This window comes from Dioscorea cayenensis, chromosome 17 (assembly GCF_009730915.1).
Source record: "Dioscorea cayenensis subsp. rotundata cultivar TDr96_F1 chromosome 17, TDr96_F1_v2_PseudoChromosome.rev07_lg8_w22 25.fasta, whole genome shotgun sequence".
Lineage (NCBI taxonomy): Eukaryota > Viridiplantae > Streptophyta > Magnoliopsida > Dioscoreales > Dioscoreaceae > Dioscorea > Dioscorea cayenensis.
Genome location: NC_052487.1, coordinates 4,741,774 through 4,813,862, shown reverse-complemented (window position 1 = coordinate 4,813,862; position 72,089 = coordinate 4,741,774). Strand labels below are relative to the sequence as shown.

Here is a 72,089-nt window from a genome sequence, read left to right as displayed (position 1 = left end):
TTGTTGTATATTTTCTTGTATACCTATTTCTTTCCTTGTATTTGTTTGATTGAACCTTTCTTGAATCATCGGTGTGATATCTTATTCTCTTGGAAAAAGCGAACAAGTATCAACATGTCCTCTCCTTGGCGCCTTGCGGTAGCTCTAGGTTAGGGTGTTGCATGTACCTTTCCTCGGGATCTCAAGGTAGTTGTCACGTACTTAGCCCATGAGTCAGGTCGTGAGAAGAAATATCAACTCCAAAGTACCCTATCTATAGGTGAACTCATAATCTTGTTCAATTGTGGCTTGCCTATACTAGGTGGGTCTCTCAACTCATCATACAAGCACATCAAGCATGAATTCATGGCTCTCTCTATAATATAATCCAGGACAATAGAGTTATGCAACTGAATTCAACAATAAAAGATTGCAATTAACCAAGCACTATAAGAATATTCAAGATCCACAGCCAAAGTCAATCAAATTATAAACCCTAGAGTTCATCTATGCCCAAAGACCTATAAATTAGTTCTCCATCAAAGGAGAAAAATCATATAATCCACATGACATAATGGATATGATTGAAAGCATATAAACCCCCTTCTCTTCTTTCCCCTTGAGATGTTGTTGAGCTCCACTCCTATCTTCCACGAACGCCACTAAGAGTGCTCCTCAATGGCTCTAATGGTGTGCTAGATCATGGGTAAGTCTCCTCTCTTCGATGGATTACCCTAGAAAACATGGAGAAATTTTCCTTATTTCTTCCTTTACTTGGCTATCAAAAGATTGTCCAAGAACCCTCAATAGAATCTTTTATACCTAACCACTTATGGGCTCCTTATGGCCATAAGAACAAGGTCGTAAGGAGCTAGAGATGTAGGTCGCGTGCCTTACGGGCATCTTACGGCCATAAGCTTTGCCTGTAAGGTCTTCTATCTTGGTGTTACAGTCCAACTTACGATCGTAAGTGCTGGACCGTAAACTTCTCGGAATGGCGCTTGCGATCCCCCTTACAGGTGTGTGTTGCTCCCTGTAAGCTCCTCTGAATAATACTTATGCTCCAGCTTACAGGTGTAAATCCTACCTATAAGTCCCTTTATCTAGTTATTATGCTCTTTTTTACTAGCACAAGCATGCTTGCAAGGTTCTCTAGATGCGGCTTACGGTCGTAAGTCCGACCGTAAGGTGGCCATAAGGTGTGTTGTCTAATATGTTCTTCAGGTGTTGATGTTGAGAGAACTCTATGTTCTTCATTTTTTTCTCCAAATTGCGTCTTTTAGCTCTCTCTCTCTTTCTCCTCATTAAACATTGCTTGTCAGCTGAAAACACAATTTACACCATGTTTAATATCATCTTCTGAATAAACATCCTATTACATGCAAAATAAGTGTATGAAACAATATAAAATGATGTACAATTGTATATTTATCAATTGGAAAGATCAAGATACTTGGGATCTTGCTCATGTTATTGTTAACAACATAAGGAAATGATTATGTTTTTAATTCCACAATGACTTTGGCATGCAAGGCTTTGCATAAAATTAACCATGTGTTTCTGATATGGGTGTTGATAATAGAAAATTTTAAGTTGGAGGGCTTGGCCAATATAGTAAAGCCCATCTTAGAGTGTTTAGGATCTCGTCAGGTAGAGACAAGTGCTCCTGGTGAGCCAGCATCTTTCCAAGGATCGGGCTGACCTTTTGACAATGTTTTAGTGCTCTCCTCGAAGAAGACCATGTTTTATCTCTTCCTAGAAGCACATATGTTCTTGAGTTCTTATGTAATTGTGTCTATTTCCCTTCTCTTTGTACCTTCCACATTAAGTAAAGTTGTGTTCCTATCTCTATATGTCTTTTCCGTATTTTTCGTTACTAGCTCCCCAAAAAACTCATTAACAAACTATTTATCATTTATATATTTATTAAGGCTATGCAATCTTTATAGTTTATGATTATATTAACAAGTTTTACCAAAATTTTTATGACCATTAATTCACTACTACATAACTACATTTATGAAGCAGTTATAAAATTGCTACAATAGGTTGTCTATTGCTGCAGTGTAGCGATTTCATTTTGTTCAAGGTAATTTTCCAAGTAAGTGTTACATTTGACTTAATCTATTATAAAAACTGCTACATATTAATATAGATATGCAGCGGTTTATACAACCACTACAAATGTTAACAAATGCAGTGGTTCATAACCGCTGCATATGCATTGTAAATCCCGGCTCCGGAAGATGAGGGCCTAAAACTGCTACATATTAATATTGAGTCTTAGGTTTGCAAAAATGTTTTTTATTCATAAGCCCAATCCTAGTTTTATTAATGTCTAGACCAAACCATAGGAATTCAATGAATATGATCAAGCTTTACTATTCACTTTGGGAGTTTGAAAATGAACATCCAATATGTCAGTATCAAGGTAAACACGGAGTTGATGAGAGTTAATGGGCCTCCTAGCTAGAGATAGTAATTTGGATTTCAAGAATGATGATATATATAGATATAGATTTGATGCTAGCAAAGAATTTTCCCCAATGTTGTCATCTGGGGCTTTTCCCAAACATGGGGACACCCAAGTAGCTAGGTATCGGAAAGGAACCCCAGTGGGACAATTTATCGATCTAGCACGTATGGGATCCACTGTTAATTTAATCATGTATGGTGGAATATAAACAGGTTTTATAGAAGTTTATCGACAGTCTCAATATCCCTTTGAACAAGAATAAGATGAGTCTTATGATTCAGAGATCTTCTTCACATCCGGCAGTCAAAATGATAAGGTCATCCGTTGTTTTACTTTTTTACTTTTTATTCTTATTATTAGTAATATATTATGTCAATGTAAACGTACACAGAAATCCATAATAATACAATACAAGTATGAGAAAGAAGAAACAAATGCAAAATACATATCCACTCTTTCCATAATAATCACAAACACTTACAAAGAAAGATCAACAAACAAACACAACATAGACAACAACTACTGGTGAAACAAAAACTAAACACAAAATGAAACATTATTGTACATGCTGCCATAGTACCAGGCAACCTGTCAACCAAAACATAAAGATAGACACCTTCACAGCACTGAATAGATTCAAACTTCAATTGATCACCATGAAATATATTGGTCCCTTCTTCCTGCTTCCCTTCATCCCATCTCTCTCTCTTCTCTCTCTCTCTCTCCAAACATTAATAACAAAAGCATTGAACTTCTTGAATCTTGATCCAGGCTATAACCAGCCACGTGCCCTCCTTTCACTCACCATTGACCAAACCCTAACCCTAACCCTAACATGGCCATTAACTTCCAAAGTCAAACAGCTTAACCTAACATCAAGCCATGAAGGTCTACTTCAAGTTGCCAGAATATTCCATTTTCAACTGCACTCCAGCCCCAAGCGGGCAGCAACTGCAGAGCTAACAAACCTCTCACTTACAGTCTTCCTCACCACCGGATCAAACTCCGGTGACTCCAACCCTTTCTCAGACACCTCCGGTATGGTCCACAACCCTCCACGGCCAAGCTCAACACTGTAAAAACCTAACTCAGCACGTGTATAACCCTGGAATGATCCACTGTTTGCAGGTTTCAACCTTAGCATGGCACGGAGAAGCTTGCTAAGTGAACGTGAGAACTTGGATGATTTTCTAGAGGCTGAGACTTGGACAGGGGCCGGCACTGGTGCAGGCTCCACGAATCGTGGCATCGATAGGCTTCGAGAAGCAATCGCCGAATCAAGTTGTTTGTTGAATGCCTTGAGCTCAAATGAATCATAAAGAGAGCTTCCACAATCCCACAACATGTTGTTGTTTACCTGTACCTGTTGTGCACGCTCTAGTGCTCCTTCCATTTGAACCACTCCTTTTAGTTTCTCTTTGATTTGTTTATGTTGCAAAGAAGGATGAGAAGGAGTAATTGGAGATGAGATTGAGGTTGAGAGAAAGGGAGAGTGCTATCCGGAGAAGAGAAGCTTTACAAGTGGGTGGACAATGGTGGTACGCGTCTGCAAAGGAAAAGGAGGGTTCACGGTCTGGTGAGGATGGCCATTAAATGAGGGTTTGGTTTCATGGACAGTGGGCAGCTTCTCATGCACAGACTTGGGTGGTATCTTAATGAGGGATGCTTTCTTTGGGTTGAGATTGTCTTAATGGTGATTGCTACTGTTTTATAGCAAAAATATATGCAAAGGTTTGAATGGCTTCTTGTGTTTTTCTTTCTTTTTTTTTACTTATATATATATGGCCAATTTTGTGTTTTGTTTTTTTGGTATTTTGTTTCCATGATTTAAGAGGAATAATATTGAGATATGGAATTCAATATGTTTGGTTATGAATTCGGGTTCCTGGATTTAAGGTTCTTGCCTAGTTTGAATATATACATCTGATTGGGAAATGGAATATCTATTTTTAAAAATATGGATTTTTTTGGGCTTAATTGGATAATGGATTGGTAATTAATGTTAATAACTTGAATGATTTTGTTGAAAAAAATAAAAGTTCACTTGATTCGTATATAACTCTTCAATGAAAAACAGTGACATCATTGTTGACTTCAATGACTTGCAACTAAAAATACTTAAAAAATGGTAGATTATTAATCCACTTTTATCATCTTCACATGGAAAAAAAAAAAATGGCATTGACAGTTGTACTTATTGCAAATGGTTTATTCACATTTAAAAATATTAAAAAAAAAACCCCTTTTTTGTTAGGTATAAGTTGAACTTCACCACATATGTAATTATAATTACTAGTCAAAAGACTAATTCTTTCTTTGTAAAATGATCAAACTTTGAGTTAAAGGAATAACCATTAATTTCACAACGAACTTATAGATTAGAATATTGAAGAAGGGCATTTTGTTAAGTGAAAATTCTAATCAAGGAACATCCAAGAGATCATTCTTATCAGGTCATTTTATAATAAAATAACATTTATTGATTGCATTAAAAACAAAAAGAGAAAAGTATGCGGAACGTGACATGGTATGCTTAGATGTTTTATTAATTCTTAACTAGAAACTTAATTTCATGAAGCCATGTGGAGATTACAAATCTTTTCTTGCGAATGATGAAATAATAAACAAAGTAAGTGGTCAAGCCAACAACAGGCATGTGGAGTGGTAAAATTATATCTCAAAGACATGTGTAACAAGGATTGAGGAACATGGTTATAGAGTAGATTAACAACTTTAGAGATGAGCTGGTTCTTAATAGTTTTTTAAACGGATATATTCTTCAAGGATGTTCACATCTTAGTATATAGTTCCAGATAGATCATGGAATTAAGGAAATATTCTGCTGAAATGATGTAATCAAATTTATAGGGAATATTATGAACTTAAGTATTATAGGATTATAATAAGGGAGGAAAAATAAATTTGTGTACCATTAATTAATTTGGAGCTACTTAGTTTAACAATTCTCAAAATTAACAATTCTCAAAATAAAGACCATTAATTCATATTTGAGAAACTTAATTATGAAATAAGCCTTAAAAAATTTTTACGTTTATTGGTTAATATTTGATTAGAATCAAAGTTTCATAAACTTTTTTTCCCGGGTATATAGAGTATATTATTGAAATAATATATTTAATGAGATTAATTTTAAAAATATTTTTTAAAAAAATGAATTAACCAACAAAAATATATTAGTGAAGATAAATATGACTTCAAAGAACATAGAGAACGAAAGGGATATACACCCTAGCCGCAATAGAAAATTACACATTTTTGTAGAAGATACGAGGGTGTGGAGAACAAAAAGAATCAAAGTGGGATACATGTTAAAAGATATGGTCATCCATCAGTTGTTGTTTTGTTAGGGCAACTTTAATAGGAGTTCAATGAGGGTTTTTTGAGCTATTGAGCATTAAATCCTCCTCATGCCCATTGAGCGTTTGGTGCTCAATGGATGAGTCCCATTTATTTTTTTACATTTTCTGGGTATATGACTTTTGTTTCTTGACCCATTTCCCATCAAATAGATCCGATAAAATCGTAAAATCCCGTCACCCACCAAATTATCGAAATACATTTGTATCGAACTTTTCCATGTATGCACATACTAATTCATCTATACACCCGTTATTAACTATTATGGGGGATAGTTTAATAAATTGATGAAGTGGCATAAATATCAAACTCTAAGATAGTCTAATAATTAAGTATACTTTTAAACTAGACGTGAGGTTATCGGTCAAATCCGCAATCAAAAGAAAGCACACTAACACATTGGAAGAGTGTAGCATAAATCAGCCTACACTTCATTATTGTCACCGAATCCCCTCAACAAAAATATTTCCAAATTTTAGATACATGAAGTATTTTTTATTAGCCTCTTCTCATAGATCGAGAAAAGTGATTGAGGAACCGATCTTTTAAAATATATATAAGTATATATATTCTTGATAAACATTTATTATTAAATAAAAAAATTATTTTTTAAGTATAAAATATTGATTTTGATTATTATATCAAATTTCTTGAATAAATTAAAGTTTTTAATTTTTTAAATTTTTTCAAAAAAAAAATTTAGCATTTTAATAATATAGATATTTTTACATTATATATATATATATATATATATATATATATATATATATATATATATATATATATATATATATATATATATATATATATATATATATATATATATATATATATATATATATTTAAAACTAGGCCAATTCTCTTCCTATACATCAGTGTTTTTATAATTTTTGAGGTTGTGAGATAATACTTAATTTATATAGACATACAATAAAAACTTCAACTCTAGGATTAAATAACTCCTTATAATGCAAAATATTGGCATATTTGATCTTAAAAGGTCTCATGCATATTTTTTATGCAATTAAAAATTTTTAATTACTAATATCATATTTAATATAAATAAAAACATAAATATAACAGAAAAAAAATGTTTAATTTGCTCCATAAAACACAATCGGAGCAGATTATACAATTAAATAACTCCATACAATAAAATTATTGGCATACCTTGGTCTAACTATGCCTCATGGATATTTATTATATAAATAAATAAGCGTAATTATGTTTTTCAATTATTAAAACCATGTTTAATATAAACAAAATTTTAAATACAATAAAAAAAGAATTATGTCTTTTTTACGCGTCCGTTTTAGTTGGTAATGTAAAATTTATAAAAAATCAACTTTCCAAGATTACTTTTATTTAAAATATGATTTTACAAAATTATAATTAAATATAATTTATTAGAAGTGGTCAAAAGACATTAAAATTTGAAAGCATAATACTCCCTCCATTCCTTGTTACTTGTCACATTTACTTAATTCATACTGATCAAAAAAAGTTTGTTGAAATTAGTTAGTTACCTATATTTTATAAAAAATTCATACATATATTTAAACTCCACTAAATGAAGTATATGATTTAATACTTAGTTGATTGTGATTTATTTAAAATTGTACATGTATATTAAATTAAAGAGAAAATTTGAAAAAAAATTTATTTAATACTGTACAAAATTTTTAATGTGACAAGAAGTAAAAAGAAACACAAAAAGAGCTTCAAAACGTGACAAGTAAAAAAGAACGGAGAGAGTATTTAATATTTTAAAAAATTTTAAAATTGATAAACAAAAAACACTAAAAAAATATTCTAAAATAAGACTAATAAAAAGACGAAAGAGAGTATTAAATTGGTTTAAACTCCAATTTGGTTCTTGTAAGGAGAAAGGGTTGCCTTTTGGTCCCTCTATTCCAATTTTGCATACGGAAGTACCTTTAATATTGCAATTGCGAAATTTTGGTTCGCACCTTAACATCTATTTATTATTTTAATTTTTTATGTTTTAAATATAATTAAAAAACTTTAAAAAAGAATAACTAGTTAACCATGCACTTGATTAATTCCCGCTTAATTTTTTGGATCAGGATCTAAATGGATCCGAACCCGAGAAATACAGTAAACATTTTCTTCTTCTTCAACCCTTTTCACCCACCACGATCCGGCAGCAGATGCCCCGCAATGATCCCGCACCAGATGACTCGATTCTTCCTAATAATAGCACACATCAACACCGCATCACGTGAAGCTCCACCATTGCCGGCGAGAGAACGTTATTTTCCGTGTTGAGCTTCTCTTCAACCCGTCTCCCACTTTTCAACCACCAGCCCGTATGCATTAATTGGAATCATTGTCACCAGCCAAGGAAAACCTCTTTACAGACATTCACAGCCTCAATTAAGCCTTTTCTAAATCTTGAATCACCCGACCAAACCCCTCTTGTCAAGTAGCCCAGTAAGCTTTGATTTATTTATTTATTTATTTTTGGTGTTTTTATGCTTCAATTATACATCTTGAGATTGTTAGGTTATATCACAAAATTAAATAACATCATCAAGGGCATGCGGGAGAAATAATAAATTTATAATATGATCTAATTGTTTTAATGAGCATCATAATTTAATTAAAAGACCTAGAAAATTACATCTTAATGTTTGAAAGCCTTTCCTTTGATGTGCCGAATTTGTCCCTCGGATTGTTGTAGATCTTTTAGCGCTGAACGAAAGTCCCACGCCTCTAGATCACACACCGGAATTAAGAAACATTTTCCTCTTCTTCTCCGAATAACGGCTAGGGTTAGAGAGGAAGAGAGAGTTTGGAAATTTTTCTCACTAGAGAATTAATTGATTGCCTCTAGGGTTGGAGAGAAGTCATATTTATAGAGTATTCATAAAACATGATAAACATTATTCAATTATGAAGTATTATTCAAAATATGAACCTTCATGATATGATAAACATTATTATAGAAGTTCTATTAGAAATATGAGTCCTATATAACTAAAACCATTTTTGTCTTCAAGTCTTTATAATTTTAATTAACTATTCGACTCCATCGAATTTAAATCAAAATTTAAACTTAAGACAAAAAATTCTAGACTAATTTACAATTTCACTTATCCCATGAAGTAAAATTGTAACTTGACAATTTTATCCCTGCACTTATAACGAGACTAATTTTTTATTCCTTTAAGCGTGACTCCCTAGATTGACTTCGATTGGCAATGAGAGGATACCAAAAGACGTGAGTGACACCTAAACAGCCCCGTGGCCCCACGTCATAACCCAATTGAACACAAATGAGTAGACCATTACAAACCTTTCTGATTATGATTACCATATGTGTATAAACCGTTCATTGTTGTATCCTAACCGAGTAAGAGCCATGGTAATTGTCAAACTCACTGAACTCGATGCATATGCTAATAACCATAGTAGAGTAAGATTACCAAACTACCCTTCGTGTCTTACACAATTAGTTTAACTGCCTTGGCCAAGGTCTTCTAATCTCACATACTTATAATCGTATAGGATACTAACTCATTTACTTTCGAGAGAACGAATTCTTTCTTGGTGACCACTCATAACTGCTACTTGCTCAACATAGTCATACTTCGAGGTCGGCTTTACCAAAGGGTAAAGTGAGCCTAACGACTCTAGTAACAGACTAGACATCACAAGCACATTGTGATCATGATACCTCAGGTCCAAGGTCCACTCATATGATCATAACCAATAATCCCAATCATTGCTTGTCAAAGAGTAAAACCCATGTGATTGGATTGTTGCGAGTTATGTTCGAATACACCAATCCCGGTGATGTATTTATGACATATGCTCGCACTATTCTATAGTGTTCAACTAGCACTCTTTGTCAAAATATATGTCATATAAATCCTTAAGAACCTTTAACACCCAATTAAAGATTCTCCGATTTGCAAACTATTTAAGTGTATAGGTACCAAACACTTCTAGTGCTCTCATCTTTATCATACAAAGAGTATAAGGTTTAACTTAATACACATGGACTACGATGTTCAAAACTAATTAAAATGTCATCTCAAGATTTATATGAACATCAAAATAAATGCATATTTAATAATAATAAGAATGTATAATACAAATGAAATGTCCTAATACAAGTATCCTCATTGGCATTCGAAGGCATAATCCTAACAGAGATGACCCCACTGGTCCCCTTTTTTCCTTATCATATTCTTACAACGCATTCTTCTAGAGTAATCGTGCGTTGGACTGTAAGGAAGACCTATTTTTTGCATCTATTCACACTTCATTTGGCCCTCCTACAACCTTAGTCTTCCTAATGAACCCCCATTGTGAAGTTGACAGGCAAGTATTAGTTATTTTACATTATATGTTTGTTGTTTATATCTGAAATTGAGTTGAAACACAAGGTTGATGCTTTGGTTGTAAGCAGTAGCTTTAGTCCATTTAGAAACCATAATATAGACTATAATGCAATGACTTATTCGACAAACATAGCAATAAGGACGACAACACATATATAAATAGCTTTATTTTTGTATGGGGAGGCAAGACCAAAATATATTTCTTCATTCAAAATGTTATGTAAGTAAAAAAAACCGGCGAAATAAATGATTCTTAGCTAATCAAAATCAATTATACTTTACATGAATGATATAATGCAATGAAAGGTGTAGAAGGACACACAGTTATTTTTAAGTGGAGGCAAGAATCATTGTGAATTAGTTTTTTTTCTCAATGCTTGCATATAGCTTGTGTTTCCTGTTTTTTATTATTATTATTATTAATGGCTTGCTAAAGCTTGTATTTTACAAGGTGATGGTTGTGTGATGTTATAGCTTGGGCTTTATTTTTTCAATGTCCTAATAAATTGTGACTTTTTTATACTTTTTTCACAATGCTATAATATAGCTTGTGTTTTATAATATAGTTGTTTGTGTTATCCCACAACTTGTGCATTTCTCTTCAATGCTTTTCATAGCTTGTGTTATGTTATAGCTTATGTTTTATTTTATTTTTTATTAATGCCTTGCTATAGATTGTATTTTACAAGGTGATGGTTGTGTGATGATATAGGTTGGTTTTATTTTCTTAATGTCCTGCTATAGATTGTGACTTTATTATATTTTATTCACAATGCTACAATATAGCTTGTGTTTTATAACATAGTTGTTTGTGTTATCCCACAACTTGTGCATTTCTCTTCAATGCTTTTCATAGCTTGTGTTATGGTATAGCTTATGTTTTATTTTTTTTTATTAATGGCTTGCTATAGCTTGTATTTTACAAGGTGATGGTTGTGTCATGATATAGCTTGGCTTTATTTCTCAATGTCCTGCTATAGATTGTGACTTTTTTTTAATTTTTTTTTCTCAATGTTACAATATACCCTGTGTTTTATAATGTAATTTTTTGTGTTATATATCCTACAGCTTGTGCATCTCTCTTCAATGCTCTTCATAGCTTGTGTTATGCTATAGCTTGTGTTTTACTTTTTTTTTATTAATGGCTTAATATAGCTTGTTTTTAACAAGGTGATGGTTGTGGCATGCTATAGCTTGGGCTTTATTTTCTCAATGCCCTACTATAGATTGTGACTTTTTTATTATTTTTTCACAATGCTACAATATAGCTTGTGTTTTATGATATGGTTGTTTGTGTTATCCTAAAGCTTGTGAATTTCTCTTCAATGCTTTTCATAGCTTGTGTTATACTATAGCTTGTGTTTTATTTTTTTTTATTAATGGCTTGCTATAGCTTGTTTTACATAGTGATGGTTGTGTTATGCTGTAGTTTGTATTTGCAGCTCCTTACCTTGCTTGAATACTTAATGTTTATGTTCAATGAAACATTGTTGTGAATTGAGTACTTTGTATATATTTATTTTTCATACAACATATGATGGCTACAAGTGATGAGTGCACTCTAAAATATCATCATGGAGGGTCTTTGGTGCGAAAAAGGGGAGTTAATTATGATGGTGGTAGAGTAGATGAATTTACAGTTGACCCAGATAAAATTTGTCATTGAAAAATATTAAGAGATCTCAAAGAATTAGGTTATGATATTAAGAAGGCAGTGGATTTGTTCTACATGGATGATTGGGGGATATTGAGAAGTATTAAGCAAGATGTGGGAATTATTGGTTTAGCTGATTTGTTAAGGAAGTAGGGAACAACAAATGTTTATGTGGTATCATTAGATCAGAATCATGATCAAGCCTTACCAGAAGGATTGCTATCTGAATCAAATAGGTTTGTGGATAGAATTGTGGACAGAAATGTTTATAAAATTGTGCATTTAGATGCTAGTCAGGAAATTGAAGGTAACAATGATAGTGATTCAAACAAAGATGATGAAGAAGAAAGAATAGTGGATGTCCCATTTATTGAATACAACTCAGATGTTGATGAGGAAATAGAAGAGGCTAGGTATAAGATAAAAAAATATGTTCAATTGAAGAAGACAATGCATGCAACAAATGGTGATGATGATCAAGATGGACATGGAGATGGAAGGCAAATTACCAATGTTGAGGGTGATGATGCTAGAAACACTGTGAGATAAGTTGCAAACACGATAAAAGTCACTGATTATGAAAGTGAATACATAGAGTCATCAGGCCCTAACAGTTATGATGAAACTAGTGATGATTCTATTGTAGATGATGCAAAAAGGCACAAGTCAAATAGGAAGATTTATGACCCCAACGTGCCTTTGGATGATTTCTTTCTTGACCTTAGGTTTAAGGATCTAAAAATGTTTAAAAGTGAGCTTGTTGAATTTTCCACAAGGAAAGGGTTTGAGTTCAAATATATTAAAAATGATGAATTAAGAATTAAGAGTTAAAGCTAGATGTTCTGCAAAAAAATGGATGCAATTGGCTGATCTTGTGTTGTTGGTAAAGTGGAAAGAAAATGTTTGTAATAAAACATTACACCTCAGACCACACTTGCCTCCTTGGAGCTACAAAAAATAGAAGGGTCACAGCTCCAGTGATTGCTAGGAGGTTTGGTGATGTTATTTCTGCCATGCCTTTTATTAAGCCAAGGCACTTGAGAGCCATGGTGAGGAGGGAATTGGGGGTTTTCATCACTACCAAAGTGTGCAAAAATGCCAAGAATATAGTCATCAAAGAAGTTGAGAAGCAGTTGAGAGATGATTTCATGGTGATACATAATTATGCATTGGAGTTGAAGGCAAAAAATCCAGGAAGTATTGTGGTTATTGCATCTGAAAAGAAAAACTCCTCTAAATTTCCTATTTTTCAAAAAAAATGTACATATGTTTGACAGTTATTAGAGAACTATTTAGAGAAGGTTGCAAGAAGATCATAGGGCTAGATGGATGTTTCTTGAAAGGTCTGCTAAAGGGGCAACTATTGGTGGCTGTAGGAAGAGATGGGAACAATCAGATGCTCCTAATTGCATGGCCAATTGTACAAAAAGGAACTAATGAGCCATGGATATGGTTTATTGAGTAGTTAAAGTATGATCTTGCTATTGAAGTTGGCCTTGGATGGGCATTGATAAGTGATATGCAAAAGGTTTATTTATAGCACATCAATTACATTATGTTTTTTCAATAACCAAAAATGAATTTTGATTTGGTCATGTCTTTTAATGCACTGTATCATACATGCAATTAATGCTCTCTTGTCAATGATTGAGCACAGGATCTGTGCAAGAAATATTTATGGAAGATGAGGGAAGAAACGCCAAGGGAAGGAGCTCCAAATGCAATTTTGGAATATTGCAAGGTGTGCACTAACCAACCTAAGATGCAAAAACAACTAGACCAAATGACTAAGCTGCTAGGAAGAGAGAAAGTTGTGGAAGATTTACTTGAAAAATGGCCAATTACAGGTTGGTGTTCTACTTTTTTTAATGAAGTAGTCAAATGTGAGGTAATAGATAATAACATGTGTGAAACATTTAATGGTGTAATTCTTGAAGCTAGGAGTAAGCCAATTATTAATATGTTAGAGGGCATTAGACAATATGTCATGAATAGAATAGCTATTAAGAGAGACTATACTAAGAAGTGGAGATGTGACTGTGGTCCTACCAAAGTTGAAAAAGAAAAAAAGAAAAGTGCCAAATGGTAGGTTGAATGGAATGTATCTTCTTACCATGAGGTGTATTGGGATAATTTAGTGTTACATGTAAGGGAAGGGTTTGTTGTTGTACTAGCAGACCTCATGTGCTCTTGTGGGAAATGGGATAAGACCGGCATTCCTTGCTAGCACGTGATGGTTGTAATAGCTTATAATGGCGCAGATCCCCTAGCCAATGTGTCTGAATGGTTCAAGAAGCACACTTACTTAAAAGCATATCAATTTGCCGTTAAACCAATGAAGGGAAGGTTATTTTTGGCCATTAGGTAAAGAAGGTCCCCTATTGCCTCCCATGGTTAGAAGAATGCCTGGTCGACCTGCTAAAAAGAGGAAAAGAGAACCACTAGAAGGCAATAGCAACAACAAAACAAAGCTATCTAGAGAAGGTAGAGTATTCAAGTGCAGCATTTGCCATGTTGAAGGCCACAACAAGATCATCTTCCCTAGAAGAGCCAATACATCTGTGAGCTTCCTTAATTTCTTCATATCCATTGCAATTATTTTTACTATAATCTTAAATTATGTTCTTTTGTAGGTTAACATTAATGATACCCAACATGAGTCAACACCAACAACAGAACATACTAATCTTACTTCAGGTGGAAATATGGTTCACCAAGAAGAAGCCATTGCTGCAAGAGCATCAAAGAAGAAGAGCAATGATAATAAATATATGGATGTTGTATCTAGAGGGAAGAAAAAGACACATATTAACAGGCACGGCTCATTTAAAATTTTGAGAGTAAGATATTTTGAATAAATTCACATCATTGTCCTTGTCACAAAATTTGATTTATTTATTTATTTTTTCTCATGTATTCTAGGGTGGTCACACTAGTGGAATTATTATTGAAAGGGAAGCTCCTAATTTTTCTTTATTTATATTTTCCAATAAACTCATTGTATAATTCCTTTAAAGCTTGAATCCAGCTTAACAATTGTTGTCCCTTTCTTTTTATGGCTAATATATATTTTTATGTGTTTGTAATGTTTAGGCTAGAAGGAATAGTAGGCCAGTTAAGGAAAGCAACAGAACTAGCGTGAAGAACAAAGTCAACAATCTTCCACAGCATTTGATGCTCCAGACGTAACAACACAACTAAGTATTACAGCTATTGCATTTGAAGAAGCTCCTCAAATACAATGAAGTTGAATTCTGTTGTAGCTAGTTTTTGAATAGTTATTTTTGTGTGAAACTTCTTAAATGCTTGTATCAGACTGGTGTTTTGTTTTATATGTGCTACATTATTTATGAAAAATGGAATGTTCTTTTTTGTAGGATTTATTCAATCAATGAATTAAAGATTGTTACTTATACTAATGTTTTTTTTTTACTAAATATACACCTCAATTGTAGTTATTATTATCACAATGCATGAAATGCAGGCCATATGAAAAAAATAATTATGCATGTACAAAGTGAATTTTTTCCATGTTAGTTACTAGGTGAGGAAAATGTGCTCAAAAGATGAATCTTTTGCTGTTGAGGATTTGAAAGCAAAGTTCAACATGATTGTTTCCTGCTAATTGGTTTGTTTAATAATTTTTTTTAATTAAATATAATAGCACACTGCTAGCATTGTTGGGTTTTATTGGTCACATTAAAATTTTGTTTGAGTTTTATTTAATGTGATTGAAAATTAATTGTGTTCTACTGAATATAATGGAACCCTACTAGCATTCAGGCTATTGCTGAAAATTGAGAACATTCAAATTAGAACAGTCAACCATCCATAATACAAAATATAATTTAAAAATATAGAAAATACGAACAGAACTCTTGTTTTTCTATCATATTGGGTTGAGATAGAGAGTAGGGTTGGATGGGCACATATGCTGCCATATTTGGGCGGGCAAAGGGGAACAGGTGGATGTTGGATAAGGAGGTAATATTAACGGTGCAACCATTAATGACGACAGTGCTGCCCACTCTATGCTAGTAGGCCATTGGATGAAGAATCGGGTTGTTTGGTGCGGGATTGTGGTGAAGGAGAAGGGTTAAAGAAGAAGAAAGGGTTTACTGTATTTCTCTGGTTTGGATCTGGTTGGGAGTCAATGATTCTGTGAGGTCTTCTTCCCCAACCAAAGGTTTGCTACGCTTGTTCGTTCTGTACACTCCCCTCGCTTCAGTACTCGGCTACCCTTAGTATACAAGGGGCTCTAGCCTAGAATAGAATAAAGTCCCAGTGCAGAAGTAGAGGGGTGAACAAGAATTGGGGATCGGATGCAGGCGAAATTCCCGCCAATGGCTGAGATGTTCAGTCGACTCCCTCCCCCTTTGTGGGGGTCCGGACCCGCTGAGACCTTGTTAAATCTTATTACAATGGACTTTTGACTTTAAAAAAAACCTCTATTCAAGTGTTCTGGTATTGCATCCGAGCACGCTTTAAAAAGCTCCCCTTCTCTGTAACCTGGCTGGCGCTACAATAGTAGGTCTCGGGCGTAGTCTTGATAGCTCCCCATGAATGTTATGTATAGATCAATCGGCCGAGACCACACGAACGAAGTAGTTTCTCTCACAGAGATAAATATATAAAATCAAATTGGGAACCGGGATAATTAGATAATTCAGAGGGGCTCGGCTGGCCCGGTCGCCCTACGCTACTGGCGCTTCCAAAGGCGAAGCTCTCGTCTTTGGCGACCAGCAAACGGAGGGCACTTCAGATTTGTCCATTTGACCGGGGATTTCCAGGTCCTTTATAAGAAGAAAACGAGAAGGAAAGGACGAAGGAGAGTTTAAGAAATGAACGAGGATAAAATCCGAGATAATCTGCCCCGCGGATCCTTAGATCCCCTTCAGGGATATGTTTGAATGGTCTTTCCCCACCTATTAATTAAATAAAGGGCAAAATTAGAAACAGAGTGCCGTATGAAGAAATTCAAAGCATCTATCAAAAGATACCTAGTCACTTGAGTGCTTCAACTGTCCATTGAAAAATTTTTCAGCAAAAGCTAAAGTCCGCACTACTTCTCTTCTCATTCGGCAACGCAAAGGCAAAGCGGAAAGCTGGCAGAAAAAGATCAGTGGCTCCAAGAACTTGTGAGAGAAGCAGGAAAAAATAGAGAAGGAAGCCCAATCTGATGAAGTTCGCGAGGTGATGCTCGCCGACGCGGCCGAAGAGTTCGATGATGGGAATCCATGGTTTGGTTCGCAAGGTTCGTTGGATGGCGGAATCACCTTAGCTGTAGGGGGGAGAGAGAGATCAACCCTGTTGTTTGCGCTACTTTCTTTTTTTCTTTTTCTGACAAAGCCTTATCTATCTGCAAGAGCATATGGATCTGGCTGGATGACATAGCTTGCTTCATATGGACACGAGTCATCAGACGGTCCCAAAGATACGCCAACACTGCCGCTCGACAAGCAAAGCGAGGTTAGATTTTTGGATCGATCCATCAGGGAGGAAAAAATGCAATGATAGAATGAAATTACTAGGAAGACGCCGCCTCGACATCTCTTTGTCTGCGGTAAGGGTAATGCCCTAAACCATAAGTTGTAGTATGTCCGGATCCAAAAAAACTAAGCAGAAATTAGTTATGTGGTTAACTAATTCTTTGTTTTTAAAGTTTTTTAATTATATTTAAAACTAAAAAATATCATGTCAGCAACGTGAACACAAAAACAAATAGATGTTAAAATGCCGACCAAAATTTATCGATTATGATAATAAAAGTACTCCCATCGGGCAAAATTGGAAGAGAGGGACCCAAGAGGCAACTCTACCTACTTATAGAGACCAGATTGGGTTCAAGCCTATTAAATTTGCTGCACAAATTCTATACACCGATCTGCGGATGTGGCAGCAGCATAAACAAAATCGCACATGCTCCGCACGTGACAACATGACCCATCTCGAAGAGCGATTCCGCGGTGGAGTGCAAACCAGTGCATCGACCCGAGAGCCGCTTTGATGGTGGAGCACGACAAGCCCTCGCCGCCGGCGAACCACCACCAGCAGCCCACCGCCCCTTCTCCGGCCGCAGATGAGGCGGCTTCAGCGTACTATAAGGCACCAAAGTACCCAAACCCGCCGGACGTGGAGAACCCCGACCCGGCGACGTTGAGGGAGCAGTGGCGCTACGCGACACGGCAGTATAGCCGGTGGTATGGACGTACCTGGGGCACGGCCATCCTCGCCGGCGCCGCCTTCTTCGCCCTCGGATGGTTCATCAAGGGCGATAACCCCCTTCCCTCTCGATCCCACCCGGACGACCACCGGCCCGAGCAACAAGCTGCCGATCGGTGATGAAGATCCCTGGTAAGCCTTCGATCGATCTCTTATTTATCAGATGGATTAAATTGTTAATTGAAATGAATTTGTTTGTTTTACTCGAGATTGATCTGAGATTTGTTAGGGTTTTCATGATTGTTTGATAGTAGTTGTCGTAAACGCCATTTTTTTTTCTCTGATTTTTTGAAAGAATGATTAAATGTACGCGTACGATTGGAGGATACTGTCAGTAAAGATTGCCTCTTTTTTTTAACATTAATTTCTATTGGTTTTTGGACATAGATTTGTTGGAGTCTGCATTATTGTTTCACTTGTGTCATGTGGGAGATGGTCATTACAATGGGAAAGTTTTTTCTCCAATTCTTGTCAGAACAGATGTATGAGTAGCCATTCCTATTTTCTACTGTTTCAATGAAAGAAGTTCTTTTGAAAAGTTTGCATTTTTACATTAATTTCTGTTTTTTCCCCTACCATAGCTTGTTCGCTGAAGATGATGAAATGCCTTAACTTGGAAGTATTTTTTTTGCGCTATGGATGACACTATGCTGTGTTTTTGGCATAATTATTCATTAGGGGTTGAAAGGGGAGATCTTGAGATGGAGTCATAGCCACAAGTTGAGTTGTATCTTGAAAGAGGAGGTCTTGAGATGGAGTCACAGGCACAAGTTGAGTTGTTTCTTGAATTGAAAGAGGAGGTCTTGAGATGGAGTCATAGCCACAAGTTGAGTTGTTTCTTGAAAGGGGAGATCTTGAGATTGAGTCATAGCCACAAGTTGAGTTGTTTCTTGAAAGGGGAGATCTTGAGACGGAGTCATAGGCACAAGTTGAGTTGTTTCTTGAAAGGGGAGATCTTGAGATGGAGTCATAGCCACAAGTTGAGTTGTTTCTTGAAAGGGAGGTCTTGAGATGGAGTTATAGGCACAAGTTGAGTTGTTTCTAAGTTTGAATTGTTGTGAATCATGAGATTGGTCTATTCAATATTTAGTAATGTAGTCTTGATGTTGAAGTTCAGTGATTATGTTGTCACATTCAGTCTAGGTCCGCCAAAAAATATGTTTTGGGAAAAAAAAATCACTTTTCCATTTGAAATTGTTTTTCGTTAATTCCAAAATCATCATCTGCAATTTTGTTGTTTGTATAACTATTATTCTCATCAGTAGGATACTGGAAGTTTGAGGTAGATGCATTGGATTTACATTTTCTTTTCATATATGATTAGCTACCATTCTAAAGACTTTCCACCATGCTTGCACCATTTGTTTGGGCTGTGAAATAATAAAGACCATCAATGCAATGTCATTGAAGGAATGTTGAGTTTTACATATATCAATGTTTTTTTTAGTCATGTAGTTTGTTACTCTGTGAGGCACATTGTTTGTCTCTTTCTGTTTTTTTCTTTCTTTCTTTTTTTTTTTTTTGGCTTTGTTTTTTTTTGGTTTTTAATATTCCTTGTTATTATGAACTCCGAACTAAATTGAATTGCTAGGGCCAAATTTGCCTGGATGATTATACCATTCATGATAATAAATTCTAAAGAAATCTTCCAGTCACATTGATGACTGAACCAGAACCCTGAAGTAGGATGAGATATTTAAGACTAGTTGTTCTATTTGTAAAACTGTTAATTTCTGTTACGACAACCATTCTGAGAGTTTATACACATTGATGAGCCACATGGCAATAGATATTGGCAGGCACAGGCAATAAAGGTTGCAACATTTGCACTACGGAGAAACTAACAGTGTCATCTAACGAGAAAGTCCCACAACATGGTTTAGTTATGCTTTTGATCTATTGAATCAAGGGTTTCTTGTCCCTGCAATCCATCAAACCACTGTTTCATGATGTTTCTCACATATTTGTTATTTTTATTTAAATTGTGAATACCTTCCTATTGATGTTGTATTCAGTATTTCTTTTTCCAAAGAGTAATATACAGTGAAAATGTGCATATATGTATTCTCAAATTCATCATTAAGTTTCTAATGTGCAGTTGTCTCCGGTTTCTACGTTGCCAACTTGTCTTTGTCGCATGAGGTAGGAGCTTACCACGGGTGGCAAAAATAAGCTAAGTTTCCATGTGAGTGAAGTCAGGAAACGCACAAGCTTTTGTAAATTCTCTGCATATCATCTAGCAAAAAGATGATCTAGTTTTGTTGTAGCGCTTGTATAGAAGGCTGTTCTTATGTGTATCTTTCTCTTGGATTGCTTTAATCTGGAAATTTATCAGAAATAAAAACTGGCAGGTTTATGAAATTAACCATGCTCATTCTTTCATAGTTCAGCAATTTATATTCACCATGATTGATTGATAAGAATGCTCATTTTAATATACACTATGACAAAATGTTGGGGCAAAATAATTACTTCAATTTCCATTCAACACCAGATCCATGACCAAGTCATTCCAGGAATCAATTGGCCCAGGCAAGCACCAATGCAAGCAGTCATTCGGGCCCCTCACACTGTTCTTGTCAAATGGATGAAAAGTCCGGTAAGGACCCGAATGACCATCAGGTCTGAGCAGCGAAAGTCGATATGTATCCAGGAGCTTCAACCGAGCACCATTCCTGGTTGCATTCTTGAACTCTTCCAGTTCGATCCGTAGCATTAAATGGTCGATATCTCGTCCTAGAAATTCACCTTCTTTGTATGGTACTGTTCTGTTGCATGTGCCGCCATTGAACCATTCGCCGTTCTCGAAGTGATCAGGTGTCCAAGTCCGGTAAAGAATAAATGGCTTGTGCTTTGATGTTGTGAAGAAGCGGTAAACCGACTGGAGGACTTTGCGGAAAGGGTAATCCGGTGGGATGTCTGTTAAGTTCTTTCGTTGACAATTATGGCAGCCGATGATCGTCTTGTTCTCCCAGTAAATTGCTGCCTTGAGGAACCACTGACCCCCAGAAATCAAAATGTAGTCGAAATTCTCATACTGACTGGTCCATTTTTTATCGAGGACATCAAGATGAAGCTCAATTTCAGCGGTAGATACACCATCCTCATTTTCGAACGTTTCTGCTTTTGCCAGGAAAGGAGACCATATGATGGAAAGAGTGAAGTTGTGCAAGGCGAAATGCCATCTTCTTGACTTGTACTGCTTGTCATGTTCAACTTCAACTGGCACTTCAACCTTATAAGCAGATACAAAAACTTTGATCAGTCAGAATCTTACAGAGATGCATTTGAACATCACTTTCCATAGTATGAATCAAGAACAAAATTCTTAAAAGGATAAGTTTTCAAGGATTCAGAAAAACTGACGCATTGAATTGTGTTGGGTTTGACTACAAAGACAGAAACATTTCCATGATGCTTCACATAAAAATAAAGATGAAAATAAGATGATTATGTTAAAAGCCTACGTGCAACATCCAAAGCAACATTAAGTATAAATTAGTTTAAATAGTGTGTGCGTCTTTTTATCATAAACAGCAAACTGATCACTTTATGGACTAACAAGTGCTGATGATACTTATATAAACATAACTAATCAACCAAACCCACCAATCTTGTGTTACAGACATGGTTCCTCATCAATTGTTTTCACTTGAATTGTTATCTTACTTGATAATCACTATTCCTAAAAGATAACAGCGAGGTCTCTTTCTTAAAAAGCAAAAATGACAAGGCAATTAGAAAGTAAAGCTAACTAATATGGATGAAAAGATAACCTCCGCAAGAAATAAGAAAGGTCATGTGAAGATAGCCATTGATGGTCATTATAAAAAGGTGAATACTACAGCCAAAATGATGTCAGATGAAATACATTTAATGGCAGACCGATGCCACACGTTATCTAGAAACTTCATTTCTTCACTAATTGCAGAAAAACAGCAATAAGAGCCAGAAAAACAAGTATTAACTTCACATTGGATTTGATATATTAGGTAGTGCAACCACCTTTGTAGACTAATAAATCATCATCTCCAGCAAGATTTCCTTCTGATACCACCTCAAGTAAGAATATCTTATAGATTAAGTAACCACTTTATACCAAAAAGAGATTTTGCCCAAATTTCATATTTAGTCACTTCTTCCAGTTTCAACAATAAAAAACTTGTATGACATCACACGCTAGCACTTAAAGATCATTAAACAGAGTTGGTCAGATGTGCGGACTGACTAAGCTTCTTTTCAAAGCTTGGCACCTTTAACTTATAAATTTCAACATAAAAAGATAAAATGAAAGATTGGTTCTCAATAGAGCATGCCAAATTTCATTGGAATGGCCTTTCACAACAAATGGATAAGCAGGATATGGTAAAAGTCGACCCTTCACAAGATGAATAAGCATACACAAAATGAAATTTTTGAGCTAAAGCAATATATGATATGAAACGGAAGATCATCAAGCAGCTCGTATTCTTGATCAAACTACTTAAGTGAAGAAACTTGGAAGGAAAAGATCTTACTTGAGTCACATAAACAATATTCGAAATAAAATATATCAGTTTGCAAACACATAGTAACAAAAAGCTCTTATATTTTTATTAAAGAAGGCAACTAATGCGTTAAATGCAACAAGGGATATAAGGTAAAATCAATAGGTATCAAAGTTTATATGCAATCCAATAGCATGGTAATAGACAACAATCTAAAAGATAGACATAAGTATTAGAATTATAAAGTTTTGAGTAAATTTAACTAAAATGAGCTGATAAAACTTGAAAGCTTTCCCAAACACAAATGCTTACTAAACTTCACCCGCAAGGGTCGTTATTGGAACTTGTAATACACATACAAGGTTCAAAAACCAGATATAAATTAATCAAGACATAATAAACATTCATATCTTTATGATCAGTTATATATGAATCAATTAATGTTGAAATTTTGCAGCTAAATTACAATTTCTGCATGCTTAGTTTATTCAGATTTAGCATCAGAAGCAACAGAATTCAGCAGAGAAATCAGAACTGCACCTTAACAAGAAGGCAAATCAACGACTGGACATGGTTGCGGAGAATAGAATCACCAATCAATGCCCAAGATTTATTTCGCATGACATTCAAAAATTTCTCTGCATCAAAAAGAGGAACATCGCAACCATATGGCTTCCATCTCCAATACAAATAACCTGTATCAGGTCGCCCATTCTTCATACAATTTTGAGGAGGTTCAATAAAAGAACAGCTCTCATTTGTATAAGCTGGTCCTGAGGGGTTTGAGACCCACTCTCCCGTAAATAAATCACATTTATCTGTATCAGAAATTTGTTCAGCTTGTTAGCATTCCAAACTTGAATAAAAAAGAAAGATACAAAAGATTTAAATAAAATGCATACTAATTGAATTGCTGTACCTTTTTGACGATATTCTATCCCATCCTGTAATGCTACTTCTGGAACAGATGTATTTGAGGCAAAGTCATTATCTAATGGGTCAGAATCTGAAACCAAATAAAGATAAACATCATGCTTGGAACGAATGATTATATGACATCAAACTTGACAAACGAACCAACTTATTCAAATTACAAGGTCTGTGACTTGCAATTTTCATGAGGTTATATCAGAGCATGCTTGTAGTGAATACAAGTTCAAAAAGGTAAATTTTCATTGAATAAAAAATTAGCATTAGCATTTTTATGCTTTGATTCCTTAGTTAAAGAGAATATAAGATAATTACTGAGTTAAAAAATATATATAAATATATAATGCAAACCCATTAAATTCTTTTGCTAGGATTTCACATTAACCAAATCATTCTACAAATAAATTTGAAGTATAACTTGAAGAAAAGTCTGATTAGCTCAAGCAACCAAATCCACCAATAAATGTTTTTCCATACATAAATAGCATAAAAAAGACAAGTGACTTATGCACTTGCATGTAGATCCATATAGGAATTGATCCAGCCATTCACGCTGACCACAAATAAGTCAAAAAAAACTCCACAGACAAACTAATTCATGGTCATTATTTAAAGCCCAAAGAAAATTATGAATTATGCATTCAAAGATTTTGTGGGTGTTTGATACAATCGTTGATGATGCCCGCAACTATTTTGCTTCTTTTATATACACGATTCTAACATTTCCAGCTCCATTTCTACCTTAACTCGCTCCCCAAGCTAAAAACAAATTTGTGAAAGTGCTCCATATTTTTCACCCACAAGAACAAATAATAATACTCCAACGAACATCAATCCAGGCAAGTTTAGACGTGTCTTTAGGTGAGTTCAAGATGACCATCAAAATTTTTAAGCCTTTAAATCCTTCGAAAAGAAGGACAATGAAGACAATTTCCCGATAACGCCAAAGGCAAGAACAGAACAAAAAAGAACAACATAGCATACATTCTCCTAACCCATACACAACAAATTCTTTATATTCTCTTGTAGATATCCACAAACAAGGCATAAATTATATCATATTTTGGCAACATAATTATTCATGTTTGCTTGGAAATCTACAACAGGACATTCTCCATTGAAAACCAAAATCCGTAGTACAGATTAAGAATTCCGACAGTATACTTCAATACATTCCAGCACAAAAACAGAGACCATGAAAAACCTTTATATCTTCACTATGTTTGCATTTTCTTCCTGCTTAGATTCATATACCTAAACAAATTTGTCATCTTAATAACAAACCAAACATCTTCAACAAAAAAAATTCACGAAACCAATCGCTTCGATTCACACAAACAATGCAGATTATTATCCAAAATCCCCCACAAGAACACCACAAGATCCCACCTTTCCACATCCCAAAGCAGATCCATACAATCAAAACCAAATCTTTAAAAGAAATAAAATACCTGCAATAACCTCCCTCACATCTTCAACTTCCTCCGGCTGGGACAACGGCAAAGACGAAAATGAATCAGAGGCGAAGAAGAAACGGAATGAGAAGCCCACGAGAAGCAGGGCCACAAAGAGCTTCACAAACATATGGTTTCCTCTCCTCTGAAGCAACGGCCAACGATCCCAATCCCACCAACCCATCTCCTCACCATCTATCTCTCACTCACTCACAATTCTCGTGAAAAAACCATATAAAAGTGTGCAAAGTTCGCACCTTTATTGGCTGGAATGAAAGGAAAACCAATGAGAAAGAGAGAGAGAGAGAGAGAGAGAGAGAGAGAGAGAGAGATCTAAGAAACTGTAGGTATTTGGGAGAAGCAAAGGGGTGGGCTTTGTCTCTTTTCACTTGTCATGAAGACACTGGTGGTTAGGGAAGGTGTACAAAAGAGAGTGAGGCATTGATATCCTTGTTTAGTGATATCACATTATTATGATCATTTGTTTAATCTGTGATTTTGTGGGATCTTCCTAAGAGGTTTTTTTCACTGATCATGTTTTATTATTTTTTTAAACCAAAGAGGAATGTGTTGATTAAATTAGTAGTTACGGTATTATGTGTGTTTTTATATGTAGAAATTACCATCTCAAAACCAAAATCGGTTATTGAGAGTTCTTTAAAAAATAAATCTCTCACAATAAATATTTTTTTACCTACATGAATATTTAAATTTAAAATTATTTATTTAAGTAACACAAGCTTTGACTATTTGGACTAACTCTTATTCATATTAAATATGTTTTATTGTAATAATTGACAATATTATTTGTTTATAGATTAAGAATTAAAACTTAAAAAAGTTGAAGTTTGAAGTTTATAAATCGAACCCACTCACATGGAAGTCAAATGACTTACTAATCAATCATTTTTTTGGGGAAGAGCTCTCTATTTTATTAAATAAAAAAAAGTATACAATTAGTTTAGATACAAACCAAAGAGAAAAAAACACAAACAAAATACATCAAGACAAAAAACAAAAGAACAAGAAACTAAAAAAGACTAAGGAACAACTCTAAAAGAACTAACAAAAACCAAAGGGTCTAAGAATCTTCATCAGCCATCTGGGAAGATCTTGACCTCGGTGGAAAAGAGAAACTTCATGGTGCTGGAGTCCATGTAATGCAAGAGCATACGCAGCCCTGTTCCAACTCAAGGGGATGGAATGGAGAGAAGGAGACCCCATCTCATCTAGTAGCTTTTTAATATTCTGAATCTGCAGATCAATCCTCCAGTCCTCAGTCAGTGTTTCCTGTTGGATTTTTGTGATAAGCATAGCACTTGATGACAGGATTGTCTTGACAAAGCAATTCAGGCCCCAATTATGAATGCTCTGCAAGGCAAAAGACAAGGCACAGACTGTTGCTTCTAAATCAGTGATCACTGGACTCCCACAGCAGCCAGAACAAATCATACTGGAATTAGATTCAAAAACCACAAAACCAAGACCCGCAGTAGTTAAATTAGTATTATGAGCATAGGCTATCATCATGATTGGACTATTAGCATGAGTGAAATTATGTATGATGAAATTATTTCTCAAATGCAAAGGAGAGGCATAAGAATACTCCCTGACGTGACCAGTAGCTCTAATCGATACCAGTTGACAATCAAGCTCTTCCAATTTGAAAATACGATTACACCTGGCCTTCCAAATGAACCAAACTGTAGCTGCAATCACCGATTGGATATGTGAATCATTGCCCGACATCTCCTGATCCAGCCAAAGCCCCGATGAGATTCCCTGTGACAGGTTAATAGGCTTGCCAATGATCGAACATGTTAGATTCCAAATCTGTTGAGACTTGTGGCATTTAAGAAAGAGGTGCTCAGCCGACTCAGGAAGCAGGTTGCAAAATGTGCACATGGTCTGAGGACCCAGATTTAAATGGTACAAATATTCCATTGTTTGGACTGCATTATGCAACAGTAACCAAGTGAAATGTTTGACACGAGGAGCCACATTGAGCCTCCAAATCTTGCCCCAACCATCCCATGAATCTGCAGAACCCTTACAATGATTGAAAAAAGAGTAAATCTTATTAGCAACTTTAGATCCTTTGGAATTGGGAAACCAAACCCAGTGATTACTGATCTCATAATTTACAGAACTTTGGCAGAGAAGGTTATCATTAAGATTATTGCCAAACACTATATGTAAGCTATCAAGATTCCAGTGTATGTCCACTAAAAGATCATTAATCTGAAATTCCCTATAGTCAATGTCCATGTTTAAGAAAGTCAGCTTAAGATTAATTGGGATTTCAAAATAACAAGGATCATTCAAAAAAGAAGTCGAAGCAGGATTAATGTGATTCATCCAAAGGAATGGTCTAATAAATAGAGCAGTACGATACAAACCTCTTTAGAACCAAGAGCACTAAGCTGGGATAGAACCATGCCAAATATCAAAGGGACCATATTTGTGAACCATCAAATCAACCCACCAAACTGAATGCTTATTAAGCACATGAAAAACATTTTTAGCCATCAGGGATATTTTAGAAAGGCCCAAGTTTCGAATTGACAGACCCCCCCTCAGCACGGTTAAGAGTAATCTCATTCCAACTGACCAAGCTGATGCCATTTCGATTGCTATCTTTGGCCCAAAACAGAGCTCTAGCAGCTTTGGAAATGCAATCAAGAACAAATTTAGGAACAAGATACACTGAAAGGTAATATAAAGGAGCTGTCATAACAGAGGAATTTATAAGGATGGTCTTCCCTGCTTTAGATATTCTAGATCTCTTCCAGAAAGAAATTGACTTCTCAATCTTGTCAATCATAGCATTGAAACAAGAGAGTGCCAACCTCTTTGGAGAAATCAAGATGCCCAGGTATTTGACAGGGAAAGAACCAAGCTTGTAATCTAAAATTTTAGATATTCTACTGGCCAGATGAGTATTAAATCTAGAAGGAAAAATAATTTCAGATTTGAAGTTGTTGACTCTTTGCCCAATAATGTTGCCATAGAAATTGAGACACCGATTAATATTCCTAGCAGATTTCCTAGATGCCTTTGTGATGAGAATCAGGTCATCAGTATACATCAAATGATTGAAGTTGTTGCTAAGTCTAGAGCAGAAACCAGGAATCATGTTGGCATGTAAGGCATAATTAAGCATTGTTGTGAGGTTTTGGGCAACAAGAATGAAAAGGTAGGGAGATACAGGATCTCCCTGCCGAATACCTCTACTAGCAATAAACCAATTAGAAGGAATTTTATTGATTAAGATAGCATAGGAAACATAACTGATACAAGTTTTGATCCAACCAATCCATCTACTAGGAAACCCCATTTTAACCAAAGTAGCAAGAATTACAGACAAGCTCATAGTGTCGTATGCTTTAGCAATATCTAAGTTAACCAACATCCTAGGGGGGTTAAGGTCATTGTCAATCGAATGAGCCACTTCTTGAAGGGTAATTATGTTATCAAAGGGAGACCGACCATGAACAAAACTGCACTGTTCTTTGCCAATCAACTTAGGCAAGATACCTTTCAGTCGATTAGCAAGAATTTTAGAAATTAATTTATAGCGCACATTACATAAAGAGATAGGACGATAATCAGTAGGACATCTGGGGTTAAAAGATTTGGGAATCAAAGCAATATGAGTTCTACCCCAAGAGCAAGGCATAACATTATTATTAAAGAAATACCTGACTGCAGAGACAACAGAATCCCCAATCTCATTCCAATAGAAGCGAAAGAATTCAGCATTAAAACCATCTGGCCCAGGACTCTTACCCTTAGGAAGGGATTGGAGAGCTTCAAAAACCTCAATCTTACTTACCTCTTTGGTCAAAATTTCTCCGTCAGTGACTGAAAGTTGAGGAATCTCATTAGGAAGTAAGCTAATCAATTCCTCATGAGAGACTCCAAACGGATCCATCCAGAGATCTGAAAAATAACTAACAAAACTACTAGTAATGCCCATGTGATCAGTACGAGTAACTCCATTCAGATCCAAGATATTAGTAATAGAATTATAATGATTACGAAAATGGACAGAATTAAAAAAGAAAGAGGAATTATTATCACCATTTTGGACCCACTGAAGCCTGGCTCGTTGGGCCCATTTAGTATCATTCTGTCTATGAAGAGCCGATAAATTATTATAGAGAGTGGTGAGAGATTGAGGGGACATGTCCATACCTTTATCCGAACCATCCTTAGACTCTGCTTCACTAATCTTCCTTTCCAGCTTCTCAATATTGGAATCAATAGGCTGAATCCCTTCAGCTTTCCAACTTAAGAGCTTATGTCTAGTGCGGGACAGGAAGTGAGTAATAGCTTGCATAGGATTAGAATAAGTATTAAATCTCCAAGCTTCCCTAACTGCATCATGACATCCCACATGGTCAAACCAATAATTTTCAAAACGGAAAATTTTCTTTTTACCATAATTACGAGGAATCAAATTTAAGAGCAAAGGAGAATGGTCCGAAAGATATCTAGGCATATGTTTAACTAAGCATGAATCAAAATTGTTAGCCCAAACCAAATTAACAAGACAACGGTCGAGGCGAGCCCATCTTCTTGCCAAACCTTGCTGGTTATTGCAACAGGTAAAATGGGATCCTATGAAGTTAAAAGTCAACAAATTGTTAGTGACGATGAAATCAGTAAATGCTTCAGCTTTCCTGGTGTAGTAATAATGAGAACCGCCCCTATGTTCCTCCTGTGAGATAACCGCATTAAAATCACCCAAAATTAACCAAGGCGTATTTAACAAACTCATACCTGATAGCTCATTCCAGAATATACGTTGGTCTTGTATAGAATTAGAGTTATAGATCATAGAAACAATCCAATTCCTGGAATACCCCGAGGTAATAATCAAGTGGAGGGCAAATCTAGATCTTACCAGAGGGGTGACAAATCCTATATTGTGATTCCAAATCGTGATAATCCCACCAGAGAACCCTTCAGCCAGAATGGCAGCCCACTTCCAACGAGACTTGAGTTTAGAACAAAATCTCTGAAGCCTGATGTCATTAGCTCTAGTCTCAACTAAACATATCAATAGCGGTTTAAACTTCCTCTTAAGGTGCAGGATCCTGGACGTGGTATCACGACCCGAAATTCCCCTACAATTCCAACATATTATTTTAGCTCAATCTAAAAACATAGAAACAAAAATGATAACAAAATAAGAACGGCAAAGGACTATAAACTCAAGAAAGATCCTGAACATCAAAGAGACAAAACAGACAGGAGCAAAACTCAAGAAGAAGACAAGAGAGCACTCAAGAAACTTCCCCATCAGTGACCACCCTTCCTTTCTTGTGGGAGGTCATCTGATTCTGGGCTATCTTTCTGGATAAAGCTTCCTTACGATGTTTACTCTGAAACTGGACCAAAGTCAATGAATCCTCCGGCTCCATAGGGTCTTCAGCTTCTACTGAATCACCATCAACTTTTTCTGAATCACTCATTTCGTGATCAGAATCGCTGGAGACCTGTACAGAAGGTTGTAAAGCTAGAAGGACTTTATCTACCAACATCTGGTGGCCTTCCGGGGGATCTCCGTTCTCCAGGCCTTCCGTCAAGGAGGAAGAAGTACGAAGAATGGGAGAAGGACCAGAAAGCACCATAGACTCAGAGTCCACCTCTTTGCCTTTGCTAGTGGCCTTGGGACAGACCACAGGGAGCTTGTCAGATTGCACTATACCCTTGGAACTCGGCAAGGAAACCAAAGCCAAGGAATTCTTGGTAGCCATTACCCTACCAGCTTTTGAAGACGTGCCTCTCTCTGGACCAGATTCCAAGAGGACGACAGTGTCAGGGATTGTTTCTAGGGACCTGGTGCTAACTTTATCAGAAAAAGAAGTCGTTCCATCTCCTGAGACCCTCGAGCCACGCGCTCTGACCGAAGACGAACCACCCCTTCCTCTCCACGACACAGTGCCACGTGTCGCGCATGCATCGCCCGGACTGAGATTCGAGACGTTGGGACTGGAAGAGCCGAAATCACGTGAGTTCGCATGCGCTACACGTGATCCCTGACCTCCGGAACCACCAGCGCCACCGCGTCCTCCTCCGCGACCTCGCCTTCTCGAAACCAGCATCCAAGGCCCGTAATCCGTCTCGAATGGCTCTTCCGACCTTTCCACCTCAACCGAGATGTCCTCCGGTCTGGGGTCCAACTCCACCTCCATGCCTTCACTCACCGGAATCGGTACCTCCCTAACCTCCTGCCATTGCCGACCTTTCATGTCGTTACCTTAAGGCTGAGAGGGGGGTTCCAGGTTCCTCGAGCTTCGGCGGCTGCAGTTGTTGGACCCGTGACCTACTATTCCGCACTTGTAACAGAACGTAGGGAGACGTTCGTAAAGCACCACCACAAAGACCCGGTGTTCGTCATCCCCAATCCAAAACCCTTGTTTTAAAGGCTTAGCAAGATCGATCTCAACACAAATCCTTGCATATTTGGACCTGGACAGAGACAATGTAAAATCATCAATTTTAAGTAATCGACCAAACAAACCAGAAACGGTCTCCAGAGACTCCCCATCCCAAAGTTTAATGGGTAAGTTGTGCAGTTGAATCCATATTGCTGCTGTAGAGAGCTTAGTGAATGCCGGCTCGAAAAACGGCTGATAAGGGGCCAACTGCAAGACGATGCCATTTAGTACCCAGGGACCTTCAAACATCAAGCGATGCATGGTGTCCTGGTTCTCACACCGAATCAGCAGGTATCCATTTGGCAAGTCTGAAACTTGAACCGCTCCAAGGTCACTCCACTTGGAACTAAGGATTTCTTTGATTTGCTCGAACGGAGGAGCTTTCCCAAAGAACTTTCCATAGAGTGACGTCTGAAAATGCAAACTCGCCCTTGAGACAGCTTCTCGATCCAAACGGATGAACTCAGAGGTACCCGCTTTCAGCTTTCTCAGAACAGGGCCATCCACCAATGGAGACATTGCAGATCCCTTCAGAGCTGTCGCAGCGACATCCGCCCATGTTTTCCTCAGGAAGGATGAAGATGGAGGATCTCCTCCACTTGCCATAGTAAGGGGGGTAGAGGAGCTAGCGAAATTATGCAAGATGAAGCTTTGAAATCACAGAAGTTGCTAGTTAATAAAGCAATTGCATGGTTGTGCAAGTTGATTGTGGGTTGAAGACAAAGAAGAAGGCTAAAGAGATACTTAAGTTGCATCTTACTATGCGATTGAGAGTGTAAAGCTTAGTTCTTCACCTTAAAGTGTCACATTTAGCATCACAGAGGCAAGCACATTGAGCTACATGAGGAACTCTGACCATTAATACATTGTAATGACTCATTGGGATTGGTATTCTATATATGGATTACGATAGCTAATCCCAGGGCAGAGGATTATAAAAAGGAATGTGATGCTTGGAGTAGGGGAGAAGATTGTGAAGCTTAGCCTTGTTTTGTGCTACGAGTTAGGAGCTATTGAGTCATCTCTGTGAGCTGAATCTATATCTCATTTATCTTTTCTTGTTTTCTAAATCTTGTTGCTATTTCTGGTGCATAGGACCTGTTATTTGGAGCTAAATCTATGGCTTTTATGGGTGTATGAACCTTACTCTTTCATTATTGTTCTGAAATTATAATCTCTTTTTGATTTGATGCTGTTCTGACTAGATGAATTACATCATCTGATGTATTAGTTCCAGTAAATTTCAACTGTGAGTTGCTTTATAAGATTGTCCGAAAAATTAGTTCATTGCATTGGTGCTTTCATTCTCTACTCACTCCCATCATGGATGAAATGGAACATATTCTCAATGATCTCTCAAATAAATTGGATAAAATTCTTGCATGCCTAATTCAAAAAGAAGAAGGGATCAACAAGTTGGAACAATCATTGGAAACCATTTCCAAGTATTTTGAAGCCCAAGCTCTAGAAACAATGTTCAGCTTATTCCATCACCAACATCCAACTTCTTCTTAGATCCAGATCAGAAATCTACTTGTAAGTTGTCTGAATTCTAGGTTGACGACCATGCTCTTTACTTGTTTGAAGAAATATCTGAGACAAACATGAATCCTACCTACAGAGATTTGGTATCATGCAGTGCCAAGATTAATATTGTGCAAGATCGTCGGATATTTAACATCAATAAAAATTCCATAGTTGAGGCAGATGTTTACCTCTCAGTTGGCTATAGGGCTAGGGTTCTTGTATCGAGGAATACATTGATTATGGGATGTGATCATACTTCTGAAGCTTTGCATATACTTTATCAGGTAGTACATCAAGAAGGCTTGTGCCCAAACTTATTCAGCTTAGCAAACATTCTTTCAACTTATTGTGAATCAACTTGTGCACGTCTAGTTGCAAGCATCCATGGATATATACATGGAAGGGAACTTTCTTTTGATTTGATTGTCATTACCGATCTCATTGATGGTTATTCAAGAGGTGGTCATGCAAATGAATGTCGGCCTTTGTTTTGACTGATGAGAGAAATGGTGAGAAGCATGATTTAGTGCCTCTTATAACCCTAATTTAGAAATTTTTCCTGCTCAATTTGTTAGAATAGCTTGATGAAATTCAAGGGCACAATTACAAGGTTTGGTTGGATAGAGATTTTGCAATTACTATCTCTCTAATTATGGTCTATGCAAAATGTGGACTATTGGATTTGGCTGACTTGATATTCAGTTATGTGGATAAACAAATTGTGAACTTGTGGAATACAATAATGTCTACAACCAAGATGCGAGGATACTGCCCACTCAAGATTTGGCTATGGAGCTTATAAGGGGATTGATAAACTAGTTGTCAAAGCTTATATCAAACCTGCCCACTCAAGATTTGGCTCTAACTAGCTTGGGCTTGTCACAGAGGTTGTCTAGGTACAAGCTACAGTTTAGTCCTTATTATATGGACACAACAATTATTCAGACCATTAGCATCTTATATGATCTTGACAAAGAGGTTAATATGTATGCAATGACAGTTGGTGAATAGTACAGGTTTCCAAACTTACCAAAACAATTAAGGATAAAATCCAATCTGCAATAATAGTAGAGTTGCCGGAAGAGCATGCTAATGATGTGTATCTTGATTTCTCAGAGGTATTATCGAAAGATGTTGAAGTAGAGTTGACAGATGTGGTGGTGATATCCTTTGGAACTGAAATTAGTACAAAATTGTACTTGCGAATATCAGATGCATCTGTGACCAAGTATTGACTCTATCAAAGTATAGGTCTCAACTTTATGACAATCTAAGGATTAGAATAAATAGAATCATGCCAAACTTCACCGCCCTTGTTGGTGAGCTTGTGGGACCATGGCTTATTGCTCATGGTGGAAGTTCGTTGAATCTTGCAAAATAGCCTGGTAGCACAGTTCAAATTCTAGGAGCAATTTTAGAGTATTGTTGACAAAATATGCAACACCAAATATGGGCTCATCTCCCAAACATCCTTGATAAGTCATGCAACTCCAAAGCTCAAAGGGAAGCCTTCTAGCTCTCTTGTTGCAATGAATGCATTAGCCATTCCATATGATACCTTAGGAGACAACATAAATAGCTCTTAGGGATTGAAAATAGTACCGAGCCTACTTCTATCAAAGCGATGTTTTTCCCCAATGCTCATGTTTCAGGTATATAGATTGCCATTTTTGAATCAATCATTAGTGTTGTATGCGACAAGGCAAAGAAATACATTGAGGCTAGTTTAAACTAAAAGTATCTCCACTTTGACTTTGAGGACAAGGTCAAGCTTGATAGGTGAGGCGATGTAATGACTCATTGGGATTGGTATTCTATAGGTGGATTACTAGAGCTAATCCCAAGATAGAGGATTATAAGAAGGAATGATATGCTTGGAGAAGGGGAGAAGATTGTGAAGCTGTTTGGGGAAGAGGAACGGGGCGAACCCACTAGAGACCCAGGAACGTGCACAAGCCTCAGTGGAACAAGTGGGGACGGGGCCGCACTCACATGGGCGCTGGAACCACCCATACACAACCACTATTCACAACTCCCAGAAATGTGCCCTCAGCTGAGAATCGAACTCTCACCACTCGGTGAGAGCTCTATCTGCGACCCGTGTACCAATAGACCCGAACGTCATTGGCAGAAGATTGTGAAGCTTGACCCTACTTTGTGATGGGAGTTGGGAGCTATGGAGTCGTCTATGTGAAATGAATCTATATCTCATTTACCATACCTCATTTATCTTTGCTTGTTTTCTTAATATTATTGCTATTTCTCCTACTTATGCCCGGTTATTTGGAGTTAAATCTATGGCTTGTATGGGTGTATCAACCTTAATTATCTCTTGCTGATTTGATGTTGTTCTAACCTGATGAATTACATCATATGATGCATTAGTTTCAATAAGTTTAATCTATGAGTTGCTTTATCAGATTGTCTAAATATCTAGTTCATTACATACGCTTAACTTATAAATTTTGTCAAACACACACACACACACACACACACACACACACACACACACAAACTTTAGAAAATAAAATGATTAAATTAATTTTAAAGATGAAATTGAGATTGAATTTGATGGTTCCGGTGGGGGTGTGATGTGCTAAGTTCACTCAAAAACTCACTCAAAGATCAAACACTCACACACAATCAAAACAAGATAAAGGAGACAAGCAAATTGGTAACCCAGTTCGGCACAACCTTGCCTACATCTGGGGGGCCAGGCCCGGAGAAACAATCCACTAAAAGAGGTATAGGAACAAGGAGTACAACACTCACTCACTCTCTCAATACAAAGAATATCCTCTCAAGATTGCCCGACGGCCACACTATCAACTCTCACCGAAGAGTCTCTCACTGTTTGGCTCATCCTAAATCTTCAAGCAGGATCTCTTATATAGACGCACCGATGTCTAATGAAGTTACCTCTTTTAGAATTCTTCGCGACTTCCTAACTTGGACACCTTCCAAAGTTAGATGTTGCAACACCCAGTTGCAACATAGCCCACCTTACTGAACATGACTAAGTTCTAGCTAGACGCACCAGAATCTGTGGCCTTCAACCTCCCGGTTCCTTCAGTCCGCCTCGTAGCAGTTGACTTGACCCGAGCTCCTCCTGCCTGCAGCTGCTTCCTTCCTCATGTCACTTCAGAAGGTCTTCCTCTCCCGAGGGACGTGCCCACCAAGGCACACGCGACCATCTCACCAAAGATAGCCACCGAAGATCTCCCGATCTTCTTTACAAACTTGGCCCAAGTTTGGTCTTCCAAATGATCTTCTTTTGACACATGAAATATTGTTACTAAACTTGATCTCATCTTCATCCAAGTTTAGTCTTCAATATCTTCAAGCATGATCTTCAATCATCCATGCTTGGATCTCCAAATCTCTAATCATATCTTATGCAATCTTCAATCAATCTCTACACATGATTTCCATGAATAGTTCCGCCCATAGATAGCTCTTGGATCTTTCTTCAATTAGTGATGCTAAATATGGTCTTGATAATCTCCTTGGCATGTCTTTACCTTATTTAGTTTGTGTCTTCAAATAGCTTCTCACCAAACTAAACCTTGTGTCTTCTTCATGCCAAGTTTAACTTGTGTCTTCTAATAGCTTCATATAATCTTTATGATCTTGAACTCTTACCAATAATAGAATATTCCTCTCTCTTCAAATAGATCTTTCTAAAAAAGGAGCTCTATCAAAGATATGAATAATCATCCCGAATCTTACCAAGGATAGATAATCATACCTAAAATAAAACTTAACTTTCTTGAAGAGATCTTATAGTTTTGATGCACTTACCAAATATAGTTTATCATCACATGATTGTATTGAGAGGAATATCTACTAAATAAAATCTTCAACCTTGATCTTCATAAAATCTCCACCTAGATCTTCATCACATGTCATGAATCCATCTTTTGCCACATCATCATCCTTGTCACCTTTTCTTTTGATGAGTCATTTCTAGCCACGTCATCATTCTCATGCCATGTCACCATTTGGCTTGTCATATAATGCCAATCCACATCATCAGACTTAACAGAATTAAATTCAACCTTTTATAAAAATATATATACAAGTAAAAAAAGAAGAAATTACCTATATGTCCTCGGATTTATGCATGCATAATGTGTGTGAAAGAAAAAAAAATTGAATATGTTAGTAAAAAAAATATTTACTATTTTGTTTGCTTTCTTTTCTCTTTTTAAGGTCATTTTCAACTAATTTTTCGCTTCTTTGATCTTTAATTTTAACTTCAAGTTTATGTATATGCAAACCAGTATTTTCTTGGGGTATGCACATTTTTTTTTTAATATACCTATCATTTTATGTTTTTCAAGGTTACATATACAAATGGCTCAACAAAATAATTAAAATTAATAAGGAGAGAGAAAGGAAAGAGATAGAAGCGAGGAGACAAGAAATTCATTGAGAAGTGAAACTTGAACATTTAATATTGTGGATATGTCATATAGGCATAATTAATATGTTGTATTTTTAGAAGTTTATAAACGAGAAAAATTACAACTGCTAAAATTAAAGCGTTTTTTTATTTATTTAAAATAACATGTACTTCCTCTCTTCCTTTTTATTTAGCAAAATTTATGTTTCTTTTTATCTGTCATTTTATAACATCAAGAAGCATTTATTATTTTTTTTTTTTTCAAAATTACCCTTAACACTCTATTCAATTCTCTTCTGGGAATTTAATATGAGAGAGAAATGTGAAGATATAAATTAGGGGTAATTTTAGAAAGATAATTACTTTTTTATAAATTTTTGTGATATAACTAAGTTTTTTGGTATATGAGATTCGGTTAACCATGACAACAGATAAAAAGAAATGGAGGGAGTAATATGTTGATTTAGTGCCTTTTAGTACTACTTTGACCATACCTGTGTCATGTTGTTGTGGAGAAGATATCACTTGTTCTCACACTGTTCTTATCTTGCCCTAGTTTGAATCACTTCGATCATATCTCACTTAATACCTAACTTGAATGGGTAAGGTCCAGCTTCTTGAAGGCTTAATTTGGGGCATTTTTATTAGAACTATATATATATATATTTTTTTTTTTTGAACTTTTGGTTAAGAAGAAATAGCCCCATATTCAATCATTGCTTCCTCTCACTCATTTCGATTATAATTAAAATTGATCACATATTTCCATTTTGGTCATCAAGTTTAAAAAAGATTTAAATTGGAGGATTTTGCAACAATTATCAAACACAATTTTGATTTTTTGTGCACCTCTTTTAGTATTAAATTAAGGAAGCTCTTCTTTAACCGTGGGTACACGGATCCCCAACACTTTGTATTGATAGACTATGGATGGATAATCCCTTTAAATTGTCATTTTCTAGATAATTTCATACTTTCTCTTTTTTTTTTTTTCCATTAAAGAGTTACTTAACCATTTTTACCAATTCTAGGTAACTACGACTTTGCATTATATAATTCATGTCCTTCTCACTATATTGGTTACTGTAATCACGTTTTTTGTTCTAATACATTTTAAGTGATTTATCCACCATTTCAGAATATATATATATATATATATATATATATATATATATATATATGTATATTTTTTGTTTTACTAATGGATGGAGATACCTAATTTGACAAATTTTAACAATTGCGTTAAAAATCAGTAAAATAATTTTTTATAATCTCCATAGGTAGATTCTTAAGATGAAGCTTATATTCGAAATTAAACCCTTATACATTTATATGATACTAATTAGCACATTTTAAATGAAGAACCAAAATGAGCTATGTTAGACATTAGTATTAGATATCTATATAGGTGAGAATCAAATGCTATTTATTAAACAGTTAATATAGCCATAATCAAATCATCAATGATAATTACATTAAGGAAAAGGACACTGATTAAGTTGTCAATACTTTGTTTTTAATGCATGTTTTCAGTTTGATTCCACTTAAGATAGGTTATAAGAAAGGGTTTTTTTTAAATTAAAAATGGGGAAAAAATTATACTAATTTCACTTTAATTTATATATATATATATATGGAGTGTTTTTTTTAACATAATATTAATATTTCAATTAGGTTCATATTAAAACTAGTTAATATATTTGATGGAGTGAGGTTTTCGGATATACAAAAAAAAAAATACATTATTATGGAAATCAAATGGAGAAGGTATTTTCTGTGTATAAAAGAACCTATATATTAAACATTACCAAGAAAAAAGCCATCTTGTTCTCTGAGAACTCATGCATCATAAAAAAAGAAAATTTCAGTCAAATTTTCATTAATTACATATGTATATATATATATATATGTAGATTTGGTGAAGTAGGACATTGTTGTCTATAGGACCAAATAAGTACCAATGAAGGGAAGCAATCATTCAAGAATAGAAAATTCTCATCTTTCAAATGCTTTGTTTTGTTTGTCCTGTAAATTCTAATGCCTTGTTGCATGTCCCCCATGTTTTTGCTGATTTAGCAGAGCACCAGCCTGGAAAAGTTTTGCAATAAATTCTCAATGGAATAGAATCAACAAAGTATTGCAGGTTTGAAGACAAATATCAGTATAACTAATCCTAAATTTTCTCAGCCTAATAACATCAATAATAACCACTGATTCCTGTTTATTCATTCAAAAGTTCATATATATTTGCACTTAATCCTTTCACAGTGAAATCTATAAAGAAAATAAAACAATATTTTTTGTTTCTTTAAACTAAAGAAAACTAAATGCAGTTAACAAAGCAGAAGAACTGATAAATCAGTACCTAATTTGATTTGTTTCCACAACACATAGGAGGAGACATTCAATCAGTTGTCCTTCTGAATGCTTGCAACTTGATCTGGGACCAATACTGGGACCCAAAAGCACATGCAGTGCTCCAAAAGTCTTATCAGACAGCACAATGAGCACATGCAAAAGCTAGTGAAAGTCCCATTGTTTTGTTGATATCACTCTCAAGTTTTATTAATTGTATGGGAAATGAGAATACAAATCAATAACTTCCTTGACTGGAAGAAATTAAGAAGGGACCAACTTCTATGACTTGAAGGAGCACACAGTTTGTTTTGTTTGTTGTGAAACATATCAGTTACTCGGCTAGCTCCTTTCAATCTGTACATTTGAATCAGAAATGGAAATTTGCAGGTGTGGAACATGCTACTTTCAGAAATCAAAAGTCACAAACTGATGAAAATCAACCACCAAAAAATTCTCAATAAAACAAAAACACTTCTCCAACTGTTATTTCAACTTCTGTTCAATACCAACTCCATTACCAATTCATTCCAAGAATCAATTGGCCCAGGCAAGCACCAATGGAGGCAGTCATTCTGAATTGTCACACTGTTGTTTTTGTTGTCAAATGGATGGAAGGTTCGATAAGGACCTGAATGCCCATCAGGTCTAAGTAATGAAAGTTTATATGTATCCAGGAGCTTCAGCCTAGCAACATTAACAGCCGCATTTTTAAACTCATCAAGTTCAACATTCCGCATTAGATGCTCTAAATCTGTTCCCATAAATTCACCTTCTTTGTATGGTACTGTTCTATTGCATGTCCCGCCCCGATTCCATTCAGCATTTTCAAAATGTGCAACCGGATACGTCCTATAAAGAATGAATGGCTTGTGATCTGATACTGCAAAGAAGTTAAAAACTAACTGGAGGGCCTTGCGGAAAGAGTACTCCATCGATATTTCTGATAAGTTGTTCTTGTCTTGACAAGAGTGGCAGCCTATGATTTTGTTGTTTTCCCAGTAAATTGCTGGCCTGAGGAACCATGGCCCTCCAGAAATCAAAATGTAGTTGAAATTCTGATATTGACTAATCCATTTCTCATCGAGTATATCAAGATGAAGGTCAATTATAGAGCTAGATGCCCCATTCTCGTGATCAAAGTTTTCAGCCTTCACTAGAAAAGGAGACCAGATAACAGAAAGAGTGAAGTTGTGAGCACTGAAGTGCCATCTTCTTGACCTGAACATTTTATCATGATAGACTTCAATGGGCACTTCTACCTGAGATGCAGATAGAGGAGCTTTGATCAGCACAAATATTTTATCAAGAATACAGATTTGTGGACTCAGGATCAAACAAGAATAGAGGTTATTATTGCACAATCAACTCAAAATTTAGATGTGTTGTTTAATGACTGTCCTGTGAGGAAATATGGAACAGTTTACTATGATGGACCCACATACATCATATGAAGCAACCCATGCTTTATAATTCAAGCAACAGAAATATTGATAAAGATTTTCTCACTTAACTAGTTATTTTTTATATCGGAAATAGCATTGTATGTTGCAATTCAAATCCCCAGCAACTGAAAGGGAGCATCTTGCTGATCTCTGTATAGATCAACAGGAGGTAATAGAATTAGCATGATCATTAATCACAAAGAATTATGGTTTTTTGTGTGCATTAAAAGAAAAAGGCATGCATGTATGTGCCAAGTATCTAACAGGAGAGTTTAATTTGCAAGATGAATTCACACAAAATCAGATGGTTTCCTGTTAGCACCTTCACCATAATGCTTTTGGGCTTGGAACCATCAGATTTTATATCGATTAAAAACAAAATGGGTTCAGCTACCACCGTCTAAGCCATGTTTTGGTCATGCCATAAATGCATTCACTAAAACCATTCATGGAGGAAAAAAAATGCAATGACCAACTAGAGGAATTCAAATGAATTGGTAATTGATTTTACCTATTGTACTGGATTTTCAATGCGCATTCATATCTTTATGATCAGAGAGAAATACAAGAATGGACTTGTTTTAAGAGTACTTGCTGCTATAATGTATGTAGGCTAATGTTAAGTAGAAGGATTCAACAGAGATATCAGAATTGTACCTTAACAAGAAGGCAAATCAATGACTGAACATGGTTGCGAAGAATGGAATCACCAATCATTGCCCAGGATTTATCCTTCATGACATCCAAAAATTTCTTTGCATCAAACTGAGGAACTTCGCAACCATATGGCTTCCATCTCCAATATAAATAACCTGTATCTGGTCTCCCATTTTTCATACAATTTTGAGGAGATTCGATAAAAAGACAGCTCTCATTGGTATAAGCTGGTCCTGAGGGGTTTGAGATCCATTCTCCCTTGAATAAATCACACTTATCTGTATTGGCAATTTTTTCATCTTGTTAACAATCCAAAACTGAATAAAAGTAAGATATGAAAACAAAATATTTAAGTAAATTTTGATAACAACCACTGCATAAAATTGACATCTTCATCTACCCACATGAATACCTCCTCTGCCTTCATTTTTCAATGAACAAACATTAGGAAATAGCATGTTGAAGTGGGCCAAGACAATGAAGATCCAAGCACATAAGCCTCCGTGAACAATGATAACGGAAATAGTTTCCAGGATCATAAGCATCCAATGATAAGACTCTCATGAATCTTTATTCATCTACCAAATATCCTCAACTTAGTCTATCAAATACAGTACTAATGACAACAATTGAATTATGTACCTTTCTGAGAATCCTCTACCCTGTGCTCCAAAGCTACTCCATCCTCCACTGGTTGGGAATCTGAAACAGGCAAAGATAAACATTCTGTAATTAATTTCCCTAGAAGGATTTTTTTCCATTTAAAAAAATGTAACACTAAACCTGACAGATGAAATAACATGTTCAAATTACTTGATTTTCTGATTGTGCAGCTTTTATGCCAAAGGAGCATTCTTGCAACAAATATAAGCCAGAGGATATTGTATTGACATAAAAATTAGCATTTTTTATGTGTCATAAATTAGATCTTGATTCCCTTATTAGCGAAAATATAACAGGATGCTATGGAACCAAGAAACCAATCAAGTGTACAAAACAAAATGCTAAATCAACTCATTTTGTTCTTTTATTAGTTTTGCACATTAATGAAATCATTCTACAAATGCTTTTGATTTATAACTTAGTGACTAATGTAATTTCAGAACATAGCTACACAGAGGATTTAAATTCATGTTGCCCACAAACCAGTAAAAAAAAAAACATCATTCTTGAGCTAATCCATAGTCACTGTATATTATTTAGAAGCATATGACATAAAGAAAAGTTATGCATTATCTAATCAAAGATAGAAGCAGAAGGCCAAAAGTTATGCATTATCTACTCCATAGTCACTGTATATTATTTAGAAGCATACGACAAAAAAGCCAGAATAGTTTATATCTACCAACTCATACACAATCAATTATTCATGTTCTCAGATGCCTACAGTAACAATGTCCTTATTATATCATATCTGAACAACTAAACTATTCATGCTGTCTCTGCAAATCTACATTAGGACACTCTCCATTGAAAACCAAACATTCAACTAGAAATTATCATTCAATCACCATTAATTCCAATCACTAACATCTAATTAAATTTCTTAAATCCACCATTCCTGCATTCACCTCAAGTTTCCACCTTTCCACATCTTTCAGAAGATTCATACCATAAAAAACAATACATTGAAAGAAATTTCATTTACCTCGGAGAGATTCCCTTCCATCTTTTACATCCGCAGGCTGGGATAATGGCAAGGAGGCAAAGGAATCAGAGAAGAAGAAGAAGATAACGCGGAATGAGAAACCTAAGAGGAAAACGAACAAGAAGAGCTTCACAAAGGCATGGTTTCCCCTCTTCTGATGCAACGGCCACCGATCCCAGTCCACCATTAGAGTTCCCACACCAGCCATCACTAGCTCACTGTTTCCTCATGGAGAGAAAACCCAAAAAGATACAAGCTTTGCATGTATAAAAGCTTACCAAATTACTTGGAGGTCCTTAGGTAAAGTTTGTCTATCTTAAAAGTCCCTTGACTTCGCCATTTGACGACAAAGTAGTTTGGTTTGTATTAAAGATTTGTTTAGTATATAATTAACAAAAAAAAAATGGTATATATATATACAAAGAACATAGTAGATATTTAACTAAATATCCATGAAATAATTAAGACAACAAAATAAGTAAGCATGAAAGGCAAAAATGTTATTTAATTATCTGGATTGTTCGGAATGATTGCATATTTAATTCTAATTGCTTATCTGTGCATGTTTTGTACTTGTATGTTCTTTTCGTGGTTTAATGTTCTTACAGACAGTGCTAAAGCAAAACTGGAGAAACCTATGGCAGTCGTTCGACGTAGCTTGGATTTTCTTGGATCTAGTGGGAAAATGACTGGGATGGTCAAGGAGGCACATGATATATCCACGGGCTAGGCTTCCTTTGATGTTGTTGGCTCTGAGGAGGTCTGTTGTTCCTCTGTTTTGTATGTTGGTGTCTGATCTTATGTATCACTTCTTGTGGTACACCTATTGTATCTTGTCTCTTTATCTTAATTTAATGTGGTTTATCCACCTTTTAAAAAAAAACAAAAATGTTATTTAATTATTGATTTTTATTTATTGGGGTTTTTAAAATTAGTTTTTGAATAAACTAAATACTTCTAGCGGAATCTCATGACAATTGCAACCACCAATTCATAGTTTTTCGTTTATAAATATTTTTAAAAAAATAAAAATACTAAGTAAAAAATAATGTTGCTTTTTCCTTCTCTTCAATGTTTTTGTTCTTCTATTTCTTTTTCTTTCTTATCTTTCATCTTTCACTTAAATTTGTGGATATATTAATTTTGATCAAAAACAAAATTATTATGATCTTATATTTGCATATTGAATTAGAAATTAAATTTTTACTAAAATATTGGAAGAAATTGATGATTGGCAAATTTTAAATCATTAACCATTGTGTTTTAATCGATCAAATCAAAGTGGAGATGTATGCGAAACCGAAAACGACCCAAAAACGTTAATGTCAATCCAAATTTAAAACTTTTGAAATAAACATTAATTTTAATGTTTTCATAAAAAAGAAATAAATCTTGAAATGATGTTTCAAGATGATGTAAACAATGACTTTTCTTGATCAAATTTTCTTGAGTGTTATTTTTATAAGTTTACGTTGTTTTAATGGCATCAAAATAGTTGGTCTTTGTATAATTACACCTTTGTTTTCAACTCAGATTGCTGTTTTGCTATAAGTTGGAAGTTCTGTCACCTCCATCTGTGAGATAATTATTGATTCTTGCTATGAAAGATTTGAGTCTTGACTCTTGAAATGCTTTTTGTGTGTTAATTTGCACCAGTTTGGATGCCGTGTGAATGACGAAGCGTTTATGTTGTCTCAAATTATGATTTATTCATATATCAAATATCATTAAGCTCGAGCTTCATTTATCAAATAAGTTTCCATTAAGTTCGAGCTTCATTTCAAAAGATGGGATGATATGTCGTATGGCATTTTAATCAATTTTTTTTTTTTTTTTTTTGTTTTTTTCTTTTAATTTTTATTTCTTTGCTTTTTTCTGTTGTTTAATGTAGTTATTTATTTATATAAAAAAAAAATTCTTGAGGACTTGTTGGGGAAAATTGAATCTTGAAATGTTCTGATGTGATTGGTCATGTTTGAATTCTAATTGCATGGTGAAATAATCTTTGTTGTTATTGTTGTCTCAAAGGTTGGATTTAGGACATCAAATTAGGTTTCTCCATGAAATGTTTTTTTGAATTTGAAAGAGAAAACTTTTTTGATTTCTTTGTAATTACATATAATTTCCTAAATTGTTAGGGTAAACAACTCATGAATGTCGGTTAAATCCTTGACATATGGATATATGGATAACTATGTATAGGTGAGTCTTAATCCAAATTGTGAAATAATCATATATATATATATAACTAATGTCATAATTGTTTTTTTATAAAGGTGACAAGCACTGTAAAAGAGAAAGCAAGTACGGAAGTGCATAAGTTATAAAGCCCCAAAAAAATTTACTATATGAGATTAGATAACATGCAGAATAATAAAAATTTATCATATATGCCCAAGATTATAAATTTTATTATTATGTAACTTTGAAGGGTTGTAGAATATGACTCCTTTCACATAAATTCATACTAGATCTCAATTTACAAAAAATAAATAGTAGTACTTGTGATGAGTTATTGATGGTTCCGGTGGGGATGTGATGGGGTTAAGTCACTCAAAAACTCACTCAAGGTTTGAACACACACACACAATCAAGCATCAAGAGAAAAGAGACAAGCAAATTGATAACTCAATTCGGCACAACTTTGCCTATATCTGGGGGGCTAGGCCCGGAGAAATAATCCACTAAAAGAGGTATAGGAACAAGGAATACAACACTCACTCACTCACTCTCTCAATACAAAGAATATCCTCTATAGATTGTCCGACGGCCACTCACTCAACTCTCAAAAGTCTTTCACTTGTTGGCTCGTTCTAAATCTTCAAGTAGGATCTCTTATATAGACACACCGACGTCTAATAAAGTTATCTCTTTTAGAATTCTCCGCGGCTTCCTAATTTGGACAGCTTCCAAAGTTAGATGTTGCAACACCCAATTGCAACATGGCCCACCTTACTGAACATGATTGAGTTCTAGCCAAATGCTCCCGAATCTACGATTTTCAACCTCCCGGTTTCTTCAGTTCGCCTCGTAGCAGTTGACTCGGCCCGAGCTCCTCCTGCCTGCAACTGCTTCCTTCCTCACGTCACTTCAGAAGGACTCCCTCTCCCGAGGGACGTGCCCAGCAAGGCACACACGACCATCTCACCAAAGATAGCCACCGAAGATCTCCCGATCTTCTTTCCAAACTTGGCCGAAGTTTGGTCTTCCCAAATGATCTTCGTTTGACTCATGGAAATATTGTTACTAAACTTGATCTCATCTTTATCCAAGTTTAACCTTCAATATCTTCAAGCATGATCTTCAATCATCCATGCTTGGATCTCCAAATCTCCAATCATATCTCATGCAATCTTCAACAATCTCCTCACATAATAAGTCTCCATGAATAGTTCCACCATAGATAGCTCTTGGATCTTTTTTCAAATTGTGTTTGCTAATATGGTCTTGATAATCTCCTTGGCATATCTTCTTACCTTATTTAGTTTGTGTCTTCTAAAACCTTCACACCAAACTAAACCTTATGTCTTCTAATAGTTTCATACAAAGTTTAATTTTTGTCTTCTAATAGCTTCATACAGTCTTCATGATCTTGAATTATTGCCAATGATAGAATATTTATTTTCCTCCAAATAGATCTTTCTAAAAAGGAGTTCTATTAAAGACATGAATTGTCATCCCGGATCTTACCAAGGATAGACAATTATACTTAAAATAAAACTTGTCTTTCTTAAATAGATCCTTTATAATTGATGTACTTTTCAAAAATAGTTGATCATCACATGATTCCATTGAGAGAAATATCTTCTAAATAAAATCTCCACCTTGATCTTCATAACCTTGTAGCTTCACACGTCAAGATATTTCATTTCCCACATCATTATCCTAGTCAATACTTCCTTTGATGAGTCACCACATGTCACATCACCTTCCTCTTGTCATGTCATAACTTGGCTTGTCAAATAGAGGCAATCAATGTCATCAGACTTAACAGTTATTAATAGATTATTAGTAATTTCTTCTGATGTCATAATTGTGAAAATAATAAAAGTTGGCAGGTAGAATTGGTATAAAAAAAAATAAAAATAAAAATAAAAATAAAAATAATAATAATAATAATAGAGCCAAGCCCTAAGCATTCATGGAGAGTTTCATTATAATATATACATGAGCTTCAATTATTTATGAAAGTTTGTAAAATTGAATTCTATAAATGTTGATATCATCTGTTGGATTATTGTGCTTATAAATAGTACACAGTAATTAAACAAATCTGGACCGTCCAATCCTATTTCTACTAGAGCTACAACAACCATATATAAAACCAAAACTCAACTAATCAACCCAATTAACCCATCATTAACCCTAGGAATGGGGGTGGGGCGGGGAATCCCCGTTCCCCGCGGGGATTCCCCGAAATGTCCCCCCCGCGGGGCGGGGAGCGGGGAAAAAGTCCTCCCCGCCTAGCGGGGCGGGGCGGGGGCGGGGAATGGTCTCCCCGCCCCACGAGGATCCCCTCCCCACGGGGATTCCCCAGCCCGTGCCCCGCGGGGATTCCCCAAAAAATATAATATATATTTTTAATATATTTATTAAAAATTATTTCAACATTAACATAATATTATATATATATATATAATCAATAAATATTTATTTATTAATATTTTTAGTTATTATTATGGAACTCACAATTATTTTATACAACTTATTAACTATTGAAATTTATATATTTCATTAAAACATATTTATTTAATAAAATCTTAAATTATTTTAATAAAATTATTATATAATATATCTACAAAATTTAAATTCAAACTTCTAATTTTCAAATTTCTAATATTCACAAAAACTAATTATTTATTTAATTTAAATGAATTGGATAATTAGGTAATTGTCTAGATTTTTTTATTCAAATATCCATGTGTTGCTACATATAAGAGAGTACTGACATATTATTAGATCTTCAATTTTTTTTTATTAATCATTGGATTCTAAAGTTATATTCTCTGAAACTATCTCACATGATGAAATTACAGATGTGATAATTTTATAGAGAATGTGTGTTCATATCAAACTATTAAATTAACTTTATATATATTTCAGTGTCAGTTTTCATAAAATATAACAAATATTGTAATTTTACTTTGCACGAAATGTGATTATAGCAAAAATTTTGTTCACTATAAAATTTTTCACTACAAAACGCCAAATGACCAACCGACCATTTGATGGCAAATCTCATGTATAATAATCCATCATTAAATATTTTTTAATTGTTTTCGATTTAAGTGATTTTTATGTTTAAAAATCCAAAAAAATCACATACCTTCTCTTCTTCAAAAATCATCCAACAAAAACATCTAATCGATTTAAATATATCAATTGAATAGATACTTATAAAAATTATTATTTGTATACATCACATTAATGAGAAAAAAAGAATGGATGGTCCGATCGTAAAACAAACATGACTTTTTAAGATATATACCTACGCTTTTTTTCATATAAATAATTTGGAGAAAGAACAAAGAAGAAAACAAATTGATGGAAGCATGAAATTATTGTGCTAGTTTTTGCATTATGAATTTTTATTTAATGGATTTGTAATTTTTAATTTAGTTTTTAAACTTTATGTTATTTGTACCTTTAATGTTGTTATTTCATCAAACATTATATTATGACTTGTTAGGAGAAATATTTTTTGTGAATTTTTTTATTTTTATATATGATGTACGTCTGTTGTAAAAACTTTGGTTGAGAATTTTTTTATTTTTATTTCATCATACATTATATTTTTTTATTTTTCAATCGTATATAAGATCTTTTAGCATGCTGTAATATAAATGCATTGAAAATATTATAGTTATTTATGAAAAATTTTTTTATATTAATGTTTTGGGCGGGGCGGGGATCCCCACAGGAGAGTGAGCGGGGGAGGATGTTTCCCCCGCGGGGAATTTTAGCCGGGGAATCCCCGCCCTGTGGAGAGTGGGGATGGGGACGGGGATCCCATTCCCCGCCCCGCCCCACCCCCATTCCTAATTAACCCTCACTGTAGCAGCGTAATGACTATTGTTCATCTATTGTGCTCACCTATGAACCTCCGCAGATGATGAATTATATATATATATATATATATAAGTGGTTTGCGTATTTATATTTCTAAATATTTATTGATATGAAAATATTTTATTGTGTTTTTAAATTTTTTTTTTTTTTAACATGGATCCCAAGTGCCTCAAAAGCGTCATCGATCACATGGAAACTTACTGTAAATGAAATAATGCCATCTTTGTTGTATGTGTTACTTTCCATGGAATCCTATGAACCGGGTTTTGCAATTGAGCTTACTCAAAATTAAACCCTTCACATTAAAGTAAGCAAAATATATTTTCTTTGATTTCTTTTATTTAATCAACCTTATTCATTTACACAAATTAATGAAGCCATTTCACATGAACCATTTATTAAAAAACAAATTATTAAAAATTTCCTATATATTTTATTCTGATCACATAGGTTGTAATTTTTATTTTTATATTTTTTATTTTTTTATAAATATGATAAATGCAATATATATATATATAATTAGAAACATCTATATAGAAACAATGACAATTTGCTTATCCATCCTCACTCAACTGACACAAAATAAAGTTATAAATATAATCTTACAGTCGAGGACTACAGAAAAATTAAGTTGTAAACATGCTCCTATAGCCAAAGACTTTTGATATAACTGCAATTGATGTATTTTAAACCAAATAATGAAAATCTCATTTATACTGTTTAGACAACTACCACTGACCAAAGGCTCTTTGGTTACTTTTGAACTTTTTTTTTTTTTTTTCCAATCCAATCCATGTTACTCTTTGGTTACTTTTGAATACTTTTCCCATCCAATCCATTTTTAAAATACTGTCAATATTTCTGACAATCAAAACACAGGGCAGTGCTAGGCAAAAGCCTACCGACACAAAGCGTGGAGGGGGCAACCTTAAGCCCTCAGCCAGAAGGTGAGTAAAATAATAGTAGTTTTATTATTATTTTTTTAATTTAAAATAAAAGCTTTAAAAATTAAATTTTGAAAATTTGATAAATTTAAAAGACGTTGTAGAGAATTGAAAGAGTTAAGAGTGCATCTTTATTAAATTAGTCATTATTCTCCATGTTTTATAATGATCTCTACGCACACATTCAACCAACCACCACCAAACCTGCAACGAATCAGTAAAATTGGAAACTGTACCACCGTCCAGAAATGATCAGATGGCCAGAAATAACACAAACATCAATACTATATATATAAATGATATATATGCATCAAGGTAGTTAATATTGAGAAGAAGAAAAAAACTCTTGCTCAGTTAATAAATCAATTGAGTTGGTAAGTTTGTGGCAAACTGTTGAGCAGAAGAAACAAAAAAACACCAGCTCTTCTGCCAGCCAATATTTGGAACTCAAAAGCACATGCACTTCGTAACAGACAACACTATGAACACATGTAAAAGCAAAAGAAAGATTAATTTTATGCCATAGCAGATGAGAGAACACATACATTCCTGTAGAAAAGGGATCAGCAGCCGTGTGTAAGCATGCTAAGTGATTCTTTATCAATCTCGATAATCAAACAACAAACACTTGAGCTATGCATACTTTCGTCAAAAAGTATAAACAATAAAAGTCTCATTTTTATCGATGTATCATCATAAACAAGGTTTTACAGTCTCATTTTTCTTTCGAATTGTACCCGTGAAAGATGTGGATGTAGTAACATTTGCTCAAACAACAAAAGAAAACAATGCAGATCAACACACCAAAGACATTATATTATCGACAACTGAACAAACAAAACAACTCAATGTCACATGATGAAAGCATTCTGATACATTGAACATAAGGAGCAGCTAGTTACATATTTGAAACCTAAGGACGGACCTAAATCTATTATGTAGAGAAAAATTTATGAATAGCATTTCTAAATAGACACAGAACAGAGCAGAGCAACATATGTCGTCAATTTTTTTCCTGACTGGAAGCAATACCTCAGATAAGCTTTCTAAATGGATGATGCTTGTAACTTATGTGATGACTGTCAGAACCCGCATGCCGAATCCATGCTTCAATCTCTCAATTCTGTTAAAATATTTATTGAAAACACACATTATATCATAAAGTCTGTTTGAAATAAACAATTTGAATAAAGATGCATTTTTCCATGCTATCTAATCCATATTCAAACACAATTTATGTTCTATAAGAAAACTTAGTGAAAGAAAAAAGAACAGAAACTCACGTTGGGGCGAGCTTGCCAAGACTCTCAAGTTCTTCACCAGTGGCTTCATCCCAAACTTTACCAGAAATCTCAACCATATAAGATTGGCCTTCAGTGGGTGGGAATCCTCTGTTAACAAGCAAATCCAAATCCTTCTGATGAAGCTCCCTCCCATTTACAAAAACACCGGTATTCCCACCAGCGCAGTTTTTAGGCATAGGATAATTAAATTCTTCAATAAAAGGCTGCAAAAAATCGATTTCATTAATCAGTCTTTATGAGGAATTTACAAAGAATTTGTGTTTCTGGCTCTTACAGGAATAATCCCTAGGCATGGATGCCCCATAACACCCCAAAATCCAGCACGGTAGTCATACCTGGATGAAAATATGGAAAGTACAAGTTTCAGCACTCTTTGAATAATGATGATCAAGTGAATTCGTTATAGTTGAGAAACTAAGACGATAAAAACATTTAAGTAACTATTTTGCACTGCTGATTCCCAGCAATTAAACAACCACACAACATCAGATCAATTACACTACTTAATGTCATGGTAAACTTTGGAACCACATGCTATTTTTCTTAGCCACACAAATTACAGATTGAATCAAATCGGAGGAACATAAGATATAACTATTTCCACTTGAGAAACTCATTACTGTCATTTGTCAATCTCATATTCAGAATTTTCAAACTCTGAGCTAATTTGAACATTGCATTTCATAAAAACAAAAGAAACTCAGACGAATACTCTTATGAATAAACCTGAAACTTACCAATAGTCTCCTGGATGTATTGGCCCAGCTTTCTTCTCAGCCTTCTTGACTAACCGATCAGAAAGCAGATGGCCATTAATTGTAACTTTGGACCTGCCATTATCAACGTTAGACCGAAGTTCCTTGATGCCTTTCTTTATGACACCTGTAAAGAATGACTCGCCACCTTTAACCACTTTTGTTTGATCTTCTTCTCTACCTAAGTCCCAAGAATCTTGAGAGGAGCCAGGGTTTAGATAGTCATCAACTGATAAATCAATCTCAGAAGCAACTGACACTTTGGTAGCGTTCAGCTTGACATTACCATTTGCTGACACAATATTCTCTTGATCGGAGCGTCTACTCTTGCTTCCTACTCCAGAACCATTACTTACATGATCAGAAGATAAATATCCAAAATGCTCAGAAAGCGGCTGGCCAGCAACCTGTGAAGGGACTTCAACATCTACAGGAAGCTCTCTCTGACAGTTCACATTGGTTGGGCTCCCCACATCTTCCGATGTGCCAGAAGAAAACGATAGACCTTGCATTTTGTCTAGCATATCAGGACTAGAGTTTGAAAAGGATGGCAAAACCGGCTTCTGATCTGTGTAATGGACATCATAGATTGGGCTATCGAAATCCCCATCATCATATTGGTTAATAGGATCATGGAAGTTCGAACCATCTACCATTTCAATAGTAGAACTGCTACTAGGATCAGATGGCAGTGGATGCACTGCTTGGACAGGAGCAGTGGTAGTCAGTCTTTTTCCATCATATTCAACTGATATTATCTGAAAGCATGAGCCACATCGAAGCTTAAACTTCTTCTTGATCAGCAACAATTTAGGCGGTAACTCCAACACTTTTGAACAACCAGAACATATAACAAAAGGAGCAGCACCTGCGATTGGACGACAAGATCGCCCTTCCTTTGTGACTACAATCCTCTTGTTTGTAAACGGTGCATGAGAATGCAGAGAAGCACCAGGCACACCGTGATTGAAACTTTGTCGGCCAAACATCATAGAATTTTCCACAGGGTAGAGACCATGATTGTTTACAATACATGGAGCCCTTTGACCACTGAAAATGGCAGGTGGAGCTCGTGCAGGCAGGGACCAGTGTCTATTACAACAATGAAAACAAGAGCAGGCAGGTTGGCTGTATAAACCATCAGGGTGATAATGAAAAACATGATCTGGATTCAACTGACCATAAGGATAATTGTTACATGGTCTTTGTGGGTATTGAACATGTCCGTGAAAAGGAGCTACTCCTACTGGTTGTGAGCCAAATGGCACTCTGTATTCAGGAATGCTGCTCTGAGGATGCATTGCCTGATAAAAACTTGGCATATCTACACAATGTCCACTGAGGGAAGGAGGATATTGACAAGTCGCCGGATTGTGGGATGCTGAGTTATCAGTAAAGCATGTATCATTAGCGCAGTTTCCGTAAGGACTGGAAGACATTGCCCTTTTATACGGAGTCCTATCTCTCATTTTGTCTTTGGCCTCACAAGATTGTCTCAACTGATCTCTCAACTCATCAAGTTTCCTCAAGAGCTCTCCCTGGTCTTGATCAAGATTCAATTGTCGTTTCAGCTCCTCTAAGTTTGGTTCTGCATAGGAATTTGATGGTCCTTCATCAGGATAAGGCGCAAACTTAATGCCTTCTCTTGACGGCCACGGTTCTATACATGAGGACAAAAATCGGATCCGTTCTTTACTTAGTGCACTGGTCTCCATCTCGTTAACATTTAGGTCGAGATTACCGGCAAGAGATCTACTATCCGATTCCTTTGGTATCATCGTATCACTTCTCATATTTTTTTGCTCACTCCGGTCTTTCAAACCCATAACATTTTCATTTTGAGGCAGTGATGTACTCATTACACCTGCAGTTTTATTAAGAACCAGATCCTCTTTTCTCCCACAATTCAGATTATCAGCCTCACAATCAGTCTCTGGGAGACCATCTGAACCCACTCTCTTCAAGTTAAAATTTTTTTCTGAATTCACAGATACTTTGAACTTTCCTCCATCTGATTTCTCAGGTGAAATTTCCACTTCTTCAATTTGTTTTTTAGCTACAGCATTTTAAGGAAAAGAACAAATATTGAATCCATTGAACAAAAGCACTAAACTGGAGTTTAGACTAGTTAGCTCAAATTTAATTGTTTGCTAGAATTTTATAGTGGAAATAGGCAAGCAGGGATTTGAAGAAAACAGGAAAATATTCAAGAGAAATAGAGATTCAAGATCGCTAAAAGAAGCAATTTATTCCACAAAAACAGTGGCAAATGAAAATGCATCCTTCAGTAAATAAACATCAATATTTTCCTTGAGATCTACCACAAGTTTTTTTATCACTTAAAAGAAAAACAAGAATGCCGTATGCCACAAATTTATGAGAAAATCTCTGAATTACTTAAATAATCAATAAGAAAGAAAAAAAATTAATAAAGAATCTTGTACACAAGAATCTATAACAATGCACTCACAAAAGATATTAAGAATATAAAACAATGGAATAAATGAGAATAGACAAAATGAAAGCTTTTTTCTTTTTTGCTTTCACAGACTTTACAACTCCCCAAACGGACAAAAAAATGGTCTACAGAAGAATAAAGTGATGATCCAATAAAGCTCAAATCTTTCATAAAAATCAACAAACAAGGCAAAAAACATACAGCCCACCCACCAAAGATTAAATTTTCTCTAAGAATAAAAAAAAAAATATACCCACAGAAATCCTTGAAACATTCCTCAGTTGTCCTTCAGAGTTTATCAAACAGAAAACAAAATCCAACAATGCTTGACAACTCAAAAGAAAAGCAAACAGTGCAATATACAATAAATTATGAAAAAAAAGCATCTGCATTGATTAAGAAGTCAATATAAAGACAAGAAATCTTTATGAAGAGTCTTTTCTTCAGAGAAACCTACAGTTCTTCATCAATTCCCGACAAAAAGATATTAACAATATAAAACGAAGGAATAAATAAGAAAAGACAAAAATAGTCTACAGAAAAAAAAAATAAAGAGAAGACCAAGAAAGCTCATATCTTTCCCAAGAATCAAATTACAAGAACACAAACAACCCCAAAAAGATCAACTTTTTCATAATAATCAACACAAAAACCACTGTAAACCCTCTCAATTCTCCTTGTGAAAATGAAGACCAACAAATTAAAAAGAAAAAACGAACCTTGAGCTTGAAGAGTGGCATTACAACCACCACACTTGTAAACAGTGAAGTTGGGGAGCTCAGGGAGGAGCTTCTCACATTTGGGACACTTGACAACCCTGACCTTTGCCTCAAGTGGCACTCCAGCGCTCATTTCTGCCATTCAAGAAAGAAAAATCTCGAGAGAAGAGAAGGAGAGGAGGAGAAAAAGAAAGGGAATCAAAGGATGCATAGAAAAGAGAGGAAGGTGGTGGGGGTTCCCAATGCCGAAAATCTCGCGTGTCATGTCTAAAGGGTGGCAGAGACACAGAGAGAGAGAGAGAGAGAGAGAGAGAATGTGTGTGTATGTTTCACTTTCACCTCGGTTACTGCTTTCCCGCCATATTCACACTACTACGGAAAAGGAAAAGGAAAAGGGTATGCAAAAAAACATAACGTTGGTGAGGGGTTGTTGGGAGCAATCATATGAGCTGTGATACACACAGGAATTTTGCTGGTTTTTCTTTTCTTTAATTAAATGAACAAATTACAGAGTAAAGGCTTATGGGCGTGCAAATTGCCAAATACGAGTCTCAGGTTGTAAACTTGAGCTCACTCTTTAGACTTTTTATTACCATTTTGTTATTAGGATAATTTAAATTCAGGACAATAAATAAATTTTACCTCAATTTTATGTAAATGGGTCATATCCCTATACTATGAACGTTTTGTTGCTTTTACTTTCTCTATTATTATTATTATTATAAAATTTTATTGAAATGTTATTTGGGTCGATCAGGATCAAGTTCTCGATGTAGGACATTTTTTCCAGTAAATAAAAGTTTAAATCCTATCCTAAAAAATGGAAAAGCACAATTTTGTTGTTTTTGCTTTCTCTATTATTATTATTATTATTATTATTATTATTATTATTATTAAATTTTATTGGAATATTATTTGGATCGATCAGTACCAAGTCCTCTATGTAGGACATTTTTTCCACTAAATAAAAAGTTTAAACCCTAGCTCACAAAAATAGAAAAGCATAATCATTGTGCACCTTGAATCCTCGTTAGTGTTTGTCCTTAAAATGTGTTTATGTCTATATTTATTTTTTTATATATATTTTTATATTGACTTGTATAATTTGAAAATTATTTATTTATTTTTAATTCTTATTTTTGGATTTTTTTTTTTTTTTACATGTTATTGTGTACTCTTGATAATTGAATAGTATATTGGAAACATCACAGTCCAAGAGATGCATGGTCACACCAAAGTGTCACCTAGTACATGTGCGAAGGGCGAAAGGGCTGAGCTCACCCACCTGGGATAAGCCTAATAATGGAAGTTTGATCGTGTCAATTAGGGATTAAATTGGGATAATTTTATAATTTTAATTTATTTTATTTTTTTATTATTAAAATTGTATAAAAAAAAACATGAGTGTTTTGAAAATTTGATAAATGTTAAATTTTTTTTAATCAAAAGAGTTGGAAAACGACAATTACTTTTCCGTTATTATTATTATTATTATTATTATTATTATTATTATTATTTATTTTGGTGTATTTAACAAGGGAGTGGAAGGTTACTTAAAATCATCATGATTTTATTTTTTTAATTATTTTTTAATTTAAAAATAAATCATTTAGATATAATAAAAGGAGATGAAAAATGTTCTTTCAGTTACTCGTAGTTGTGCAATTAAAATTATTGGTGTGGATCATTTAACTGAATTGTCAATGCAAAATAGGTGAAATTATATGTAAAAAATATTAGTTCTCCGGAAATTATATGTTATCGTACATAATGTGTCTACATATATATATATATATATATATGCTCCATTTAGATTCATATCAATGAAAAATTATATATTTGATATTTAATTTATATATTTTTTTAGAATGTGAATAAGTTACAATACACAATTTTTTATAATTAAACTTCAACCATGTCCACGAAAGAGAATCAATTTTTTTTAGCTTTTAAATAAATGTTAAATGACTTAACTTCTCATGAGTTCTTGCGTTGTAAGTTATTAATACTTTAATAAAACTAATTAAGAATTTTTTAAATTTTAATTTGTGAGATGGTGGGCCTATGGCATAGTGCCATTGTGGAAGTACCATTAATGGTGTGTTTGGTTTACGGAATAAAAAAAAAAAATGAGATAAAGGGGAATGGGATTAGGAGGTATTAAAATGAAGGGAATAAGAATAGTATAATAAAACATTGTTTGGTTGGAGAGAATATGAATGTGGAGTAAGAAAAAGTATGAAAGAGAATTATAGTAAAATTATTTGTATGCCCCTTATACTAAATAAATGAAATTATATAAAATAATGGATGATATCATATAAAATAACTTTTATGCCCTTAATACAAATAAATATATATTATAAATAAAATAATGAGTAATATTTAATGATATTTTTTATTTATAAAATATTTTAAATATTATTATTAAAAATAATTATTATGATTAAATATTTAAATTAAATATCTTTTTCATCATTATTAGCTTTAATTATTTTAGTTAACTATTCAAATTAATGAATTTTATTTAATTAAATATCTCATAATGGTAAAAGTGTCATTTCACTTTAATTTGTAATAATTATTTGCGCAAATTAATTATTTGTTTAATTAAATCTCCATTTGGGGCAAAAATGTCACGCCCCGACCCGCGGGCCCACGGGACGCGACAATCGCCGCAGCAATCCCGAGGAGGGATACCCCGCCACTCAACCCTCAGGATGCCGCAAGGCTAATCAACACACCTGGAATTCAACAATATACATATCGCAGATATAGAACAGAAAAAAAACAATGTTACACAACGACAGTAACAACAACAACAACAACAACAACAACAACAACAACAATAGGATACAGAAAATACATAGGTTCACAAGATACACAGGGAAACAACCCTAACAACAGTAGGAAATGGTAATACACAGAAGTTTAAGAGTATTTAAATACTAAACCATGCAACAAGTTTTCTACACACTAGTGGATCCATAGGTCTTATAACATGTTCCATGACAACAACAACATACATGAACCCGAAGGAAATACAACGGATGATAGAATAGTAGTAAATGCCCAGATGCCGCCACACGATCACACCTACTACACGCAGTGATCGGGAGGAAGAAGAGGGATGAGTAACTCAAGTTACTCGGTGAGGGAGATTAGCACAACTTTAGCGTAAAAAAATACACCAATAGTAAGAATAATAACAAATCATCAAAATACATGCTTTACAAAAATAATACTAGTTTAGAAACTTTAACATGCATAATAGAAGTCTTTAAAATGAGTAAAACAGCATAACAATACCAAGAAAACCCTTTTTACCCCAACTAGGGTTTACAACACAAAAAAATCATAAAACATGGTTTTTAAATACAAGTAAAAACAACAAAAATATCATGGGTTTGAAATAAATAAACACAATACCCAACACTCACCCAACATAACATGGTCTAGAAAAACTCTCTAAACCTTCGCCGTGGCCATGGCTAGGGTTCGGAGCCGCCAAGGTACTCATGCCCTCGACGTTGACCCATCAGTTCACCGGTTGGTGACTCCGGCTACCCGATGAATATCCGATCGGGGCTCTACACTCCCACCCGAAGCGGCCCTCGTAGTAATCAGCCGGTCAACACGCCACCTCAGCAGTCGGCCGTGGAGACCGCCCACTCGCAGATAGGATATCACCAAAAACAATCACCACAATAAAAATACAACTCCACTCGAGTACAATATCCATCCATGATCATAAATCAAGAATACCTCGGCCATTTGCACGAGGACAAGATAACACATAAGCAAAGCCCAAACTTTTTAACACAAAAATAATTTGCAAGTCCCAACACAAGCAACAACATGGAAATCCTTTTTCCTTTCAACAATCCAAAAATTTGTTTCAAGCCTAGGATTTCACCAAATCAAAGATTTCCATAACAAAACTCAAGTTTCAAAACAAAAATAAAAGATTTCACAAACTCATGGATACATATATCAATCACAATTTCCACGATAACAAAACAAAAAGCCAAAAGAGACATCCAAGATTTGCCTCAACAATAATTATCATTCACCAAATTACCAAACAAGTATAAATCAATAAAACTTACTTAAAACATGAAATGCATATATATATATATATATATAGCCATTGGCATTCTTCTAATAAAGCTATGCTAAATAATTCCACTCACAGGATCGGCAATTTGTCTTCCTCGCAAGCTACTCCTCGGCTAAGCCTTTGCCTCGATCCAAGCCTTCTTCTCCTTGCCAAAAGCATAACAAAAATACAACAAAATTTAACAAAAAAACAAAACAAACAAGAAAAAAACCCTAAGTTTTTCTAACAAACAACCCTAATTCGATCCTAGGGTTGGCTCAAAACTAGGTTTAAAAGGTTCCCAATGAGTTTCTAGGGGTTTTAGCTTCAATCTAATCCAAAGAAATCAAAAGAAACAACTAAAAGATTGCCGGTGCTACGAGTAACCTCGGAATTGCTACAATGAAACCCGACCTTAAAACTAAGATTTTCTCCAAATTTACAACACCAATTCAAGAAATTTCCTCACAAACATTCTCACACAAGAACAACAAGTCAAAGGCTTCAATTTAAACCTATAAACATGCAAATCCAAGGAGAATTTCTAGGTTTTAAAAAGAAAACTAAAATAAGGAAAATACAAGAATAAATACGGTATAAAACCATAAATCTATGCTTACCAAGCTCAATGGTGAAGGAGGAAGAGATAGGATGCTTGGTTCGCCGGAAAACTTCGCCGGAAAATAAATAAGAAAATGGGAAGGTTCGGCCAAGACAAGGAAAGAAGAAGAGAAGAAGAAAAGAAGAAGAAGAAATGTTTAAAGGGAAAATTTTCGGGCTGCTACAGTAACGGGCTGCTACAGTAACAGACCTCTACCAAACCAGGCTTCTACAGGAACAGGTTGCTACAGAACCGGTCTGCTACAGGATCAGGCTGCTACAGTTTTGGGCTGAAAATCTATAGAAATGGGCTAAAAGAATCTATAGTAAACCCTGGTTATAACAAAAAATGTCATTTCACTTTTCATTATTATAATTAAATATGTATATTAAATAATTCATATTAATTTTTAATTATTAATTATTATAATTAAATATTTAAATTAGCCAATTAATTACTATTTACTTTAATTGTTATAATTAGTTATTTAAATTAATGGTTTTTTAAATTAAACTTTAACCAGGGGCAAAAGTGTCATTTCATCATCAATACTGTTCATTACTCCCCAATCCCCCCATTTTTTAGGGTAATAAGGGGGTGTTTGGTTGCAAGGCTTGGATTGGGAATGGATTGGGAATGGATTGGGAATGAGCTCAATGCTTTGTTTGGTTGGCAGGCTTGGGAATGTAGGAGGAATCTATAAGGAATGAGATGAGGGGAGAGGGTTGATTGGCATTCACCCCAATTGGTTGAGGAATGCCCAATCCGGATGGTGAAATGTCCATTTTACCCTTGATTTTAAAACTTTATCTATGTATATAGGAAAAATGTTGAGAACATTGTAAACAAATAATAATGATAACATATTACAAATAAATTAATACTATAAAAATACAACAATAACAATAAATTAAATTAATTCTAAAATAATAAAAATAAAATGATAACATTGTAACAAAACAACAATATTAATAATGAAGATTGATTGTAAAAATTAATTATAAAAATTAATTATAAAAATAATTATGACAATAATGACAACATATTACAAATAAAATAATATTATTGGCCAATGTATTTATTTATTTAATATTTACTCTATAAGGGCATAAAAGACATTTTGCACATATTTTTTCTATTTACTTTTCTCATTCCCAATGAATTACTCTCTCATACCCTCCAACCAAACACAGTTTTCCTTCCATTCCTAATCCATTCCCCCTTATTCTCATTCCTATCTCTTTCCTCCTCAACTCCATTCCTTGCAAACAAACAGTCATCCATGGCAAGGAATCTTATTACTTGAAGAAATTATTGTTCATTCTTTTACTGGATTCCAAACAAAGGCTAACAGTGAAAGGTACCATGCTAACCGTGATAATTCCTTTGATCCAAACACACCCTAAAAATTTTGAAATTGTCCTTAATAAGGCATAAAACTACCCTTAAATTTTTTTATAGAAATTAATAATTAATTAATATACAAATATTTTTAAAAAATAACTAGAAAGGTGAAGAAAATTAGTTTTTATTTTATATTTATATATAAAAACAAAGAACAATAGTGTGCTTTTATAGTTAAAGTTTAACTTTTTTTTTTTAATAATCGGTTAAATAGAGAAATTGAAATACAAACTTCTAGTAATATATCGATATATATTATTGGTAGTTTGCTTTTGTAATAAAATTATTTTTGTTAAAATAATTTATTTTCTTTCTTCCGGAAGTAAAAATGTTTTTTTAAAAAACCATTAAAGAAACGTTCATTTTTGAAGAAAATGAAAGAAAATAAGGAAATAGGGAGAAATGTAACTTCTTTAAAGTGGAAGAAGTAATATTACTTCTAATAATTATGGTGTTTATTTGTCAGAAAGTGAGAATAAATCAAAAAGTTCAGACATTATGTGGATTTTTATAAATTAAAAAAATACTAAAAATGACAAAAATTGGTTTTTATAAAATGACTCATTTCTTTCAATTTTATTTAAAAAAATCACTGAATTTATAGTTTAATTCAAAATTCACTCCAATTTAAAATTAGAGAAGTGTGATTTCTCCCATTTATATATAAAAAAAATACCAAAAATAAATGGTACTCAAATAATTTCTCTACACTTCTCTGCTCTTTCTCCGAAATGAAGGTTCCTGTGATTTGCTATCATAATTTTTATATATTGTATGGTGGGTAGTTTAATTTTGTAATAAAAATTTTTTTGTTAAAATAATTTATTTTCTTTATTCCGAAAGTACAAATGCTTCTTTTGAGAAACATTAATTTGCTATCATCATTGATATATGTATCTATATATATTGTTTTATTTTTTATTGAAAAAGATCTATATATATTGTTGGTAGTTTGATTTTGTAATATAAATATTTTTGTTAGAATAATTTATTTTCCTTCTTCCGAAAGTACAGCTGCTTCTTTGGGAAACATTGATTTGCTATCATAATTGATTTATATATATATCGTCGGTAGTTTGATTTTGTAATAAAAATATTTTTCTCATATTAGTTCATTTTCTTTCTCCCAAAAGTACAGCTGTTTCTTTAAGAAACATTGATTTGTTGTCATAAATGCTGCATGTTAAAGTTAAACATTTAGAAGAATAAATAAATATATATCACTAATTTATTGAATAAAATAATATTTATAATCGAAAAAAAAAACAACACTATAGTGTAGCATGTTAGGTTATTGAAGACACTTAGGTCAAAAGCTATTTTACCACTCTAGGAGGAGTCCATACAAAAGTTAACGCAAGTAAAGATGTCAAATCATCAAGTGAAGTATATATATATATATAAACAAAATAAAATGATCATGTAAAGTTATAAAAATAAGTGAGTATAATTAGGAAGTATAATTAAAGGTTGTTAGATTTAATTAACCACGTTTCGCGATAAAAGATTTTAATAGATAATTTTATTACCTATTATTTAAAATATGCCAAATATAACGATTAACAAAAAAGCCCAACCATAAGATCAGGTTTACTTCAATTTCTGCATCTATCGAGTCAATGCACACTTATAGAATAATCAATTTCCAATAATGAGAATATTTTTAACACGTGGTTTGTCTATTTGAAAATATACTCCATCTGTTTATTTTTATTTGTCATGTTTCGGAGTTTTTCTTTGTTTTTTTTACTTGTCACATTCGAAATTTTATACAGCATTATATAAATTTTTTCAAATTTATCCTTTAATTTAATATATTTTTATAAATTTCAATAAATCATAATTAACTAAGTATTAAATTATATACTCCACTAGTGGAATTTTAAATAGGGGTAGTTTTAAAAAGTAATAGAATTTTTTATAAAAAATAGATGACAAACTAATTTTAATTATTTTTTTTTAATCAGTATAAATTAAATAAATGTGACAAGTAAAAAATAACGGAGAAAATATATATAAATATAAACCCTAACCTAATGTAAAGGTCAAAGAATTAAAGTTTTGCCGTATACATCAACAAAATTTTTAAAGTGTGGAAGTAATATAAAAGTTGGGCATTTACATTTGAAGTAGTCTATAACATAATTTATTTATGACATATTTTACTATTATATATATATATGAAAAAAATCCTAATTTAAAATAAAGTTTATATTATAAACAAATCAATTATATTTTTAATATTGTTGAAATTTTATTAAAGAATATGAATAGAATACAAAGAAAATTGTGAATTTTAGACATAGTTTTTCTAAAAAAAAATTTAAATAATAATTGTTTTATTATTAGAATTATTACATAAAGTTTTATAATCAAATTGTCATATACCCTTTTAAATATAATATAATTAAATTTTCAAACTGAACTAATTTTTATTTTGCTCCTAACTCAAATATGAAAGAATATAAGAGTTAAAATTTTATTTTGCTCCTAACTCAAATATGTAAGAATAGATTTGTGATTTGTCAATAATTACTAAAAATATAATACCATATATCTTTATTAAACTATATAACTATTTTAAACAGTTTTATATTATTATAACATTCGAAACCAAACTAGATATAATTTTTAACAATGTAAAACTTTCATTTATTTTAGTTTGTAAACATATATGAATTTATTTTTAACTATATACATAAACATATAAACTATGTAACCAAAAGACTTTTGAGGACAAAAACAAAAGATTAAAGGATAAACAAAAACCCACCTTATTGATAATTTTCTTTGGTTATCTACAAACTAGAATTCAAAGAGAAGCAAGTTGCAGACCTCTACACCCACCGTCAAATATAGTGTTGATTATATATATATATATATATATATATATATATATATATATATATATATATATATATATCCTCTTTAAGTAGAGGTGAACATGATCACACGGATGCCTAGGTTTGTTTCTCTTTTACTTATTATCCTTTTTGTATTTAATCTTTTAAGGTTCATTAGATATATAAAAAATTGAAGTACAAGATAACACAAATTTTCTTTTCAACCATTTATTTTGAATATAATACAAACTGGTAATTGAATACAGTGCAATTTTATAAACATTTTTAACCCTAAAATTAATGTTAAAAAAATTCACTAAATTATATATATATATAAATTTTAATTAAAACAAAAAATTGACTGCATTATCTATAACTTATCTCCACAATAAAATAGGATAGAAAAACATTACAGATATTTATTCTATAACACGATTATTTATAAAAGCCACTCTTATAGGGACATTGAAAATTTATAGACAAATTAGAATCAAATGGCTCTATTTCCTTCAATCCAACTGTCACATAATTTTCTCCCTGTTAATATTCATTAAACAATAAATCCACACTTATTTTTTTTTTTTACTTTTTTTCCTAAATTTTCGGATATTAATGAATATTCACAGATGGTATTTGGCAATAATTTATATACTATGCTTTTATGCGTTGTATTTTATTTCTATTTATTTATTTTGCTATCTATAAGCGTCTATAAATCAAATAGTCCCTTGGCATTTCATGGTGGTCAAAGTATCAATATTTGTATTTGTTTCTTTATGTAATATACTTCATAATTTATTTACTTTAAAAAAAAAGAGAGAAAAGAAAAAGCTGGCAGCACATCATAAGGAGGAGGTGCAGGATTGGACAACATATAAGTAACTATTGTGGTACTGTGTGTCTTTTTATGTAATAACAACTCACACAGGTCTGTCTGTCTGTCTCTCTACAGTCTCACCTTTCCATGCAAAAATTACAGTCAAATAAAAGAAATAAAGCATGCCCACCAAATGATACAAATATGCAATACAAAACAAGGCATAGAGTTTTCCACTGGTTTGTCATTGACATCTCACTGCACTGCACTGTACTGTACTGTACTGTGTTCATTTTCTTTTCTCATTAAAAAAAAAACTTTTTTCTGACTTTGTTTCTTGTCCTAAATATATATCATTGATTACCTACCCACTATGAAATTATAATAATTGTTCATGTGTGTGTCTATATATATATATATATGTATTTCTAATTATCAATAGAGTGATGTATACTAAAGTGTTTTTTATTATCACTGAGGCTTGTCTGAATTGGCCCTTTTATCTTTGTTATTAAAAGAAGAGATGTATGATGCATTACCCTTTCAAACATCTAATATGTATATATTTATATTAATTTAAGAAAATCCGTGGAAAATAAGTACTAATGGAAATGATACGCTTTTAATAAATATGATATATATATATATATATATAAATATATATATATATATATATAATTAGTAAACTACTCACAATAATTCATATGAAGTTGATGGTCCAAAGGAGCACTTTTTAACTTCTTTCAAATTTTTTTTATAATTCACATGTACATCTAGATTACATGTGTTGAAAACCTCAAGAAAATTAATAATAGGAACAATAACTACCCAGTTATGCTCATATAAACAAAAATCAACCAACGAATCATTAACAAACTTAATCAACAATGTCATATAAGGAAATGTTGCACTAAGAAGCCGATAAGTAGAGTTCCATCTTGTTTTGACTTCTTTAGGGATTTTTTTGACCTTAATGTTATGTGCTTTACAATAACGAGCTCATTGTTTCATGAGGGTCATGCTTTTTTCCATATAAGCTATGACCTCCCTAATAGGGAGTACAGATTCTTTAAGCTTCCAAACCGCTTTGTACACATAAGTTTAAAACATGACAAATACATCTTATATGAAATATTTGCTACCACATGAAGGCCTCAAAAAATCTTCTAGAGGTCTAATTGAGGCCGTATTAGCGGTGGCATTATCAAAAGAAATCGAAAAAATTTTAAACATTAAACCAAATTCTTCGATAACTCCACGAATAAGTCTATAAATATTATCGGCAGTATGAGACTCGTTGAACACCATAAAAACGAGAACGCGTTTTTGGATATTCCACTTGTCATCAACCCAATGTCTATAAAAAAAAACTAGAAATAATAATTTCATGCATTTTTTTTTAAAAACCGCATGTCTAAACTAATAATAAAAATAAATATCAAGAATAAAACTAATAATTTTTTGTTCAAGTCTACAAAATAAATTCATACAATTATTTAAAAAAAAACAACTCTATGAAAACTACAAATAATAATTTCATGCATTTTTTGAAAAACCACAAGTCTAAACTAATAATTAAAATAAATATTGAGAATTTCAACTAATACTTTTATTCATGTCTACAATAATAATTTCGTCCAAATATTTATAAAAAAAAGTCTACCAAAACTACAAATAATAATTTCATGTATTTTTTAAAAAACCCACAAGACTAAACTAATAATAAAAAAAATATGAAGAATACAACTAATAATTTTTTTTCAAGTCTACAAAAATAATTTTCATGAAAATATTTTAAAAAAAACAACTCTATGAAAACTACAAATAATAATTTCATGTACTTTTAAAAATCCACAAGTTAAAAATAATTTCATTCAAGTCCACAAAGAATAATTTCATGCATTTTTCAAAAAACCCACAACTTTAAACTAATAATAAAAATAAATATCATAAATACAAAAAAAATAATTTCATTCAACTCTACAAAAATAATTTCATGCAAATATTAGAAAAAACCAAGTCTACAAAAACTAAAAATAATAATTTCATGCATTTTTTTTTAAAAAAAAAATCACATGTCTAACTAATAATAAAAATAAATATCAAGAATACAACTAATAATTTTGTTCAAGTCTACAAAAATAAATTCATATAATTATTTAAAAAAAACAACTCTATGAAAACTACAAATAATAATTTCATGCTTTTTTGAAAAGCCACAAGTCTAAACTAATAATTAAAATAAATATCAAGAATTCCAACTAATACTTTTATTCTTGTCAATAATAATAATTCCGTCCAAATATTTATATATAAAAAAAAGTCTACCAAAACTACAAATAATAATTTCATGCATTTTCTTTTTTAAAAAACCACAAGTCTAAACTAATAATTAAAATAAATATATCAAGAATACAACTAATACTTGCATGATTAAAATAAGACAAGCCTACAAAACTACAACTAAGAGATAACCCAAATTTGCACCACTCCAAGTCTCCAAGACTCCAAGACTAGCTCCAACTTGTAATATTAAGCCTTGATAATGTTCACTTGAAATAATTAAACTCCAAGAATCCAAATAATATGCCTTGAGAGAGTGAGATTAAGAGAGAATGAAAGTAGGAGAGTTGAGAAATAATGAGATTAAGAGAGCATGAGACTAAGAGAGTTGGGAAAGAGTAATAATTGGTAAAAACTAAATAATATGGGGATGAAAGGTATATATAAAACTTTATAAAAAAATTTTAAAAAAAATTGAGTTTCTCAAAATTCAAAATTTGAATTTAAAAAAAATAATAAAAAAAAAGCCCAACGTCTCCATGACATGCCGGTTACGGTTTGTTGGCCCAGCCCGCTGGGTCAGTGACCCGGCGGGCCGGTTCATTGCTGGGTACAGGCCGGGCCGGGTTGCCGGACGGCTCATGCTCAAATCTAATTGCAACAGTGGTGTGCTTGAAATACTAATATCATTTTTTTTAAATATAATTGAAAATAATGATAATGAAGATGGTTTTTAAACAAGAGTGTTTAAATGATTATTTTCTTTTAAAAAAATGGTTTGTGCAAAGTAACTAACTTAATCATACAAAACACCGGTTGCGTGCGAAAAATTGATAGTTAATAATATTATTTGAATGGGTTGTGTTCAATAATATTTATTTTAAATTATTTTTTATGCATACAAATGCAATAAAGTTTTATGAAGTTAAAATAAATAAATAAATAATATATTTAAATTAAGGTGACAAAGGATTAATTGAAATAAAAGTGTTAGTGCAACCGCACTATTATTGGCATGATTTGACACATAGTCAAGATGACGTGGCAATCTATGTGACATGGTAAAATTAATGACATGGAGAGTATGGTGACATAGTAAGGAGTCTTGGCTTGTAATGCAAGACATCTTGAAGATTTTGGTGGAGTTATTCAAGACCATATTTAGGAGATGTGATTGAAGACTAAATATGGAATGAAGATTAATTGAAGATTTGATTTGAAGAATCCTTGATAAAGAATGATTGAAGTATATTATTGGGAAGATTTGAGGACCAAACTTGGGTGAATTGAAGATCAAGTTTGGAGAATTTTTGAAGACCAAATTTAGGTGGATTAAAGACTAAGTTTGGCAAGTTTCATGGAAGACGCACAAGGACGTGCGCCCCTTGCGAGAGGACTACGTGATGAGGAACTGAGGAGGTAGGCTAGCTGCCGGCAGTCGGGATCGGGAGACTTGGCTGCATCGACTCAGACTAAGCATGACCGGAAGGTTGATGGGTCTTGAGGTCGTCCGCAACGTAACCAGAACTCAATCAAGTCAGCAGTCAGGGCCATGTTGCAATTCATGTTACAACAGGAGTTGCAACAGCTAATTTCGGTAGGTTTTTAAATTAGTAGCCATAGACATTCTAAAAGAGGTATGTGCTATATTTGGGACGTTGAGATGTCTATATAAGCTACCTTGCTCGTAGATTGTAAGGGTGTCTCTTGGAGGAGAGTGGGCGAGTACTAGACAATCTAAAGAGGGTAGTGATCTTCATTGTTTGAGAGTGTGAGTGACAAGTGTTTGTACTCATGTATTTTTACCTCTTTTAGTGGATTGTTTATCTCCGGGCTTGGTCCCCCAGACGTAGGCGAGTGGACGCCGAACTGGGTTATCAATTTTGTGTGTCTCCTTCTTGTTTTGTTTGTGTGAACTTTCTTTGATGGTTTGTGATCTATGAGTGATTGAGTGTTCCTAAAACACACAAACCACACCGGCGGAACTAACAAGTGGTATTAGAGCATTGGTCACCGTGTTCACTTTGATTGCAAAGTTGGTGAGGTCCTAACAAGTTCCATTGATGGCCGGAAAAGATGGAGCTTCCGTCACACGACCACCGTTGCTAGATGGATCAAATTATCCATACTGGAAGGCACGCATGAAGGCTTTCATTAAATCTCTTGATGAGAATGCATGGACAGCCGTAGAAGAAGGATGGTCTCCCCCAATCGAAGTTGATGAAAACATGAACGAGACAGTGAAAATGAAGAGTAACTGGAGTTCCGAAGATATGCTCAAAGCAAATGCCAATAGAAAAGCACTTAATGCTATTTTCGGAGGAGTAGATGAGAAACAGTTCAAGTATGTTGCAACTTGTGATTGCGCCAAGAAAGCTTGGGGGATTCTTCAAACCATTCATGAAGGTACCAACTTGGTAAGAGAATCTAAACTTCAAATGCTAACAACCATGTTTGAGAATCTCAGGATGGGAGAAGATGAGACGATAGCAGTGTTCAATGCCAAATTGATGGACATAGCAAATCAAGCCTACCATCTCGGCAAGGAGTACTCGGATAAGAAGCTAATCCGGAAGACTCTTAGATCGCTTCCAAGAAGATTTGATGCTAAAGTTGCTGCAATAGAAGAAGTAAAAGATATCACAACTATGAGACTTGATGAGTTGATGGGATCTCTACAAGCGTATGAGATGAATCTGAATCCAGGTAGAAGAGAAGAAGATATAGATCTGAAAATTGAAGCAACAAGCCCAAAAGAGTTACAACAAACTGAAGACATAGAAGAAGGAGAAATTGTCCTTTTGGCTAAGGAATTGTGCAGATTTTTCAGAAAAATTCTGGAAGAAGACAAAGCAGAAGATGCAATCAATACTCACACTTCTTTACCAACTAACAGAGATTTCAGAAATTTCAGTGCTTTTGCAAGTCCTGTTACAACATCAGTTGCAACACCTAAAAAAGCTGTTTGTGAAGAAGTGACTGAAAACAATCTTCTTCATGGGTACGAATTTGTGCTGAATAAACTTAACAAGATGCTCATACAAAACAAGAGTCTTGCAAAAGAGTTAAAAGAATGTCAAGAAAAGTTGAACAATGCTAAAAATACCATAAACTTTATGAAGAAAGGAAAGACCAAGATTGATGAGTTACCTTTGCAAACAAGTGTGACACAACATCATATAGAAGAGACATCAGGAGACAAGAAAGGCAAAGTTGAAGCTGGTTGTGTTCTATCTAATGCTCATGAATACAAACAAGTGAACTATAACAAGGAGAAGAGATGACATAGAAGACAAGTTCCTACATGCTTTCATTGTGGAAGAAAATGACATAAAAGACCAAAGTGTCATCAACTGAAGAATCATAGAGTACTTGGAAAAACAAAGAAGTGGATTTCGATATGTCATTATTGTGGTGTCAAAGGGCACATCCGTCCAAGATGTTGGAAGATGAAGAAAGACATAAAAGAAAACAAAAATATGAGGCAGACTCCTTATAACAGAGAAAAAAAGAAAGAAAGCAAGAATGTATGAGTCAGAAAAGGAGATTTAGTGGGGTACTCTTCAACGAAAAGATCCTCAGAAGACAACTGGTATTTTGACAGTGGTTGTTCAAGACATATGACAGGCAACAAAGGGTTTTTGATGAATTACAAAGAATTTCCAATTGGGCATGTGACTTTTGGAGATGTTCAGAAAGGTCAAGTAGTTGGAAAAAGAACATTGATGGTTCCTGGGTATCCAAAATTGAAAAATATTCTGCATGTAGAGGGGCTGAAGGCAAATCTTCTAAGTATAAGTCAATTATGTGATCGAAATCTGTTGGTAAAATTCACTTAGGACAGATGTGTGGTCTATGATGAAGCTGGTCACTGTGTTCTAACTGGTTCAAGATCTTCAGATAATTGCTATTTTCTAGAGAAACTGGAAGTCTGTTATAACATATCTTATAACATCACTGAAATTTGGCATCAGAAGCTTGAACATCTGAATTTCAGAAACCTGATGAAGATTACAAAAATGAAAGTTGTTAAGGGAGTGCCCAAGCTTACAACAAGGGAAGATGGTGTATGCGGACCTTGTCAACTGGGAAAACAAAGTCGTGCTTCTCACAAAGTTGTGCAAGACATTGGTACAACAAGAGTGCTGGAGCTTTTGCACATGGATCTTATTGGACTCACACAAACAGAAAGCTTGTCAGGTAAAAGATATGTATTTGTATGTGTTGATGACTATTCCAGGTACACTTGGGTAGACTTCTTGAAGGAGAAATCAGAAACTTTTGAAGCCTTCAAGAAGTTATGCATGCAACTCCAAAATGAGAAAGTCTGTCAAATAGGAAAGATTGTCAGAATCAG

At 34.0% G+C, this 72,089-nt stretch overlaps 7 protein-coding genes and 1 pseudogene across 9 annotated transcripts; 2 read left to right on the top strand and 6 right to left on the bottom strand.

The window, feature by feature from the left end:
- Positions 1-2,870: 2,870 nt before the first annotated feature.
- LOC120280265 lies at positions 2,871-4,088 on the bottom strand. The gene has a single exon (XM_039287042.1). It carries the CDS (start codon positions 3,846-3,848, stop codon positions 3,375-3,377), a length of 474 nt encoding a protein of 157 aa, XP_039142976.1. The 5' UTR covers positions 3,849-4,088; the 3' UTR covers positions 2,871-3,374.
- Positions 4,089-17,730: 13,642 nt separating this feature from the next.
- Positions 17,731-20,440, top strand: LOC120280376. Of its 3 annotated transcripts, none has more exons than XM_039287201.1 (2): positions 17,731-18,211; positions 20,178-20,440. In XM_039287201.1, the coding sequence occupies exon 1, from the start codon at positions 17,864-17,866 to the stop codon at positions 18,197-18,199; it is 336 nt and encodes a 111-aa protein (XP_039143135.1). In that variant the 5' UTR covers positions 17,731-17,863; the 3' UTR covers positions 18,200-18,211; positions 20,178-20,440. The 3 variants fall into 3 exon arrangements, with proteins under 3 accessions (XP_039143135.1, XP_039143137.1, XP_039143136.1); XM_039287203.1 differs by lacking the exon at positions 20,178-20,440 and adding an exon at positions 19,869-20,160; XM_039287202.1 differs by lacking the exon at positions 20,178-20,440 and adding an exon at positions 18,758-19,308.
- A 16-nt stretch (positions 20,441-20,456) lies between these two features.
- On the bottom strand, positions 20,457-25,358 carry LOC120280375 (protein trichome birefringence-like 25). Its single transcript, XM_039287200.1, has 4 exons — positions 24,948-25,358; positions 23,486-23,572; positions 23,107-23,384; positions 20,457-21,314 (listed from the first exon to the last, which is right to left on the bottom strand). Exons 1-4 carry the CDS (start codon positions 25,132-25,134, stop codon positions 20,553-20,555), a joined length of 1,314 nt encoding a protein of 437 aa, XP_039143134.1. The 5' UTR covers positions 25,135-25,358; the 3' UTR covers positions 20,457-20,552.
- Positions 25,359-26,012: 654 nt separating this feature from the next.
- On the bottom strand, positions 26,013-27,218 carry LOC120281050. Its single transcript, XM_039287991.1, has one exon. It carries the CDS (start codon positions 27,216-27,218, stop codon positions 26,013-26,015), a length of 1,206 nt encoding a protein of 401 aa, XP_039143925.1.
- A 4,001-nt stretch (positions 27,219-31,219) lies between these two features.
- LOC120281048 lies at positions 31,220-32,005 on the bottom strand. The gene has a single exon (XM_039287990.1). It carries the CDS (start codon positions 32,003-32,005, stop codon positions 31,220-31,222), a length of 786 nt encoding a protein of 261 aa, XP_039143924.1.
- Positions 32,006-33,715: 1,710 nt separating this feature from the next.
- Positions 33,716-34,758, top strand: LOC120281047 (annotated as a pseudogene).
- A 4,537-nt stretch (positions 34,759-39,295) lies between these two features.
- Positions 39,296-43,655, bottom strand: LOC120280190 (protein trichome birefringence-like 26). The gene is made up of 5 exons (XM_039286954.1): positions 43,437-43,655; positions 42,431-42,490; positions 41,789-42,066; positions 39,697-40,948; positions 39,296-39,419 (listed from the first exon to the last, which is right to left on the bottom strand). The coding sequence occupies exons 1-4, from the start codon at positions 43,642-43,644 to the stop codon at positions 40,178-40,180; spliced, it is 1,317 nt and encodes a 438-aa protein (XP_039142888.1). The 5' UTR covers positions 43,645-43,655; the 3' UTR covers positions 39,296-39,419; positions 39,697-40,177.
- Positions 43,656-51,107: 7,452 nt separating this feature from the next.
- On the bottom strand, positions 51,108-56,056 carry LOC120280703. The gene is made up of 5 exons (XM_039287631.1): positions 55,686-56,056; positions 52,491-54,564; positions 52,028-52,088; positions 51,733-51,956; positions 51,108-51,572 (listed from the first exon to the last, which is right to left on the bottom strand). Exons 1-5 carry the CDS (start codon positions 55,825-55,827, stop codon positions 51,518-51,520), a joined length of 2,556 nt encoding a protein of 851 aa, XP_039143565.1. The 5' UTR covers positions 55,828-56,056; the 3' UTR covers positions 51,108-51,517.
- Positions 56,057-72,089: the final 16,033 nt, after the last annotated feature.

Excerpts from the sequence above, each read along its gene's own strand:
- LOC120280265 (XM_039287042.1), bottom strand. The coding sequence starts at position 3,848 with ATGGAAGGAGCACTAGAGCGTGCACAACAGGTACAGGTAAACAACAAC.
- LOC120280376 (XM_039287201.1), top strand. The coding sequence starts at position 17,864 with ATGGTGGAGCACGACAAGCCCTCGCCGCCGGCGAACCACCACCAGCAG.
- LOC120280375 (XM_039287200.1), bottom strand. The coding sequence starts at position 25,134 with ATGGGTTGGTGGGATTGGGATCGTTGGCCGTTGCTTCAGAGGAGAGGA. Across the intron at positions 23,573-24,947 it reads TGTGAGGGAGGTTATTGCAG|ATTCTGACCCATTAGATAAT; the intron begins GTATTTTATTTC and ends ATTTGGTTTCAG. Across the intron at positions 21,315-23,106 it reads TGATTTGCCTTCTTGTTAAG|GTTGAAGTGCCAGTTGAAGT; the intron begins GTGCAGTTCTGA and ends TCTGCTTATAAG.
- LOC120281050 (XM_039287991.1), bottom strand. The coding sequence starts at position 27,218 with ATGGACATTGACTATAGGGAATTTCAGATTAATGATCTTTTAGTGGAC.
- LOC120281048 (XM_039287990.1), bottom strand. The coding sequence starts at position 32,005 with ATGGCAAGTGGAGGAGATCCTCCATCTTCATCCTTCCTGAGGAAAACA.
- LOC120280190 (XM_039286954.1), bottom strand. The coding sequence starts at position 43,644 with ATGGCTGGTGTGGGAACTCTAATGGTGGACTGGGATCGGTGGCCGTTG. Across the intron at positions 42,491-43,436 it reads TGGAAGGGAATCTCTCCGAG|ATTCCCAACCAGTGGAGGAT; the intron begins GTAAATGAAATT and ends TGCCTGTTTCAG. Across the intron at positions 42,067-42,430 it reads GGTAGAGGATTCTCAGAAAG|ATAAGTGTGATTTATTCAAG; the intron begins GTACATAATTCA and ends TTGCCAATACAG.
- LOC120280703 (XM_039287631.1), bottom strand. The coding sequence starts at position 55,827 with ATGGCAGAAATGAGCGCTGGAGTGCCACTTGAGGCAAAGGTCAGGGTT. Across the intron at positions 54,565-55,685 it reads TGCCACTCTTCAAGCTCAAG|CTAAAAAACAAATTGAAGAA; the intron begins GTTCGTTTTTTC and ends AAAATGCTGTAG. Across the intron at positions 51,957-52,027 it reads CATGCCTAGGGATTATTCCT|CCTTTTATTGAAGAATTTAA; the intron begins GTAAGAGCCAGA and ends GATTTTTTGCAG.